At 47.4% G+C, this 72,089-nt stretch overlaps 1 protein-coding gene and 1 pseudogene across 1 annotated transcript; both read left to right on the forward strand.

Annotated features, from left to right (window-relative positions):
* The first annotated feature begins 7,536 nt into the window (after window positions 1–7,536).
* Window positions 7,537–12,214, forward strand: LOC144806484 (uncharacterized). Its single transcript, XM_078672839.1, is given in 1 exon segment — window positions 7,537–12,214. A coding segment is annotated over 1 exon segment (2,295 nt). The 5' UTR covers window positions 7,537–8,269; the 3' UTR covers window positions 10,565–12,214.
* Window positions 12,215–30,407: 18,193 nt separating this feature from the next.
* Window positions 30,408–53,130, forward strand: LOC144806528 (uncharacterized; annotated as a pseudogene).
* The last annotated feature ends 18,959 nt before the right edge of the window (window positions 53,131–72,089 follow it).

Consider the following 72,089-nt stretch of genomic DNA (forward strand, 5'->3'; position numbering starts at 1 on the left):
GCATTTACTGCGAGGATATAATGCAGAGTATATGGTCAGGCTGCATCTCAGAGCAGCCCCAGAGAATGGTTCCGAAAGCTGCAGAGGGGCTCTGCTCATGCATGGGCACCCTCTCACATGAAACCAAGCACCCTGCCTTCAAGATTGATAAGGCCTGCCATAGGGGTGACTGATAGGTCTCTATGTATAGTGATTTAAAGTAGATATACGTAACCTATATCTCAGTAAGGGGTGCATGTCATTTTGGAAGGCTTCCCAGGGGTGGCATAATGCATGCTGCTGCCCCTGGTAGGCCTCTGGGGTACCTATGCCCTTAGTACCTAGTGTACCATGTACTAGGGACTCAAAAGGGTATCCCAGTAACCAAACTGGAGTATATCCATAGTACATGGAATCAATTTTAGGGAGAAGGCAGATAGGCTGGGGTCCTGAATATCAGGATCACAGCCAAACTAAGTCGAAAACCAGCAAAACACCAGGAAAAAAGTGGGGGCAACCATGCAGTCAGATGACACCTTCCTACAACAATGTTCAAGAGTGAGGGGCTCAAAAGTCACAATAAAATCCCCCGCAATCAGAATGTTTGAACCACGGTAGATCTAATAAGTTGTCTAAAGCCGCTATAACTTTAGACTTCTTCCCCTTTGAGCCCCTGGCATAAACGTTAGAAACGTCCACAGCCCCTTGTTGGCCCCACTTCAACCTGATCGCAACAATATCATTACTCTGTGTTTCAAGGACCTCCATATTAAAACCGCCAGCTTGGCGCACCCAGATTACCAATCCCCCTGAGGGTCGACCCTTACCCACACATGTTGCAGGGGTATAGTAATTTAAGCAACCTAAGCAGTATAGGGGGTCTATTTCCCAGGTTTCTTGAAAACAACAGACATCAAACTGATCAATAAAAGCGAACCAATCAGGGGAGACGGTCTTCGTCTTCAATCCTGCTACATTCCAGGATAACATGGATGTCCCATCGGTAGCATGGGAATGTAGCCGCTGTCCGCTTGTAACATCAATAAGTACATCATTTGGGCCCGATACTCCTACAGGTAAGGAGGGTGCTTTCCGAGAGGCAGTAGCCTCCCTTCCTGGATGAAGACAAGGAAGTTGAGTACCAGCTAAGGGTAAGAGAGTGGATTCCTTAATCATATGGAGAGCAAAAAGACCATCTAGTTTGTTCTGGGTATTACAAAGCAGTCAATCATTAGCCTCAAGAGAGGAAAAGCCTCTTAACCCAGGCAGTGTAAATTCTAGTGTTTGGTGGACACACTGCTTGGTAATTCAGCGCCTGCGCTGAGCGTTCTATTGAGCGGGGCGGGCCGTGACGGAACCGCTCCGTCACGAGCACAGCTCAACCGACGCTGGTGACGGAGCGGTTCCGTCACCAGCATGCGGCCGCCCCGCCCCCTTAGCACTGCGGCGGAATAGCCGCCGCAGTGAAGGGGTTAAATTACTGTTTTCCAACCTACACTCCCCCGTTATTTATGTCCTGCTTTCCCATAACAAAAAAAATTATAACAAACAAGCATGAGAACAGGCAGGAAAAAGTTGCAAGTAGTGCAAGTACAAAAAAGTAGAAGACATTTTTTATGTTAAAATCTTTTTTTATCAGGTTTTTCAGTTGTATATAATGTTGTCTTCGTTTGTATAAACGTAACAAAAATGCTTAACACTTTTTATTATAACTTTTCAACAAAATTCACAGCAGCCACAATGCTCTACAACATAGCCAAAAGTTCTGGCTAAACACATAAGGTCCCAAAGGCGAGACCCATTGGCTATGACAAAGCTTGTTTTAGGGGGTTATGAAACATAGCTGGAATAGCTAATTGGCGGGCCGTAGTAGGGTTGTTTAAACTAGCTGGTTGGGTAGAGCGTTGTGGGGATTTAGTATTTGCTACATGGGTGGTTGTATCTGTCACTAATATGTCCTCGCACTCGCTAATGCCGGTGTCTATCCTATCCAGTACACAATTACTCCCTGCATGTTTCTGTATCTTCCTAGCCTTTTTCCCTTTACTATCCCTCCCGCCCCTCCCCCACTGCCCTCCATAGTATTCCTTTTCCCCATGCTACCTCTATAGTGCAAGATAAGCCTAAAGCAACCTGTCTACACAATCAGCAATGAACAGGCCTCTTGGCCCCGTGGACAATGAGAACCCGCAGGCCACCCTTATACCGGCCCCGCAAACCCCTCAGGAGAGAGAGCGTAATTATTTAGAATCAAAGAGAGTAGTTTGGGCAATGCTGGGAGATAACCGCGTTAACAGTACCTCGACTGGTCCACGAATGTTCTTGAATGTCCAGCGAATCTGAGAAGGCAAGATGCCTAATGCCAGTGGAAAGGGGGGTAGCCCTGCCCTGCCTCTTCCTGGCAATGAGGGCAAGGACGGGACAGCCCTTGGCCCGGGCTTCGCCCGCGCGGGTCCCGCACTGTGGGGGGAGAGGCAGCGCTATAAGCGCCGTGACATCAAGGGATGCTGGGGCAGGCAGTCCTCACACTGAGGTTGAGCGCCTGGATAGGCTGATGGCGCTAGCGGCGTTTCCGACCAGGGCCCTGGGACTCCTGTGCCACCAGGGTGATGCTCAGAGCTTGTAGTGTCCCTTGCTGGTGATAAGATAGCTTGCTCCCCTAGTGCCTGGCCTGTGTTATTACATTGTTTGCATTGGATTCTCCTAATACCTGGCCTGTGCTATTGCATTGTTTGCGTTCCGTTTTCCTAGTGCCTGGCCTGTGTTATTGCATTGTTTGCCTCAGATTCACCTAGTGCCTGACTTGTGTTACTGCATTGTTTGCATCAGAATCTCCTAGTGCCTGGCCTGTGTTATTATATTGTTCGCATCAGATTCTCCTTTTGCCTGGCCTGTGTTATTGCATTGTTTGCGTCGGATTCTCCTAATGCCTGGCCTGTGATATTGCATTGTTTGCCTCGGATTCACCTAGTGCCTGGCTTGTGTTATTGCATTGTTTGCATCAGAATCTCCTAGTGCCCAGCCAGTGTTATTATATTGTTTGTATCAGATTCTCCTTGTGCCTGGCCTGTGTTATTGCATTGTTTGCGTCGGATTCTCCTAATGCCTGGCCTGTGATATTGCATTGTTTGATTCCCGTTTTCCTAGTACCTGGCCTGTGTTATTGCACTGATTGTGTCATATTCTTCCAATGCCTGGCTTGTGTTATTGCATTGTTTGCATCACGTTTTTCTAGTACCTGGTCTGTGTTATTGCACTGTATGTGCGGCTTTTGGTATGTTATTATTCCAATAGTTGCTGCTTTTCTAACAAACATGGTACCTTTTATCCCAATCAAGTGCATGTGACTGCAAGGACACTTCCTGCAGTAACAATCTACTTCCTATTTATGTGGCAACAGACCGCACAACATGTCTGCCAGAGATGCTGTAGGGTCAGAAACAGTACATAGATAAGTAGGTATGATGGAAAACAAACTATTGCGTAAGATTTTAAACGAAGAAGCTGCTGTGATAGACAGCAAAAAATTCATGTCAAAACATCAGCATTAGGACAATGGTACATGGAACAATAATGGTAGATATATTTACACTTCTGTGCAGTGCGTGTCACTTAATGTTCTTTTCTTCCACTCTCATGAGATGGTTTTACAAGGCAACTCTGAGCTCCCTGAGTGTGGCGCTTCCACGAATCCCAGAGATGGGCCGTTCCAAAGACGGTAGCAGAGAAGGTTGAAAGATCTGAGTCTTCATCCTGGCAGATGGACTGGTGATCCCTGAGGGGGTGTAGTTAGTCTGTGTGTTGCCACGGCTGTCCAGGGGTGTAAGAAATGTCAGCAATTTGGGGAGGGGCCTCTTTTGCGTGAGAACCACCCAGCTTCATGCAGTACAGACTTGAGGATTTGTCCAAAGGCGATAGATGTTGCCAAGAATTAACATCTTCAGTTACGACAGATAGAGAAAGTCCATGTACCTCGAGGTGCTTGAAAAGCTTTCTGCCCTCTGCTGGTGCAGGCAGGATGTTTATTCTCTAGTTGGCATTTGCCAGGGGATGTTCAGATACAGTGGTTGAATTAAACCTTGGAGCAGATCTTGTAGCGTGGACTCTTGGAGTCTTGTAGTGTGTGTTAGATGCGGAAGAACTGTCTTAATGTTCTATGGAGCTCAGAAAATCCAGACTCTCCTTCATCTCAGAGCTCGAGATATGTGGCATAACCAGTAGAACTGCAATAAAGAAGATGACCTAGACCAGTTCTACCTCTCCCGACCTTTGAACTGACCATTGAGGAAAGAAGACCTTGTCTGGAAAGCAGATCCACACAAGGAGCAGCTGACAGAAGAGCCTGCCTGGGAGGAAGATCTGCACAAGGCACAGCTGACAGAAGCCCTGCCTAGAAGGAAGATCCACACAAGGCACAGCTGACTGAAATCCTGCCTAGAAGGATGATCTGCACAAGGCTCAGCTGAGAGACGTCCTGCCTGGAAGGAAGATCTGCACAGGACGCAGCTGACAGAAGCCCTGCCTGGAAGGAAGATCCACACAAGGCACAGCTGACAGAAGTCCTGCCTGGAATGAAGATCTTCACAAGGCACACCTGACAGAAGTACTGCATAGAAAGGAAGATCTGCACAGGGCACAGCTGATTGAAGTCCACCCTGGAAGGGAGATCTGCACAGGTCGCAGCTGACAGAAGTCCTGCCTAGAAAGGAAGATCTGCACAAGGCACAGCTGACAGAAGCCCCTGCCTGGAAAGAAGATCTGCACAGGTCGCAGCTGACAGAAGTCCTGCCTAGAAAGGAAGATATGCACAAGGCACAGCTGACAGAAGTCCAGCCTGGAAGGGAGATCTGCACAAGGCGCAGCTGATAGAAGTACTTCCTGGCGGTGACCTCAAAGCAGTAAGAGACCCACAAACAACAAGATCCTTCAAGCCCAGCTAGCCACACTGGACACCATGTACACCAAATGCCTGATTTAGATTTCAGCGGATGGTTTATTCCATCACAAATGTGACGGGTATCCTGCCCGCCCCATTAAAAATGCATTACATCCTGTGGCAATTATAATAAGGCAGACAGGATATCTGTCACGTTTTGATTAGGCCTTTGTGTAGTTCACAGAGTTTTACTCCGCGGAACTCCACGAAGCGCCAGGAAAACTCTGCCGTACTCCGCTGACTTCTGCTAGTGGCAGAGTTTGTTAAGCTGCACTGCTCTCACTGAGTTTTAGTGCCAGGAGTTTGTCCCGCACCTTAAAATCATGCCGAACAGCACTTCCCTTCGTGCCAGAGGGCGCTGCTGCCTCTGTCTCTCTAATTGAAATTCTAATCGAGTGGTCACGACCTGCCATGACCTCCCGCATTGAGAACTATTACCAGCAGGAGGTCTAGCACGTTATATTTTCTCACAAGCGCTCGCCACCTTACCGTTGGCGAACCACTTGAGAAAAAAACTCTGTTCTGCATCACGAGCTACGGCGGCAGAGTGGAATTCTTCACCAACTCCTAGTTTTGAGGCAATAATCTGTTGGAAAAACTCTAAACTAGGCCCTAAGTCGGCAATAAGTGTTGTAGAAGAAGTGAGATCCATGGCCTTGTGACTATCAGGCCGTTATCTGACTTCTAATGAACCCCACAGAGTGAGTGCGCAGTCAGAGGGCAGTAGGGGAGTCGCAGGACAAGAAATTAGTACATTTGAATATGAGAAATATGGAAAGGTAGAAATGTCGCATCACCTGTGGATAACTGACACCTCCTCCCGCTCTGTCAAATGCCCATCCAGTCACAAAGTGGCATCCAGGGCCCCAAACGGACAACATCATACCAGATGCCATGTAATGGTAGAAAAGGTTGAAAAAAGAGTAATACACACATCTGATGTGGGGATATATCAGGTAAATTAGTGGTTGTGATGGATTCTCTATAAGTACTAAATGACTGATAACGTTGAATATTAAATTATATGAATCAATGTTTGTTTGCCTTATCTGCACTTACAATGTAAAGTACGGGCCTTACAGTAAACCCCTCGCTCTGTTTTACACAAAAACCCCCGAAGGAGCTGCATCTTACAGAACTTTAGAAAAAACTAATGACTAGCTTTTTAAAGTTAACTTTCAGGGCCAGAACCGGGTGCTGTAAGCTGCACTAGTTTCAGGCCGATGGACAGATGTTATGGCGATAGGAAACCCCCCTCAACCCACAATAATGTTCCAGTCTTCCAGGTTAGAAGAAACCAGATATGCTTGAACCAAGGGAGCTGTTGAAAGTGTCAAAGGTGACTTATAAACAGCAAGGTAAAGACAGGAGTTGGTATTTGAGATGATCTTAAGTGACTAGGAAAGGAATGAGAAGTGTGTGAATGGAGTTACTTTTGTCGTGTACTTCGTAAAGATTTACTGGACATTTTGCAGCCAAGCCTGATCTATCTCTTTTTCTAAAATCTATTGTTGTTTAAATGAAATTTTGACCATATACCTCTAGCTTAAGCTATACCGCTAACCACTTGGGTGCTCCGTGAGCACCCTTACTTTGCTAAGTTACTCTGTAAACACTGGTAAATCACCTTCTTTTCAGACATTAATAAGATGTCACCTGATCAACAGAATGTTTAGTTAAATATCTGTGTATGATGAAATATTCCTTGCTAAGTTTTAAAGGCTGTAAAGAAGAAGGGGAAGACTTACTAACATTTTGTGCCGTGTTTTCGTCACAAAAGTGTCACAAAACAGCGCAAAAACCATGTTTCCTAATTTACTTTCAAGCAAATAACGTAAAATTAATGTGAAGCGGCGCATAGCACTGCTTCACATTACTTTGCGCCATTGGGCCTGGCAAGGGTGGTGCATGGGTGTTCCCGTGCAACCACCCAAGGTTTCTCGCGCTAAACCCAATTTACCAAATACAGTAGATTGGGTTTAGCGTGAGGAAAGTGCACCCTTTTAAACTAGGTACAAGGAAGGAGAAATGCTTTCATTTCTCCTTCCTTTTCTGACTTTGCATGCGTGCTGCACTGTGCAGCACGTATACAAAATGGAAAAAACTTTCCCTCATGTCTAGGCATCGTATTTTGTACAGGAAGGGTGTCCTTGTGTTGGACTCACACACACACAACTTGGCGCTCTGGTTCTAAGGTGTGTGCATGGCGCAGGGCCGCTGTAATCAGTGCAAAACCAAAGGTGATGATGGACGGACCCTGTGCCTCATGGGAACAGTCCAGCCCGAACTGCCAAGCCATACCTTCCCTGGACCGGAAACAAGCTTCCGAGGACCGGTTTCTGGCATTACAGCCGTCTTCAGCCCGGCCTTTCTTGAATCCAGTGCCAGCGCAAGGGAAAGGGAAGGAGACATCCATATCTTTGAAAATATGGTCCTCTCCTTCTCCCTCCCTGTCGCGGAACGCAGCTCAGCCTCGCGCGGGGGGCTGCGCTGCATTGCGTGAGATTTGGTAAATCTCCTCTGCAATGTCTTTTACAACCAGTTAAACATTGTGAATTCTCATTCCATTATGTTTCAATTTAGTAATGTTAAATATCTTTACATCCAACAGAAAACCATCCTTGAATGTATGAAATGACCATCAATAAAGAAGCTAATGCTGTAAATCTTCAATAATAGCAGAAATAATGAGCTACAGTATTCAGCAAAACATCAGCGCAGTCGGCGACAGAGGAACCTGCACACACACTGACAGATCCCGGATGAAGCATCAAGGGCAGTTCAGTGATTGTAAGAGTCTGAGCTGTGCACCTCCACGCCACAAGACCAAGAAATGACCTCTGCAAAATTAAGGCAACAACAATAACCAACCTCCTCCTGTATAAACAAGTGTCCAACACCAGCTTTGATCATGGGATCTGTATGATGTGATTACGGCGGAGCTCTGTTTTCTAATATAATGACAAGTCATAATTTAGTACTCTAGGTGAATTGTAAACTCTTCTGGGTAACTCACAACAGCCAGAGAAAAGCACAACAGAGCGGAGCCAGACAACTGACGTGTAAAGGAAAGAGGAGTTCTTGTATTTACAATACAACCGGCTGTCCCAATTTGCACCAGCCAGAAGGAAGATACATCTTTACCCGCAAGCGTGCATAGCCATAGTCCAATCTTAAGGCACAATCGCCTACAAAGACACCTTCTACGTATTAGGAGTGTGGTAAATATATGGTGGCTATTGCATTTTATTGTTAAAACAGAAATCAAACGTGTAAAATACCGCACACATATAAAGTGTGTGAGAAAAACACAAGTGCTTTATCAGCCATGTTGGCCCGTCAGGAAATACAGTCATGGGATGTAGACAAATATATACCCGACCCACAAACACTAACAAGAAAGTAGAATCATACACATACAGTAAGAGCTTTAGTTTGTCATCACTACTCAAGCTTCATCAGCACACGTACACAGGACAAAAACCATTCAAGTGCAGTGAATGTGTAAAGAGCTTTAATCACTTATCAAACCTCCAAATTCATCAGCGAACACACACAGGGGAAAAACCATTCAAGTGCAGTGAATGTTCAAAGTGCTTTAGTCAATTATCAAACCATCAACGTCATCAGCGAACACACACGGGGGAAAAACCAGTCAAGTGCTCTGAATGTGCAAAGTGCTTTAGTGAGTTATCAGACCTTCGAAGAAATCAGCGAACACACACGGGGGAAAAGCCATTCAAGTGCAGTGAATGTGTAAAGAGATTTAGTCGGTTATCACAACTTCAGATTCATCACCAAACACACACGGGGGAAAAGCAATTTAAATGCAGTGAATGTGTAAAGAGGTTTAGTCGATTAGCAGTGCTTCAAAGCCATCAGCGAACACACACGGGGGAAAAACCATTCAAGTGCACTAAGTGTGCAAAGTGCTTTAGTGAGTTATCACACCTTCAAAGACATCAGCGAACACACACGGGAGAAAAACCATTCAAGTGCACTGAATGTGCAAAGTGCTTTAGTGAGCTTTCACACCTTCGAAGTCATCAGCGAACACACACGGGGAAAAAAACATTCAAGTGCACTGAATGTGCAAAGTGCTTCAGTGAGTTATCAGACCTTCGAAGACATCAGCGAACACATACGGGGGAAAAGCCATTTAAATGCAGTGAATGTGTGAAGAGCTATAGTCGATTATCAAACCTACAAAGTCATCAACGAACACACACGGGGGAAAAATCATTCAAGTGCACTGAATGTGCAAAGTACTTTAGTGAGTTATCAAGCCTTCGAAGACATCAGCGAACACACACAGGGGGAAAGCCATTCAAGTGCAGTGAATGTGTGAGAAGCTTTAGTCAGTTATCAATCCTTCAATGTCATCAGCAAACTCACACAGGAGAAAAGCCATTCAAGTGCAGTGAATGTGTAAAGAACTTTAGTAATTTATCAGAACTACAAAGACACCATCGAACACACACAGGGGAAAAGCCATTCAAGTGCAGTGAATGTGTGAAGAGCTTTAGTCAGTTATCAGTGCTTCAAAGACATCAGCAAACTCACACAGGAGAAAAGCCATTCAAGTGCAGTGAATGTGTAAAGAGCTTTAGTCGATTATCAGTGCTTCAAAGCCATCAGCGAACACACACGGGGGAAAAACCATTCAAGTGCACTGAATGTGCAAAGTGCTTTAGTGAGTTATCAAGCCTTCAAAGTCACCAGCGAACACACACGGGGGAAAAATCATTCAAGTGCACTGAATGTGCAAAGTGCTTTAGTGAGTTATCAAGGCTTCGAAGACATCAGCGAACACACACGGGGGAAATGCCATTTAAATGCAGTGAATGTGTGAAGAGCTATAGTTGATTATCATACCTACAAAGTCATCAGCGAACACACACGGGGGAAAAACCCTATCATTGTAGTGAATGTGACAGTAGTTTTCGTGACTCTTCAGCATTAAGGAATCATCAGCAAACTCACACAGGAGAAAAACCATTCAAGTGCAATGAATGTGAGAAGAGCTTTAGTCGATTATCAGACCTACAAAGACATCAGCAAACACACACAGTGGAAAAGCCATACCATTGCAATGAATGTGTGAAGAACTTTAGTCAGTTATCAGACCTAAAACGTCATCAGCGAACACACACGGGGGAAAATCACTTCAAGTGCAGTGAATGTGCAAAGTGCTTTATTCGCTTATCAATCCTCCAAAGACATCAGCGAATACACACGGGGGAAACACCATTCAAGTGGAGTGAATGTGCAAAGTGCTTTAGTCAGTTATCACAACTTCAAACACATAATCGAACACACACAGGGAAAAAAAATTCAAGTGCACTGAATTTGCAAAGTGCTTTAGTCATTTATCAAGCCTACAAAGTCATCAGCGAACACACACAGGTGAAAAACCATTTCAGTCCAGTGAATGTGCAAAGTGCTTTAGTCACTTATCAAACCTCCAAACACATCAGCGAATACACACAGGGGAAACACCATTCAAGTGCAGTGAATGTGCAAAGTGCTTTAGTCAGTTATCTCAACTTCAAACACATAATCGAACACACACAGGGGAAAACCAAATTAAAGTGCACTCAATGTGAAAGGCGCTTTAGTCATTTATCATGCCTACAAAGTCATCAGTGAACACACTTGGGGGAAAAGCCATTCAAGTGCAGTGAATATGTGAAGAGCTTTAGTCAGTTATCAGACCTACAAAGTCATCAGCAAACACACCCGGGTAAAAAGCCCTATCTTTGTAGCGAATGTGACAGTAGTTTTTGGAGCTCTTCAGCATTAAGGTATCACCAGGGAACACACACAGGAGAAAAACCATTAAAGTGCAATGAATGTGGGAAGAGCTTTAGTCTGTTATCAAACCTCCAAGCACATCAGCGAACACATACAGGGGAAAAACCATTCAAGTGCAGTGAATATGGGAATAGCTTTAGTCGATTATCAGAGCTACAAAGTCATCAGCAAACACACACAGGGAGAAAACATAGAAGGGCGCTGAAAGTGTGAAGGGCTTGTGATAGAAGCCCCGACTAGCAGTAAAGAAGAAAAACAGATAACAGTATTTTCAGAGTTATAAAAGTGTTTGTTTCCAGTGATTGCTCACTTGCGTACCCAAAGCAAAGCAACATGATGCACCAGGATACACAGTTGGAGGCGAGTACAATGTGGATTAAAAGATAAGAAACATTCTTGATTCTTATTAAAATTCAATCACACCTGATCACACTTACTGTAAACGCAACACTGAACAATACTGGGACTAACAACGGTATTTTCGGCTAACTTGTCTGATTAGTGATAAAACCTATAAACCTGACACACCCAGAGTGGACATGTTGTCAGGGCTCTGGAGATGGAAGCTTCATTGGTAAAATGCATGTATTACTATTAACAAACGCCACTGCAGTATATGTAATGAACTAATGCGAAGCACACGTGTTCAAGAAGTAACCTATTTTTAGATATAGAGCATATACCTTGTTTTTAAGTAACGTTTGCTGCATCTTTTACACACTGTTATCGGTTGATGGATCTACTCGTGCCTCGGGCCTTATAACTAGGTGTTACCCATGGCTCCTCCCCGACTTGGCTCTCCCTATTCATTTTGTGACTTGCCACACTCTACTTTTTACCATAATTGAGCGACTGTAAGCCGCAGACTCTGGTTTAAGAATGTGATGAAATTGTGAAATCCCACATCAAAAGCATATATGTGCCAGGACAATCAGTTGCACTCCCAGCAACTCGTCATCCACACTGGTTGTCCCTTGTCCTCAAATGTTCTGAAGGATTTGTCGTATGAATGCAGGAAGTGGCAGTGACATTCACGAAGCTAATGCTAACAGGAGTGTGTGGGAGATAGAGAGGAGGAGAGATAAAGAGAGCGAGAGAGACAAAGAAAGGGGGAGAAAAAGAGAGAAATGGAAGGAGGGAGAACAGCACGTTATTTGTACTCACCTAAAAATAGAAGCAGCCGATGTCAATGTGTGATATCACCAGAGAAACGGGCTGAATACTTGTGAATTCATATGTTTATTTTTAATACCTATAGACCCATGCCATGCCAATAAACAGGGCACAAGTAAGGAAAATAGTGAAGGAGCCCATTATCATATGCAAATCACAGTGACGTCACATGTTGTGGCATCACAAGAAGCGATGTCAGGCCCTTATAATAATTTTCACGTGAAAGGTTGACGGCCTGTTTTAAAAACAAAAGACTAGAAACATAAAATAATGTAAAAACACGTTTTTGGCTTCAGTTTTTATACATCATGTTTTTTTCCCACTATTAGTTTGTAACTAAACTTGGAAATGACTGAAAGTGTAAATATTTTTAAACAGATATGTGGAACTTGGAAATTCAATTTTTAAACAGTTTTCAGCAAATAAATAAAATGTGCTTTTAATTTGCATTTATTTCCTGACGTTATTCTTTATCCAGCCCCTAAGCCCCAAAGTGTTTCACATTTACAGAAGCTAGGTGGAACTGAGTCCTGTTTCTAGATCATAGTGGGGGGACCCATTCAAACTGTGGCTACCCCCGACTTGTGCCGTGCTGATAAAGCAATAGTAAAGTTGAATAATTTATTATGAATTGAAATGAGAGAAAGAGAAGGAGAGAGCGGGGTGCAGGATATATTAAAGAAAATAAAAAAAAAGAGACACAAGACTTTACCCTGTTCTGTATACTAGCACTTTACGTAGACAAGTTGTGCTGTGCGTTGTGAACAGGCTGTCACGCCCTTTGTTAGTAAATGAGCTTCTGTGACCAGACATCCCAGACTCCCATCTCTTCCAGCACGGATGATAATGTGATCACTGTAAGGTAATCACAAACTAGGGCTATATTGAGAAACAATCGGCTTCCAGGTCACACAGCTGTGGTTATGTAGTTCTTTATTCGTTTTTTTAAATATTTACTTTAATTTTCAGCAATTCTCCAGGTTACTTTTTCTCAGTATTACGCTTCAGGTCGCTCATAGCTCTCCATCAGTTAAATGGAGGTTTGATGTAAGATTTGTTGTTAGTGTCTCTAGACCATGTCCCAATCCCTTTGTCCTTGATTTGTTGGCATGTGTTTTGTCCACATACTGGTCTTGGACAGGCCTTCTCAAGGTAGAAGGCGCTGTAATAGGAATAATAAATCAGACATATATGAAATTGTATGTAAACAAATATGTGCCTTTCAGTTATCAGGCACCACCAGACTCACATCTACAGATGTAATTGAGCATCAGACTAAAGTGACTCCTCCCTGTATAAATATGTGCCATCAGTATTCGGGCTGATGGTTCCGATGATGCGCACAGCAAATAAAGTTTCTGGGACTGTACGCATTAGCCTAAATTTTAATTGCTGAAGTTTCACGCAGTTTCGCTGATGCGCACAACTTATAAGGTTTGTGGATATTGTAAGCAGATCACTGATGTTCCCCCTTAAGTAGCAACCAGGTCAAAACATAGTATATACATAATGCAAAATGTCACGGCCCTTCCCTTCTTTTTGACATCTCTAGGAGTTCCTCCTCTCTCGTGGAAGGAGGTTTTCACACATTTTGCTTGTGTCTGTGGCACTTCTATAAGCGCAGAGAGGAAACCCTCATGGTTAATGCATTGTTTGGGCTCTGAGGGACAAGAATTCTTTGAACACCTTCCTGAACTCTCTGATAGTGACTCTACCACTCTTAATGAATACGAGATCTGCTTCAAAAAGTTGGACTTGCAAAGTGAGTCCTATCCTTGAACGATATCATCGCATATCGACCTCTCTACGCTAACTCTGCCCTACTCAGAGGGCGGCTTCTAAGTTCCCGATTTTTTTTACTATACTACCTGTGTGCACAAGCACACTATGCGCACTACTGGTACCACCCAATTAGGTATCTACCACACATGACAGTTGAGGATGGTGACACATACCCCATACCACTACATAATATTCTTCCACACCTACGCACACATATGGGAAAACACGAGATAAACACAAACCGCATCACCAATCTGGCCTGGCAGAAAATGTGCAAATTAGCAAATAGATTGCCGCTATATGCACCAGCACTACTACTGCAACACCATCCAGAGTTATCTGTCACCCAAGACAAGGTTGGAATGGAACTACTTCATAAAGTGGAAATAGACAAAATGGAAGATCTATTCGACAATTTCGTCTTCATAGACCTTGATAAACTTGACTAAATAAGCAACCCCACACTGCTTTTTAGATTCACATATCATAGGCTACAGGGAGCTCCCAAACGATTATACCCTATGTTCCCAGATGAACCACCCACCCTACAGGTTTTGCAAATTATCATCCACAATGCACTGTTTTGTTTTTGTAAGATTGTATGTATGCTTTGTACAAAAACCAATACAAATAAGAAAAAAAAATATTTACAATTTCAACTTTTTTCTTGTTTGCTAGACTCTTATGCTAGTGTCCAACAGGAAGTTTTTGGCCCATGAAGTAACAGTAGATGGTGTAGCACCCAGGATAATGTGCTGTATGGCTAAATACTTATAAGGTCCAACAAGCGAGACCTATTGGCTATGTCAAAGCTTGTTTTCAGTAATTCACTATGTTCATTTAGTTACTTCTGCTCTTCCTTAGGAAAAGCATTTTTTGCCTTGCCAATAACTTTGGGACTGTTTTATGAATCTCCACAAACTTTCCAAAAAGGTCCTCAATCAATCTTTATTATGCTTTGGAACTCCTTAGAGGTCCACATAAAAAAAAAAAAGTACAATACAGAAATACCATTCACAGCGAAAGTAGACAAATCATAACAATTACAATTACTAGAACACAAAGTGACACATTATTAAGCATGCCGATCTTCCAAAAATTTCTAAAAAACATTTAAAAAAATTAAAAATATAGAAACAAAATCTCTCATTGGGGGATTATATAAAGCACTCATAAAAGAATTCGCATTTAGAATACCCATTTGCAAGCATATTTGTCTTAGCCATTTGCTGCGATAAGGACGCAGCGCTGGGCATATGAAAAGTACATGTATTCGATCTTGAATAGAATGATGACAAAAATTGCAGATTGCAGATACTCCATGCCATTTAAACAAAAGATTATTTAGGGGTAACAAATCTTGTCTCAATAAAAACCAAAATCTCCGAATACCATGAGATAAGTTCCAAGTAGCGTAGGGTTGGGCGGATTTTCTTGCGAATGAATCAGTAAGAAGATTAGCACCCTTCTTATCAAAAATAGCAGTAAAGTCTAGTCTATAGCTAAGGTCCCAAGTGGCTTCTTTCAGGACAGACTTTAGCTGGGATACAGATAGAGAAAAGAGAGTACTCTCTTCCAACTGCAAGAGGGATACAGCCTTTCTAAAATTGCTAACAATCAAGGAGTGTTCCCCTAAGCTTCCCAGTAGTTCAGTCCTTAGGAGGAACCTCATAGTCCCCTCTTCTCCTCTGGCTATGCTTGCGACCCAGCGCACCACAGCTGCCAGGCCCTGCACCCAGCTGCTGCGCAAACCAAACTCAAGTCTGCAAGCTGCCACGGAGCAGGCAGAACTAACGGTAGATATACTTCTTAGCAATTTTCCCTCCACCTTATTTAAAAAATCCCAGTGCTTAATATCAATTAATTCTAAACCATATAGAAGGGTGGATGGGACCTTTGCCCTAAAGACCTCCAGTAAATGTGAGAAATGCCTTTTTCCCAATGCCGAATACAGTGTATTTAAACTTCTTCCTTGAGCTAGGGCCTTCCGGGCACTGTTATCGGTGTGGGGTTTAGCACTTAAGTTATCACAAATTACTTTTCCAAGAAAAACATAATTCTTTACTACCTCCAGTTTGTCATCTCCCACAGACCAGGTAAAGTTCCTAAATTTATGTTTTTTCCGGCCTGTGATGCACATAATTTTACTCTTACATGCATTAATTTTTAGGAAATGAACAACTGCATACTGATGTAGAGCAAGGAGGCGTTTAGCAAGACCTTTGGGCAAAAGATCCATTATTATGATGTCATCCGCATATAACATACATGAGATGTGTTTTCCGCCCAAAATTGGAGCTATACCATCGCAAGAGGAGAGAGAAGCAGGTAGATCAGCAATATATAACGAAAAGAGTAACGGGGCAAGTAGACAACCTTGCTTAAGACCATTGCAAGAAGGGATAATCTTTGAGAGCCCCCTATCTCCTCCTTGCAAAACCTGGCACCAGGTGTCTGTATGTAGCAACTGAATCATATCTAATAGATACGGCGGCATTCCCATAGCCGAGAGCTTTCTCCACAGCAGTGGACGGTCAACCTTGTCAAATGCTGTGGAGAAGTCTATAAAGGCCACATAGACTCTTCCGCCACGTACCCCTATATATTTATCTGTAATTGTCTGAAGAGCGGAAAGATTGTCCAGCGTTCCGTGGCCCTTACGAAAGCCTACTTGTTCTAAGGGTAAGATTTGTTTTAACGCCACCCAGTCATTAATTAGTGATAAGAGACATTTACAAAACACTTTCCCAATAGCGTCTAGGAGAGCAATTTGGCGATAATTGATAGGTAAGTTCCTATCGCCCTTTTTAAACAACGGAACCAAAATACTCCCCTTCCAGGATGCTGGAATATATTTTTTAAGGTAACAAATCCTAAAAAGAGGAAATAGGATTTTGCTCCAGGAAACTGGATTTTGTTTTAAGACTGATATCGGGAGTTCATCAGGACCCATGGCACCTGATGAACGCATGTCTCTTATAGCTAGTTCTATAGATAGTTCTGAGGGGTATTCAGTTATAGGGGTAATATTTTCCTCAATTCCCCTAAGTTGCACATGCCGATCATTTTTTGCATACAGACTTAAGATGTAATTAACCCAGGTTTGTTCGGAGATAGGAATTGGGGATGGGCGCACTCTAGAACCACATCCCTCCCCAATAAGGGTCCAGAATTGTCTAGAGTTCCCATGGACAGCAGCTTCTCGCAATCCAATCCACAACAGGTCCTCTTTTTCTCTTTTCATTTTTTTCTTTAACCTGCTCCTCCTCCTTTTAAGAAGAGATATTTTCTGAGATCTTTCTACTGCACCACATATATATTGTTCCCTCACCAGTTTATTTATTTCCTTATTAAGGGAAACAACTGCTTTTGGGACTAGTTTTTGCATAGAAAGTTGGGGGATGATTCATCAGGCGATGGCCGAGAAAAAAGGGGGGTCCCAAAATGCAAAATCCCCATGCTTTTTCCATAGACTTCTATATAAACTGCTGAATGGAATTGCCTCAAGTTCGGCAGGAAGCTAGACCATGGTCCGCTAATTGTGCTTTTTATGATTTGGTATAAATCTGTTCAGAAGTTTTTGTGAAATTATGGTTGTAAAATAATTGAATATATCTGGACTGTTGGGAGCAGCAATTTAAAAATGAAGTTTTCTGATTGGCCCAACAAACTTTTCCTTGGGATATCTCTCTCCCACGGGAGTCAGACTCCTGCAAGAGCGAGCACTATGATTGGATACCAGCAACATGAGAAAAATGTTGCTGGCAGCCATTGCAGGAGTGAGGAACTTAGTAACCTGCCCTGAAGTAAAAAACAAAATACTATAACGGGGCAGGACAATAAGAAACAAAATTGTAAAAAAAAATACCACGATCCCTCGAGACTCGTGGCAACAGGAAAAATAAAACACAAAATGATAGCTGGTGACACAGGGATGATCTCCTTATTTCGCCTCAAGGTGGTGACGCAGTGAAGAGGATTGAGAGTGGACGGCGGGAGCATGGAACTGGGCAAGGTAAGGGTGATGAGTGGTGGATTGGAGGTAAACACCCTGGCCTGGTGAAAGCAGCGTGGAGGAGCGTATTTCAACATATTGCAGGCTGGCCTCCGACATCCGTGTAGTGGCAACTACAAAGGAAATGGTGAAGCCAAAAGGCCGTCTGACAACCCAAAGAAATAAAATGGATAAAAACACTGCCGCCTGAAAGGAAGATCTGCACAGGTCACAGCTGACAGAAGCCCTACCTGGAATGAAGATCTGCAGAGGGCACAGCTGACAGAAGTCCCGCCTGAATGGAAGATCCGCACAAGGCACAGCTGGCAGAAGTCCCGCCTGGAATGAAGATCTGCACAGGGCACAGCTGGCAGAAGCCCCTGCCTGGAATGAAGACCCGCACATGGCGCAGCTGACAGAGGTCCAGCCTGGGAGGAAGATCTGCATAGGTCACAGCTGACAGAAGCCCTACCTGGAAGGAAGATCTGTAAAATGCACAGCTGACAGAAGCCCTGCCTAGAAGGAAGATCTGCACAGGGCGCAGCTGACAGAAGCCCCTGCTTGGAATGAAGCTCTGCACAAGGTGCAAGCGACACACGCCATGCCTGGAAGGAAGATCTGCGCAATGAACAGCTGACAGAAGCCCTGCCTGGATGGAAGATCTACACATGGTGCAAGCAACAGAAGCCCTGCCTTTAAGGAAGCTCTGCACATGGCACAGCTGACAAAAGTCCTCCCTGGAAGGAAGAGCTGCACGAGACACAGCTGACAGAAGCCCTGTCTAGAAGAAAGATCTGCACAGGGCAAAGCTGAGAGAAGTCCTGCCTGGAAGGAAGATCTGCACATGGTACAGCTGACAGGAGTCCTGCCTGGAAGGAAGATCTGCACAAGGCACTGCTGACAGAAGCCCTGCCTGGAAGGAAGATCTGCACAAGGCACAGCTGACAGAAGTCCTGCCTGAAAGGGAGATCTGCACAAGGCACAGCTGACAGAAGTCGCAGCCTGAAAGGAAGATCTGCACAAGGTGCAGCTGACAGAAGTCCTGCCTAGAAAGGAAGATCTGCACAAGGCACTGCTGACAGAAGCCCTGCCTGGAAGGAAGATCTGCACAAGGCACATCTGACAGAAGTCGCAGCCTGAAAGGAAGATCTGCACAAGGTGCAGCTGACAGAAGTCTCTGCCTGGAAGGAAGATCTACACAAGGCACAGCTGACAGAACTTCTGCCTAGAAAGGAAGATCTGCACAAGGCGCTGCTGACAGAGGTCCTGCCTGGAAGGAAGATCTACACAAGGCACAGCTGACAGAAGCTGCAGCCTGAAAGGAAGATCTGCACAAGGCGCGTCTGACAGAAGTCCTGCCTGAAAGGAAGATCTGCACAAGGCGCGGCTGACAGAGGTCCTGCCTGGTGGTGACCTCAAAGCAGTGAGAAACCCACAAACTACAAGATCCTTCAATCCCAGCTAGCCACACTGGACACAATGTACACCAAAGGCCTCATTTAGATTTCAGCGGATGGTTTATTCCATCACAAATGTGATAGGTATCCTGCCCGCCCCATTAAAAATGCATTACATCCTGTGGCAATTATAATAAGGCAGACAGGATATCTGTCACGTTTTGATTAGGCCTTGGTGTAGTTCACAGAGTTTTACTCTGCTGAACTCCACGAAGTGACAGGGAAACCCGCTGCACTCTGGGGACTTCCGCTAGTGGCAGAGTTTCTAAGTTGCGCCACTCTTACTGCTTTTTTGCTCCAGGATTTTGTCCTGCACTGTAAAATCAGCACGAACATCACTACGCGTCGTGCCTGAGGGTGCTGCTGCTTTCTGCCGCTCGAATTGACATTCTAATCGAGTGGCAATTTCATCAACAAGAATGCCAGATTTCTACACTCGAGTGGTCGCGACCTGCCATGACCTCACGCAATGGGAAATCTCACTAGGAGGAGGTCAACATACGATGAAACTACAGACCCGGGGAGCAACATGGAACAAGTAAAGGAACAAACCAAACATACACGAAAAAGTTCAACCCCAAAATCAATAGGAGAACCCAAACATAATCGGCACATCCTGGAGGATACTGAAGGGGAGGCCAAAAGCAACACGGAGATAGTATCGGCTCGGGAAAGACAACAGAGCCATCGCTGAGTGAAGCACTAAGCTCATTAAGAACTTCCACAAAGATGTAAAAATGGACAGTCAAAGGAACCATGCAGCCATTCAAAAACTGCAAGGTGCTATCAAAAAAGTAGGCAACACCTGCTCAGAGATCTCAGACAGAATGGCCTCTGTAGAGACACGCACAGAAAATCTGGAGTCTGACGTCACCAAGCTCCAAACTCAGGAAAAAGAGCAGGAGGGAATCATTAAAGATTTAATGTTAAAGGTTGAAGACCTAGAAAATAGAGGCAGAAGAAACAACCTACGGTTTCTTGGAATCACCAAAGGCGCAGAGGGAAACGACCCAAGGGGCCAACCTTGTCCAACCTCCTAAAATCAGCCTTCCCAGAACTTCATTCCTGGGAAATGGACAGGGAAATACAACGCGCTCATCGCTTCCCCCTTACGCTACCTAAACGCTCTCATAAGACACCTCAGTATCCAAGGGATTTGTTGGTTCATTTCGGGAACTTTCTCCTTCGAGAGGCTATGTATGACATTGCCAGACCCACAAGCAAGAGAGAATACAAAGGCTTCACGTTCTTTGCACGTCCAGATTTTGCCCATGCTACGGTGGAACAAAGGTGGATAATGAGACAGCTATTCACCCCATTTGAGCAAATTGGAGCGACAGTGTTTCTGCAAAATCCAGCGCGTCTCAAAATAATCTACAAGAGAACAACAAGAAGCTTCACAAGCGAAATCCAGGCAGAGTCCTATCTAAAAGAAATCTCAGAGACAGCGAATCGAAGCAAGGGAAAAAAGCAAAATGCCTAAAATAGAAAAGGAGGCAATAAAAGACAAAGAGGAGCAACAATGCTAGCTGTCTAGAACTATGGGGCACTATTAGAATGGGAGGAGGGGGGAAAGGTTAAAGGCTTGTATTCAAAATATGCTATAATATAAGGGTAGGTGTGAAGGTATAGAGAAAAGCTTACTCTCACAAATGCCCCCCATCCTATTGCTTCATTGTATTTACTCATGGTTAGGCCACGAAGCAAGCCGAGGCACACTGACTATACAGACGCCCACACCAGGGTGCCCTATGATCGAGGACGCCTCAATGGGTGGTGGGGAAGCAGGGGGCTCTAGGGGGGGCTGGGGTGGGAAGGGAGGGGAGGGGGAGGAGACCAAGGGAGGATACACATTCTAGGTGATACATACAGGGTATGGAACAAGATTAATAAACCACAATGGAATAATTCGGCTAGGGTAAGAATAGAGGTCAAAAATCAAGTAACAGTAAAAACCCGAAGTAGCGAAAAGAAGGGGGGTGGCTAGATTAAGAATGATATCATTGAACATCTGTGGCCTTAATGACCTAAAAAAGAGGCAAACGGTTGCGGTAGGACTGCTAGCTATGGAGGCCAATATAGTCTGCCTACAGGAGACACATATAGAAGGGGGACAGCAGAATCTATTAAAAACATTAGGGTACCAACTTATAATTGCTTCCACACAGGGAGCACGAACAAAAGGGGTGGCCATCCTTGCGAAAGGGGGGACCTTCAATTTTCAAGATCTATATCCGATAAGTTTGGAAGATGGGCCATTACGGACTGTCACTACAACAATGGACAAAACATACTGCCCGTATGCTCAGTCTATGGGAATGTGGGGGGATGGCCCAGATATTCTGGTGAGCATCTCTAATGAGCTAGTACACTGGCCTCTACCCCTGATTGTCTGTGAGGATCTCAACCTGCATTTACCAGGAGGCTGGTCGCTGGGCCCCGAGTTTAAATACCAAGGAAGGAAACCGAAGGTCTTTAGGGCTTTTAAGGATCTCTGCGAGCTACATGGCCTGACTGATGGGTGGCAACTGGGAAACCCCAGGGACCACGGGTACACTTACTTCTCTCACCCACACTCACGCAATGCTCGGCTGTATTACATGCTCATCTCGAACTCAGTAAAGGACATATGCAATGTAAGGAAGCTCCCTAGGGTATTATCAGTTCATAACCCACTAGAACCAAATATAGCTTGTAGTAACGGCATTCCCACTCTAAGGACTTGGACTTTTGAAAGAGCTTTCTTAAAAAATGAGGAGTACTGCCGACATCTGATAGAGTGGAAACCATTATTCTTATCAATAAACATGGGCAGCGCACCCATTGAGGTAGTCTGGGATGTGATGAAGGCCGGCATTAGAGGTGAGACTCTTCAGTTCTCATCAGGACTAATAGAACAGACAAACAACTGCTAGTCACGTTACAACAGAACTTGAGTAGGGCGGAGTCAGACCTGATCATATCCGCTCAAACAGGACAGCTTGCGGATGAATTAGCGCGAGTAGCAATCGCCAGAAACCGGATCTCAGAGATATTTACAGAGAAAGCAATTACCAAAACTAGTATTTACAAAGAAAGATCGTACGAGCTCAGTAAACAAGTGGGGAATCAGCTAGCAGTCCGTACAAGGAAGGAGACGACAGCCAACATGGTCAAATCTATTAAAGACGTAAATGGTGGGCTGCGAACTGACGCATCAGCAATCAGAGCGGCATTTCAGAGGTTCTACCAAGAGTTGTATAAAGAGCCAGAGAGGGATCAAGAAGACCTTGAGGAATATTTAGCTCAAGGGCTTGGCGTTTGCCTCGAGCAAGAGGACCAAGACAGTTTGGATTCCCCCCTTAGTTGGGCCGAAATATTGCTAGCCATGAATTCATTGGCAGCTGGCAAAGCAGCAAGGATGGATGGGATTCCAACTGAGTTCTTTGTGAAATTCTCAGACCAACTTAAAATAATCATGATGGAGCTATTTAATTCTATACTCCAGGACAGGAAGCCACCCCCTTCTTGGTCCACCGCTAAGATTATGGTCTCCTTGAAAAAAAACAAGGACCCCCTGGAAATGGGCTCCTACCGTCCTATAACTCTGATTAACGGGGACTTAAAGATCTATTCTAAACTCCTGGCAGGGCGACTGGCACCGATTATACATAAGATCGTCTCAACCCGCCAACACGGGTTTATCCCCGGCAGATCGACAACCGATCATGTACAGAGAGTGATATCTCTATTTGACCATGCTGAGACTACAGGAGATCCTATGGCCCATATTCTATTGGACGCGGAAAAAGCGTTTGATAGGGTCTCCTGGAAGTTCTTATGGGCAGCTATGCTGAACTGCGGAATCACTAGGGAATTTATTAAGGCCATCCAAGGACTCTATGTTAACCCAAGTGCTAGAGTTGCGATAAATGGGACTTTATCCAAGAACTTTATCATTACAAGGGGAACCAGACAGGGGTGCCTCTGCTCACCTCTTTTATTTGCAGTGTATATCGATCCTTTTATCCGCAAACTTGCAAGCCACCCTCTCGTACCACCTATTCGGGTGAATAATTATGAATCAAAAATTCTAGCATATGCGGACGATATAGCTCTAGTCACCTCCGATCCTAAAGAGGCTGTTAAGATGATTGAGGAAGAGTCACAACGATATGGTAAAACCTCCGGATATAAACTGAACTCAGGGAAAACCCAGATTGTGAACAATGATAACATACAGATGAGGGATAATAGGGTAGTGGATCATGCTGTGTATCTTGGCGTATGTATAAGCTCCAAGGTGGATAATATTGTGAAGTTGAATCTTGAACCACTATTAGGCCGCACTAGAAAAGAACTGATCAGATTGGACAACCTGCATCTTACCATCGGTGGCAGGTGCAATGTGATTAAAGTGTTGTTTCTACCTAGGTTCCTATATTTTTTTAGAACAATTTGCCTTGAGTTCTCTCCACAATACTTCAAAACTATTGAAACTATGTTCTCCAGGTTTATTTGGGGGTTTAAGAGACCCCGACGGGCTCTCAAATAGATTACGCTGCCAAAAGAAAGAGGAGGACTAGCTATGCCAAACTTTAAGATATATTACTGGGCAACAGTGGCCAAGTACTGTGTGAATATGATAGTCAACGAACCTAGTAACCACCCAATCCCTACACAGCAGGAAATTATATTGGGGTAAAGACCCAAGGGATGCTTATGGCACCATGTCAATGACAATTACTACAAGAAAATAAAACTTAAGACTATCTCTAGCATATACAAAATCTGGATCAATGTTCGTAAATCACTAGGGCTGGGGCGATATTCTTGGTATACACCCGTCAGATGTAATAACGACCTCCCAGAGATTTTTCAGGATGAGTACATGACCCGGTGGATCGGGTCAGGGATCAACCAGTTGGGCTGCTTCTACACAGTAAATCGGCTGAAAAGCTTCTCAGAACTTCGTACCGAATATAATATCAGCCACAGGGACTTTTTTAAATACCTACAGATCAGTGATTTCTTGTTAAGGAAAACGGGGTGGCCGAGAAAATTTCCAAATTAACGTAGCAATTGAAAACCTATGCAGCGAAACTGCTCCTAGAATAGAGGAAATCTACAAGAATTTTAATAGTACATTTGCTGATGACTTGGATAAACACTATTCTAGATGGCAGACTAATTTATCGGTGCAGCTAGCAGCCCCCGTATGTGCTATGGAGCTTTCACACACTTGTCTAATGTCTATTAAACTGCAAGCTCAATTTTACAAAACATTCTTCTCCCTATATTATACTCCCTATAAAATTGCTAAATGGGCAACCGGACAGGGAACTTCATGCCCCGCTGCTCTCTGTCCGAAACTCATATTATTCATATGTTCACCACCTGCACCACACTATCTAATCTGATACTAGAAATATCCAACTTCTTGTCTGGTATATTTCACTCAAGAATTTTTATATGATCTGAAGAAATATTGCTAGGAGTGGCGGAAAGCGAACGGCCCATACACATGCAGGGGTTGATCTTTGTGGCCATGGCGTTTCTCAGACTTAGCATAGCCTCCTCATGGCTGGACCCACAACCACCGGCCTTCAGCCAATGGAGGGTAAGATTACTCGCAACTTGCAGTCTGGAGGTGACCATAAATAAAAATAAAGGGTTAAATAAAAGAAAGAAAGGCATGCTGATATGGAGACCGTTGTTGCAGTGGATACAAGATCACTCCTAGGGGCAGAAACTATACTGCGGGGTTTTCTCTGGATGGTGGAGGGAGCATAGGTTTAGATATATATTTATCTATGTATCCAATTGCGTTTTTCTTTCCCTGTTATTTTGTTTTTTTATGCTCCATGTGCTTCACACTCCTTAAAATATGCTTGTAATAATTTGGGATTCTAACATAGATATGTATCGAGACCTGAGTCTCCGGGGGGTGGGGGGAAGGTAGGATGCTCTAAAAGTATAAAAACTGTGAATAAATTTGTTTTTAAGAAAAAAGGGAAATCTCACCAGGAGGAGGTCCAGCACGTTATATTTTCTCACAAGCGCTCGTCACCTTACCGTTGGCGAATCGCTTGAGAAAAAAAACTCTGTTCTGCATCACTTCATGGAGTTTTTTGGAATGAAGTGGGCAAAACTTTGCGAGGTCTGCCGGCAGAGCGGTATTCGTCGCCCACCCCTAGTTTTGAGGCAATAATCCATTGGACAAACTCCTAACTAGGCCCTCAGTCTGCAATAAGTGTTTTAGAAGAAGTGAAATCCATGGCCTTGTGACTATCAGGTCATTATCTGACTTCTGATGAACCCCACAGAATGAGTGCGCAGCCAGAGGGCAGTAGGCGGGCCAAAGGACAGGAAATTAGGTAAACTTGAATAAGAGAAATATGGAGAGGTAGAAATGCCGCATCACCCGTGGATAACTGTCACCTCCTCCCGCTCTGCCAAATGCCCATCCAGTAACAAAGTGGCATCCAGGGCCCCAAACGGACCACATCATGCCAGATCAATCAATCAATCATGGACATTTATATAGCGCACTACTTACCCGGAGGGTCTCAAGGCGCTTGGGGGGGGGGGTGCTGCTACTGCTCGAACAGCCAGGTCTTGAGCTTCTTCCTGAAGGAAAGGTGGTCTTGGGTCAGGCGCAGGTCGGTCGGGAGGGAGTTCCAGGTCTTGGCGGCCAGGTGGGAGAAGGACCTTCCTCCTGTTGTCGATCTTCGGATGCGGGGGACGGCGGCGAGGGCGTGACTGGCTGATCGGAGGTGGCGTTTAGGAGCGTAGAAGTTGATGCGGTTGTTGAGGTACCTCGGGCCTTGGTCGTGTAGGGCTTTGTGTGCGTGGGTGAGGAGACGGAAGGTGATTCTCTTGTTGACGGGGAGCCAGTGCAGGTCTCTCAGATGTCCGGAGATGTGGCTGCGTCGGGGTATGTCGAGGATGAGTCTGGCTGAGGCGTTCTGGATCCGCTGGAGTCTCTTCTGGAGCTTGGCGGTGGTTCCGGCATAAAGGGCGTTGCCGTAGTCCAGTCGGCTGGTGACGAGGGCCTGGGTGACCGTCTTCCTGGTCTCGGTGGGGATCCACCGGAAGATCTTTCGTAGCATGCGCAGGATGTTGAAGCATGACGAGGAGACGGCGTTGACTTGTCTGGTCATGGAGAGGGAGGAGTCCAGGATGAAGCCCAGGTTGCGTGCGTGGTCTGTCGGTGTGGGTGCGGTGCCCAGGGCGGGGGGCCACCAGGAGTCGTCCCAGGCGGAGGGCGAGGAGCCCAGGATGAGGACTTCCGTCTTGTCTGAGTTCAGTTTCAGGCGGCTGGTCGTCATCCATTCGGCTACATCTTTCATCCCTTCGTGAAGGTTGGCTCTGGAAGCGGCGGGGTCGTTGGTCAGTGAGAGGATCAGCTGGGTGTCATCGGCGTAGGAGATGATGTTCAGGTTGTGTTGGCGTGCGATGGGCGCGAGGGGGCTCATGTAGACGTTGAAGAGGGTGGGGCTCAGCGAGGATCCTTGAGGGACGCCGCAGATGACTTCAGTGGCCTCTGACTTGTACGGTGGTAGACGGACTCTCTGTGTTCTTCCGTCGAGGAAGGAGACGATCCATTCCAGTGCCTTCTCTTGAATTCCGACGTTGCTGAGGTGCTGCACTAGGGTGCGGTGGCAGACAGTGTCGAATGCCGCGGAGAGGTCTAGGAGGATGAGGGCCGCTGTTTCTCCGTTGTCCATCAGGGCTCGGATGTCATCGGTGGCAGCGATGAGGGCGGTCTCGGTGCTGTGGTTGGCTCAGAAGCCAGACTGTGAGGGGTCGAGGGATCCATTCGTCTTGAGGAAGGCGGCCAGCTGTTTGTTGACGGTCTTCTCGATGACTTTGGCTGGAAACGGGAGGAGCGAGATGGGGCGGTAGTTCTTGAGTTCGGTGGGGTCCGCTGTTGGATTCTTTAGTAGAGCGCTGAGTTCGGCGTGCTTCCAGCTCTCCGGGAAGGTGGCGGTGTCGAAGGAGGTGTTGATGATGTCCCGCAGGTGGGGTGCGATGACAGTGTCGGCCTTGTTGAAGACGTGGTGAGGGCAGGGGTCGGTCGGAGATCCGGAGTGGATGGAGTTCATCATGCGGACGGTGTCATCGGTGCTGATCGGAGTCCAGGCGCGGAGGGTGGTGGTGGGTGGCGTTGCTGCGGTCGTTGTGTGCGATGGTTGACTGCTGAAGCTGTTGTGTATGTCCGCGATCTTGTTGTGGAAGTAGGAGGCGAGGGTGTTGCAGAGGTCTTGCGATGGGGTGATGTCGTTGTTTCCGGCGTTGGGGTTGGAGAGCTCTTTCACGATGTTGAAGAGTTCCTTGCAGTTGTGTGCGTTGTTGTCCAGTCGGTCCTTGAATGCAGTTTTCTTGGTGGCGCGGATCAGTTGGTGGTGCTTCCGGGTGGCAAGCTTGAGGGTGGTCATGTTGTCCGGTGTTGGTTTCCTTCTCCAGACTTTCTCGAGGGCTCGGCAGTTCTTCTTGGAGCTCTTGAGTTCGTCGGTGAACCATGGGGCTTTCTTGCTGCTGGGTCTGCTGGGCGGGGTCCTCAGAGGGGCGAGTTCGTCCGCGCAGTTGCTGATCCACTTCGTGAGGTTGTCGGCGGCCTGGCTGGGGTTCGCTGAGCTGGCGGGAGGGTGCTGACTCAGGGAAGCGGCGAGCTGGTCGGCTGTGATCTTGTTCCAGCTTCTTCAGGCAGCCTGTTGCTGGTGGTGGTGGGTCGTCGTTCTTCTGAAGGTGAAGTGGACGCAGCTGTGGTCCGTCCAGTGGAGTCCTGTGGCGTGGCTGAAGGCGATGTCTTTGCTGGATGAGAAGACGGCGTCGAGTGTGTGTCCGGCGAGGTGGGTGGGGGTGGTCACCAGTTGCTTGAGTCCCAGGTTTGCGAGGTTTTCCAGCACGGTGGTGGTGTTGCGGTCGTCGTTGTTCTCCAGGTGGAAGTTGAGGTCCCCGAGGAGGATGTAGTCGGCTGAGGGGAGGGCGAGCGGGCTGATGAAGTCGGTGACAGATGCCATGTAATGGTGGAAAAGGGGGTATAAGGATTAATATGCACACATCTGCTGCGGGGATATGTCCGGTAAATTATAGGTTGTGATGGATTCTCTATAAGTATTAAATGACTGATATTTTTAAATTACAAATTATATGAATCAACGTTTGTTTGCCTTATCTGCGTTTATAATGTAAAGGACGGGCCTTACAGTGACCCCCTCGCACTGTTTTACACAAAAGCCCCGGAAGGAGCTGCATCTTACAGAACTTTATCTACTTTAGAAAGAACTAAAGACTTGCTTATTAAAGTTGTCTTTCAGGGCCAGAACCGGGTGCTGTAAGCTTCACCATTTTCATGGAGATGGACAGATGTTATGGTGATAGGAAACCCCCTCAACTCACAATAATGTTCCAATCTTCCAGGTTAAAAGAAACCAGAAATGCTTGAACCAAGGGAGCTGTTGAAAGTGTCAAAGGTGACTTATGAACAGCAAGGTAAAGACAGGAGTTGGTATTTGAGATGATCTTAAGTGAATAGGGAAGGAACGAGAAGAAGTGTGTGAATGGCGTTACTTTTGTATACTTTGTAAAGATTTACTGGAAATTTTGCAGCCCAGCCTCATCCATCTCTTTTTCTCAAATCTATTGTTGTTTAAATGAAATCTTGACCATATGCATCTATCTTAAGCTCCGTGAGCTCCCATACTTTGCTAAGTGACTCTGTAAACATGGTAAATCACCTCCTTTCCAGACATTAGTAAGATGTCACCTGATCAACAGAACTTTCAGTTAAATATCTTTGTATGATGAACAATTCCTTGCTAAGTTTCAAAGGCGGTAAAGAAGAAGGGCGAGATTTACTAATATTTTGCGCTGTGTTTGCATCACAAAAGTGGCACAAAACAGCGCAAAATCCTATTTTCCTAATTTACTTTCAAGCAAATAACGTAAAATTAATGTGAAGCCGCGCATAGCACTGTGTCGCATTACTTTGCGCCATGGGGGGCCTGCCAAGGGTGGTGCATGGGCGTTCCCGCGCAACCACCCAAGGTTTCTCACGCTAAACTCAATTTACCAAATACAGTAGATTGGGTTTAGCATGAGAAAACTGTACCCTTTTAAACTAGCGCAAGGAAGGAGAAATGCTTTCATTTCTCCTTCCTTTTCTAACTTTGCATGCGAGCTGCACTGTGCAACACGTATACAAAGTGGGAAAAGCTTTCCATCATGTCTAGGCATCGTATTTTGTACAGGAAGGGTGTCCTTCTTGTCCAAAACCTATGCTGGACTCACAAACACACACACGCTAGCGCTGGTGCTAAGGAGTGTGCATGGCGCAGGGCTGCTGTAATCAGTGCCGGCGCAAGGGAAAGGGAAGGAGAGAGCCATATCTTTGAAAATATGGTGCTCTCCTGCTCCCACCCTGTTGCACAATGAAGCACAGACTCACGCGGGGGGGGGGGGGCTCCAGTGCATTGCGTGGAGATTTGGTAAATCTCCCCCAAAATGTCATTTACAACCAGTTAAACATTGTGAATTCTCATTCCATTATGTTTCAATTTATTAATGTTAAATATGTTTACATCCAGCCGAAAACAAGCCTTGAATGTATGAAATGACCATCAATAATGAAGCGAATGCTGTAAATCTTCAATAATAGCAGAAATAATGAGCTACAGTATTCAGGAAAACATCAGCGCAATCGGCGACAGATGAACCTGCACACAAACTGACAGTTACTGGAGGAAGCAGTCAAGGGCAGTTCGGTGGAGGTAAGAGTCTGAGCTGTGCACCTCCACGCCACAAGACGAAGAAATTACCTTAGGAAAATTAAAGCAACAACAATATAAACAAGCGTCCAACACCAGCTTTGATCATGGGATCGGTATGATGTGATTACCGCAGTGCTCTGTTTTCTAAGATGATTACAAGCAATCATTCCGTGCTCTAGGAGAATTGTAAACTCTTTCTGGCTAAACCACAGTAACCAGAGACGAGCACAACAGAGCGGAGCCAGACAACTGACGGGTAAAGGAAAGAGGAGTTCTTATATCTACAATACAACAAACTGTCCCGATTTGCACCGGCCAGAAGGAAGATACATCTTTACCCGCAATCGTGCATAGCCATAATCCAATCTAAAGGCACAATCACCTACAAAGACACCTTCTAAGTATTAGGGGTGTGGCAAATATTTGGTGGCTATTGCATTTTGTTAAAACAGAAATCAAACGTACAAAATAAAGCAAGCTTTAAAGTGTGTGAGAAAAACACATGTACTTTATCAGCCATGTTGGCCCATCAGGAAGTACAGTCAAGGGATGTAGACAAATATATACACGACCCACAAACACTAACCAAGAAAGAAGACTCATACACATGCAGCAAGAGCTTTAGTTTGTCATCACTACTCAAGCTTCATCAGCAAACCTACACAGGAGAAAAACCATTCAAATGCAGTGAATGTGTCAAGAGCTTTAGTCGATTATCGGACCTACACATTCATCAGCGAACACACACGGGGGAAAAACCCTATCATTGTAGTGAATGTGACAGTAGTTTTAGCGATTCTTCAGCATTAAGGTATCATCAGCAAACTCACACAGGGGAAAAGCCATTCAAGTGCAATGAATGTGGGAAGAGCTGTGGTCAGTTATCAGACCTAAAAAGTCATCAGCGAACACACACGGGGGAAAAACCATTCAAGTGCAGTGAATGTGTAAAGAGCTTTAGTCAGTTATCAGTACTACAAAGACACCAGCGAACACATACAGGGAAAAGCCTTATCATTGCAGTGAATGTGACAGTGCATTTATTGACTCTTCACCATTAAGGATTCATCAGCGAATACACACAGGGGAAAAGACATTTAAGTGCAGTGAATGTTCGATGCACTTTAGATACTTATCAAGCCTTCAAAGACATAATCAAACACACACAGGGGGAAAGCCATTCAAGTGCAGTGAATGTGGGAAGAGTTTTAGTCAATTATCAGTGCTAAAAAGTCATCAGCGAACACACACGTGGAACAAACCCTATCATTGTAGTGAATGTGACAGTAGTTTTAGTTACTCTTCAGCATTAAGGTATCATCAGCAAACTCACACCGGAATAAAACCATTCAAATGCAATGAATGTGGGAAGAGCTTTAGTCAATTATCAAACCTACAAAGACATCAGCGAATACACACGGGGGAAAAACCATTCAAGTGCAGTGAATGTGCAAAGTGCTTTAGTCAGTTATCAAACCTCCAAACACATCAGCGAATACACACGGGGGAAAAACCATTCAAGTGCAGTGAATGTGTAAAGAGCTTTAGTCAATTATCAAACCTACAAAGACAAAAGCGAATACACACAGGGGAAAAACCATATGATTGCTGTGAATATTTGAAGAGCTTTAGTCGGTTAACAACACTACGAAAACATCAACAAACATACTCAGGGGGGAAAGCCACTCAAGTGCAATGAATGTGGGAAGAGCTTTAGTCTACTATTAGAGCTACAAAGTCATCAGCAAACACACAGGGAAAACATAGAAGGGCACTGAAAGTGAGAAGGGCTTTTGTCAATTTTTGATCCCACACAGCCCTCAGTGAATACACTGCTTCACTTAACTCACATGCAAATAATCATAGAGATGCAGAGACTCCGAAAAGAATTTAAGAACATCAAAAATAATATTGACCCATCTGAGGCATAGACAAGAGCTGAACAGTGCAGTTATTGTGAGAGAAATGAATTACAGAAAAAGATAAAATTCAAATTATGTGCAACATTGAAATACCAGATGATAGAAGACCTGACAAGAAGTAAAGAAGAAAAACAGAAAACAGTGTTTGCAGAATTATAAAAGTGTTTTTGTTTCCAGTGATTGTTCACTTCCGTACACATAGCAAAGCGACATGATGCACCAGGATACACAGTGGGAGCTGAGCACAATGTGGACTAAAAGAAAAGAAACATTGTTGATTTTTATTTGGTGAAGAAGAGATACAAAGTAAAACATTAAATCACACCTGACCACACTACCTGTAAAAGCAACACTGAACAATACAGGGACTAACCACTGTATTTTCAGCTAACTTGTCGGATTAGTGATAAAACCTATAAACCCAACACACCCAGAGTGGACCTGTTGTCAGGGCTCTGGAGATGGGAAACTTCATTGGTAAAATGTAGATATTACTATTAACAAATGCCACTGCAGTACATGTGATGAACTAAAGTGAAGCACAGGTGTTCAAGAAATAACCTGTTTTGAGATATAAAAGAGCATATACCTTGTTTTTAAGTAATGTTTGCTGCATCTTTTACACTCTGTTATCGGTTGATGGATCAGCTCGTGCCTCGGGCCTTATAACTAAGTGTGACCCGTGGCTCCTCTCCGACATGGCTCTCCCTATTCATTTTGTGACTTGCCAAACTCTACTTTTTACCAGAATTGAGCCATTGTAAGCAGTCGACTCTGTTTGAAGAATGTGGTGAAATAGCGAAATCCCACTTCAAAAGTATATATGTGACTGGACAATCAGTTGCAGTCCCAGCAACTCGTCTTCCGCACTTGATTGTCCCTTGTCCTCCAATGTTCGAAAGGATTTGTCGTATGAATGCCAGAAGTGGCAGTGACATTCATGAAGCTAACGCTAACAGGAGTGTGTGGAAGATAGAGAGGGTGAGAGATAAAGAGAGCGAGAGAGACAAAGAAAGGGGCGAGAAATAGAGAGAAATGGAAAGAGGGGGAACTGCACGTTATTTGTACTCACCTAAAAATAGAAGAAGCAGCCAAATACATGTCAATGTGTGACATCACCAGAGAAATGGACTGAACACCTGAGGTTCCGTAAAAATTATTACGATGTTCTGGGCATTGCCGAATATGGACGAGTTTGGTATCTACGAACCGCAAATGACGAGTTCGGCAAGTGTGCGAATTTTCGCTACACTACCTGCCAGGGTTCGTCTAGTATTACGTGTTCTTCATCTGAACCCTCGGGTTCCATTTTAGATACGGCATCCATTTTGTTTCTTGCCCTCACGTAGTCAGCGAGCAGGTAACTGTTCGCCCCTTGACCCTCTAGTTCCCAAGCCTTGCGGAAGACGCATATTCCTTTCATGCGTCTTTATGGCCGGAGGAATGACACAGCAAAGGCAAATGGCTCAGCTTGAGGGTAATCTGGTCGTGCCGGCTTATTGTGACAGCCTTGCAGGCGATGGGATCCAACTCTTTGATCCTACGATCATGCTTCCGATATTACCCCCACACTCTTTTCTCTACATGTGTCTGATTTCCTCGCTGGCTGCTCTTGTCTCTTCTTCTTTGTCATTTACAACTCTAATGGGTGTGCCTAATGGTGGGAAGATGTACTTTTACAGTTGGGAACCGGCATGGCTATTTGTAATGATGTTCCGGGATTCTGAACACATGAAAGCGACCTCTTTGAAGTTTATTGTGGGAACTGGATTGTAATCTTTGGTCCACATGTTATGCAATGGCAACATTCTGTATAAAAGAGAGCGACCTACAAACCCAATTTGAAGCAGACTCTCAGAACCTACACACTGTTGTACTTCTTGTGACTTTTGCCTCCCTGCAGTAATAAACGCTGATCTTTGACGCCGAAGGAAGTATCCCGTGTCTCTGTAATTTGTGCGCCGAAACAGGTATCCCATGAAGGTTATAGGTGTTGTTCCCTGGCACCGCTGGTACTGTTAAAAGTCCAGTCCTTCAGTTGGCGCCCAACGTGGGGCGACTTCAGCGGTACCGGTCCAAAGCCTGATGATCGTGAGGAACTTCGTGTGAAATCTCCGAGGGAAGGTGCACCCCGCTTCATCGATCTTGTTGTCGAAATAAGTGGCCCGAAGTTTTTCCCTGCGAAGATTCCCGCCTCCTGACGGCTGCGACGGACCGATGCCCTGACTGTCGACCTGTCTTCGACGCCCGGCGCAGACCTTATGTACAAGCGAGACGATAGACAGGCCTTCCTGGTGACGCCATTGAAGTTCTGAGTTAAGTATTTGTGGGTCACTCCCAGTCCTTAGTGGTTGTTCTAGCTTCTCGAAAGCTTTGTTGTAGCCTTTAAGGCTTTGTTGTAATAGCTCACCGAGCTTTGTAATAGCCTCCTCAGTCTTTGTTGTTAGCTCTCCGAGCTTTGTGATAGCCTTAAGGCTTTGTTGTATTGCATGGTTCCATTGCATTTGTGGTTCTTAGTATTGGTTCTTAGTATTATTTGACAGTTGCAATTGCCAAAAACCGAGGGTTTTGACTTACACGAGGTTTTATTGCTTCGGTAATCCTTGAAGTTTGATACTAGGTTAGTGTGCACGATGCCTAGCCATAGTGGTTTGTTTCGTATTTTCCAATGTTGCGCAATGGATTCCCGGTTGGAGGATTCGTGTCCGATACCTCCAGTTGGAACTCCGATACATGATCTTTATAGTCGACATGGGGTGGGTCCTATAATATATAATGATTACTGGGTCCGCTATACAAAGAAAGACGGTGACCTTAGATGGCCACCACATGGAACTTTTGAACTTTCGATTTTAGATAATCTTGAGGCTAAATTATTTTTAAAGAAAGCTAGGCCAGCTATGTTTGATTCCTTTCGGATATGGCGTAAAGAGGCCAAACAGAAAGAAATCAAACAACTTAAAAAGGATCAAAAGCAAGGGTTTGTTCCGATAATGCAAACTATACGAGAATGTAAACAGGACAAAGAAGAAAAGGAAATGGAAATCTCTACTAGATTGCATCACATGAAAATAGATAAATGTTATCCGGTTTTACCGAATAATCTAGAAAAGAAAGAGGAAGATTTAAAGGAGGATTCCTTGTTGTCATATTTGATGAAATCACCACCTCCTTATGTACAGGGTGCTACTGCTCCTGTAGCTGCTCCTATTGTTCCTCCTGTTGTACCCCTTGTTGCTCCAGCGGCTGCGGGTCAGCCGTTGTTAACCCTACGTTTGTTCCACCACCTGTCCTTGTTCCTACTGCTCCTGTACCTGTACCTTCGCAGACTGTTGTTTCTGCTAATCCGACTACCTTGTCAGTTCCTACTATGCCTTCCTTCACCTCCAGTGTTGTTGCCCCTGTTTTTCTTTCCCCTTCTGTTCGTAAGCGTGTTCCTAACTCTGTTGCTACCCTTTATTCACCTCTTTCCGGTCCGTTATTTTCGTCTAATTTATCTGAAACTCCTCAGAGACGGAGTCAGATCCCTAGTGGTAGAGAGAAAGAGACGTTAGTAACCATGGCACATAGGTGGATAAAACATCCTGCTAACTACACTCCTCGTGTGGTCTTTGACACGTTTTCTCAGTTTAATGAGCCTACGCAAAGATTCGTGTTTGAAGAGATGTGTAACTTTTTGAGGGAAGAATGGTATAATGATGATGTAGATAATGTACCGTCCGACATAATTGAACTTCAGAGTCACTTTTCGACTGGTATGATTATAGGAGACGATGTACGACGTGCCGTGGAACGCTTATTAGCGTTCAGATCCACAGCACATTCTCGGGTGTCATCAGATGATACCACTGAGAATTGGAAAGCGGTTCCTGGTCAGTATCCTATGAGAGAGGTTCCGCCACTGTGGGTGCCTGGTGATCCTAATGCAAACCCTGTGGTTCTACCGCATTTTCGAAGAGTATGGATACATCTTCCATGGAAACGATCGGAAGTTTTGCAAGTGAAGCAATCCTTGCCCGATCCGCGTAAAAATCCGGCTGGTTATTATAAGGAGTTATCACAACTGGTGGAAGCTTCTATTATGAACCTTGCCGACATCGACATGTTGTTTGGCAATGTTGTACCGCAACCAGTTTGGGCAAAAATTCGTCAAGCCAATCACGCAGTTGAATTAGGGGGTGATTGGGCTGCATTGCTAGCGGCTGATGCATTACAAGTTGGTGGGGCTAAACCTGACCAGTTGATCTTGGATTTGCCTCAGAAAATAATTACGCTCATGAAAACTCTCATGCCAGCGATGAAGGTGAACTGGGATAAGTTATCAGCTTGTAAGCAAAAGAAAGACGAGAGTGTCTCGGATTTCTTTACAAGGTTTGAGGAAGCGTTTGTCGACCACAGCGGCCAGGACATGGGCGCTGAGGGAGGCCAGCGGTTATTCGTTGACAAGTTCGTATCAAATTTGCTGCCTGAACAGAGCAACAAACTGAAGAATTCGGAGAGTGCGTGGGCAGTTTCAACCCCTGCGCAAATACTAGCAACGGCCCAGTATTATGAGAATAGGGAAAAGGAAGAAAGTGATCGTGTAGAAAAGAAAACGAAAGAACTCAAAACGAAGGTTTTGTTGCAGCAAGCATACCCTCCACGATCAAACCAAAATGATTCACAACAGCAGTATCGACCACGAGCACAGCCTGATAGAATGCAGCCGCGCTCTGACAACTTTGATTATAGATCTTCACTTGGGTATAATCCGTGCGCATATTGTAGGAAAGAGGGACACCTAAAATATGATTGTCTTGCCTTACGGGACCGTCTGAATGGTGTGTCGACACGTGGAAACCGTGGTGGTGGTCCTCAACAGGCACCACGTGGTAGAGGTCGTGGTTCATCCCACAATCAGATTGATCGTCATCAAAATCAATCAGATGCAAATAATTGTTTTGACCAGCGAAATATGGGGTCAGTTCGATCTGCACAATATAATGTGGATGATTATTACGTAGAGCATGAGACTGTTGTAAATGACCATTAATAGGACAGCCAACGACAAAGAGAGGGAGTAGTGTCAGTTCCGGTCGATCAGAGTGGGCCTTATGTTGCAGTGGCTACATCGGGAGTAGTTGAGCCTTTTCTGTTAGACACTGGTGCGACAAAAAGTTCCATCATGCATTCGAAACTCCCTGGCGCACCTTTGTCTGGCTTAACGAACGTTTCCGTTGGATTCTCTGGCGCCCCTGTTAGTAACCCAGTCTCTAATCCTTTGCCTCTTATGATTGGACCTCGTGAGCTAACGGCTCCACTGATTCTATCTACAGGTTGTGGTGAAAATCTTTTGGGCCTGGATTTGTTGAAACGATTATATGCAACATTGTATTGTTCCCCCGAAGGAGTAGAGCTTACGTTGGGACGGAGAGTGATCTCTCCCATGTATTTGTCGGTCGATAAATTCCCACCGGAATTGAGTTCCCTCCCTGCGTCCTTATGGGCCACAGGTCCTAATGATGTGGGCCTGTTAGACATTCCACCCTATGTGATTCAATTGAAACCAAATGCGCGATTACCGCGTTTACCTCAATATCGTATTTCTCTTGAGGGCGAACGAGCGCTGTTAGCAATCGTTCATGATCTCATTGGAAAAGGTGTTGTTGAAGAAACTCGTGGAAATGTGTGTAATAGCCCTGTATTGCCAATTCTGAAACGAACTGACCCAACTAAACCTCCTGTGTATCGTTTTGTAATAGATTTAAGAGAGGTGAACAAAATAGTGGTTCCACAATTTCCTGTGGTTCCTGACATTACGGCTTTACTTACAATGATTCCGGCATCTGCCTCCTGGTTCACAGTGATCGATCTAAAGAATGCTTTCTTTAGCATCCCGATTGCAGAGGAAAGCAGAGACCTATTCGGATTCTCATTAGGTGGTCGCAGTTTTAGGCTAAAACGCGCTCCACAGGGCTACTGTGAGAGTCCGTCAATCTACAGTCAAGCACTTAAAGGTCAGCTTGATGCCTTTGTTTTACCAACGGGTGCAGCTTTGATTCAATACGTTGACGATCTTTTAGTGGCAGCTGATACAGAAGCTATTTGCAAAACGGCTACAGTATCATTGTTACATTATCTACATGACTTACACCACAAGGTATCACCTTCAAAGCTACAGTATTGTTGTCAAGAAGTAACCTATTTAGGTCACTTATTGTCAAGAGAAGGGAGAAGGTTGACCCCAGAGAGAATTGCAGCGATTACCCGAATGACTGTGCCAAAAACCCAGAGAGATGTTCGTGCCTTTTTAGGTATTACGTCCTATTGCAGACAATGGATTCCAAATTTTTCATTGTTGGCGAAACCATTGATAGCCCTTACGTGCAAGGATGTTCCATCCCCATTGCCTTGGTCTGAAGAGTGTCAGAAAAGTTTTTCTGAATTACGTGATGCGTTGTGTTCGGCTCCTGTGTTGGGCACTCCTGACTACAGTAAGCCGTTTACACTATACGTTCACGAGAGGGATGGTTGTGCGTTGAGTGTTCTGACACAACCTTTTGGTGGTAAGCAACGCCCATGTGCCTATTTTTCTTCGACTTTAGACCCAGTAGCTAGAGCCTTGCCGAGTTGTTTAAGGGCAACAGCGGCAGCTGCGGCGTCCATTCGACAGTCCGCAGGTTTAGTCATGAATAATATGCTCACGGTAATGGTTCCGCATGCAGTTGACACTCTATTGAATCGAACGAAAACTCAACATCTGACGAGCGCAAGATTGTCTGGATATGAGTTGACGTTGCTGGCCAGTCACATACGGATAAAACGATGTAATGTGTTGAATCCAGCAACATTGCTGCCGATCGACACAGAATCAAGTGGTGAAGCAGTACATGACTACTATCTCAGAACTGAAGAGGAAACTAAGGGTCGTATTGACCTAAAAGATACTCCATTGACAGATCCCGATGGTACTTTGTATGTGGATGGTTCTTGTTTCAAGTTGCCGAACGGTGATGTGACGACTGCGTATGCTGTAGTAACATTGAGAACGATTGTGGAAAGCGCAAGATTAAGTCAGAATTCGGCTCAGGCTGCCGAGTTAATTGCTTTGACGAGAGCGTGTGTGTTGTCTAAAGATAAACGGGTGAATGTGTTTACAGATAGCCAGTATGCGTTTGGTGTGGCACATAGTTTTGGACGATTGTGGAGAGAGAGAGGATTCCTTACGTCGCATGGCACGAAGATTCAACATGGTCAGCTTGTAAATGATCTTTTAGATGCACTCACATTGCCTAAACAAGTGGCCATAGTCAAATGTAGCGCACATCAGAAAGTAACAGATGATGTGGGTCGTGGAAATGCGTTTGCAGATGAAACGGCTAAAGAAACGGCTAAAGATTTGACGAACAGAATGTATGTTACGAGCTCAGTGAGATGGCCAACAGAGACTGGTATGTGTGAAGACACATTTGAAAGTGTGAAAGGAATACAGAATGAAGCCACTGAGACGGAAAGGACTAAATGGAGAGAGAGCACGGGAAGATTGGATGAGAATGGATGTTGGGTTGATTTATCAGAGAAGCAGAGATGGATGTTACCGGATGCGTATGTGCTCGCTGTTGTTACAATGGCTCATGGTATGGCACACATCAACACTAAAGGCATATGCAAGTTGTTGTCTCATGTATGGAAGAATGATGGGATTACTAAGTGTGCCGAGAGAGTGGTCAAGAATTGTATGGTGTGTTTGATGCACAATCCCGGTAAGGGCACCCCCACTCCGCCTGGCCATTTTGCCCCTCCTACATACCCTTTCGAAGTCATCCAGTTGGACTTTATCCACATGGACCGATGTAATAACTTGAAGTTTGTGTTGGTTGTGGTGTGTGCATTCTCTAGGTGGATTGAGGCCTACCCCCTTAAGGATAATACGGCTTTATCCACGGCAAAAATTTTGCTCAAAGAGTATTTTCCCCGCTACGGAATGCCTCGGGTCGTATGGTCGGACAACGGAAGTGAGTTTGTTGGGAGTGTGATGAAGAGTGTGTGTCGCGGTTTAGGGATAGTACAAAAATTCCATAGTGCAAACCATCCACAATCAGCAGGACTGGTGGAAGGTTATAATGGCACTCTAAAACTGAAATTGGCTAAAATTCAGGCAACAACTGGTTTATCATGGCCCGACGCTTTGCCTCTAGCTCTCCTGTCGACCAGGGCAACTGTACACTCTCGAGTAGGGCTCAGCCCATATGAGATTGTGTTCGGCCGTCCTGCTAATGTATGGGGAGTCCCAAGACCTAAGGAGTTTGATAGAATTGAATACCCTATGTTGATCGATTATCTCTATGATCTGACTGCTAAATTGAGTTTGATTCACCAACAGGTCTTTGAGGCTCTGCCGTCACAAACAGAGGGTCCTGGTCATCGGCTCCAACCAGGAGACTGGATCCTCGTCAGAAACTACGGACGAAAACGAAACCTTGAACCAAGATTTGTGGGCCCGTTTCAGGTTCAGCTGGCTACGAGGACGGCGGTTCGACTACACGGACGTCGGAACTGGGTACATGCTACCCACACGAAAAGAGTCCCGCTTCCTCTGCCGTCGGACACCTGGACGAGAAGAGGTCTTTCTTCATCTGAGACCGAGACTCTGCAACGTTTCGTTCCATTCAGCGAAGCTCGGCTTGTATCTGACACCGTTGTTGATTCCCCTCAAACAATTTCCTCCACGTCAACCTTGGAAAATTTGACTGTCGAACAATTGCCTGAACAATTGAACACTCCTTTGCCGTCCAATCCACTGTTTGAAGATCAGACTCGCCCTGGAAGTAGCCGATATTTTCTTCGTCCACGAACAAGCCACAAATAAAAAGATTTTTTTTGTTTATAGGTTCTACATTGCTCTGAAAACAGTGGACATTATATATTGTGTATCCTTTTCTTTTTCTTTTTTCGTACAGCCAAGAACATTATTTAGTTAGAACCTACCATCCAGGTTGACCGTAAGGCCGTGCGGGTACTTCCTTCTGTTTAGCAGCTATCGACACAAGGTTGGTTTCTATTATCAATTTCTGGGAACTCCTGGGAATTGATAACCGCTACTCAGAACGAAGTGCGTCAAGAACGTCGCGGACGGTCGTTAGGGGATGGAATCATCATTGTCTGAGCTGTCGAAAAGAGAAGAAATGTTGGCGCGAAGATCTACATTGCAGAAAATATGTCATACAAAATGGTTTTTCTCACAAGTAATCATACTGTTTCTCACCATATCTATGCTATTGGTAGGAGGAATATATTATGGGTCTCAGTTCTTATTGTCTTCTGCTACACCTACTCTTCCATCTCGTGATCTATATTTCGTTTCTACTGTCTCTCCACATTCCTTTTATCCTCTGCCTCAACACGAACAAATCAGACGTGCGGAATTCAGAAACAACTCTTTTATTCAACTCCTGCATCAGCATCAATTAGTGGTAAACACTACCAACTGTTGGGTGTGTGGATTAATGCCACATACCATGGATAAGGGTATTCCGTACTTAGTTCTGCCTTATAGTGCACAAGGGTCAGCTCGAGCATTACAAACCATGTTCCGTAGCGCACTAGATTCCTACCCCCATCGAGAACCACGCTCAGCAAACTCTGGTCCTGGCCCGTACCACAAGACTCTGGCGAGAGCTATTGCAGACTTAGATAGAGATATTTTTGACGCATCGCTCATCCCAGAGGAAGAGGTGCGAGCATATAAGGAACTAAGTGAAGCTGAGTACAGCTTATCAGTAGGTGAGAGGCAGCTTAAAAGCTCGCCACCGATATGGATTGTACCTCACCTTGGTAATTTCTGCTTGAAAGGTCTTGGTCGAAATCCGAGAGCTCAGTTTGGGGAGAGTGCTTGTACCGAGACGTATGTCTTACCGATGCTCTCTTCCCCTGTTTTCCTGCCTGCCAAGGGTACCTACTTTGTATGTTATGATCGAGCCTATACGTGGTTACCTCATGACTTTTCAGGTACCTGCTATATTGCGAATCTATTGCCTCCCACTTTCACTGTGGCCTCTGATTATCACAGAAATAGAATTGTAAGAGGTGTGGTTAGCAAAGAAGATACTTCCGGACAAGAAGCGGGAGACTTCTTTAAGGGTTTCCTACCGTTCTGGGGACCGATGGTTAATAGCAGGAACTTGAGACAGTTAACTCGTGTAGTAGAATCAACTGCCAACATAACTGCAAATGCCCTTGGTAATTTGACAGCCGAGCTCCAAGCGGATAGACTGATGACGTTGCAGAACCGTATGGTTCTAGATATCGTTCTAGCAGATAGAGGTGGGGTTTGTAAAGTCATCCATTCAAGCTGCTGCATATTCATACCTGATAACGCTCCAACGGTTTATCAAGCCATCTCTAAGTTGCACAAAATTTCGGAGTCCATACACGTGGACGAAGGAAATTGGACGCTTCTGGGATGGTTTTGGGGTCTGATATCGACTTGGGGTTGGAAGATTCTGATGATCATAGGGATTGTTGTGACATTTCTGTTCTCATGTTGTCTTTGTGTGCAATGTGGTCCTGCCTTATGTGGCCTTTGTGCTACGACGTGTATAAGACAGCCCGTTGTCACCAAGGAGGCATTGAAGGATAGAATAATGTATCAGCAACATCTGAATGATCTGATGAGTATCGAAATCGATTATGATTCCGACTAGTGCTTGCCTACATGAGGGCAAAAGGACCGTCTGAGGTTCCGTAAAAATTATTACGATGTTCTGGGCATTGCCGAATATGGACGAGTTTGGTATCTACGAACCGCAAATGACGAGTTCGGCAAGTGTGCGAATTTTCGCTACACTACCTGCCAGGGTTCGTCTAGTATTACGTGTTCTTCATCTGAACCCTCGGGTTCCATTTTAGATACGGCATCCATTTTGTTTCTTGCCCTCACGTAGTCAGCGAGCAGGTAACTGTTCGCCCCTTGACCCTCTAGTTCCCAAGCCTTGCGGAAGACGCATATTCCTTTCATGCGTCTTTATGGCCGGAGGAATGACACAGCAAAGGCAAATGGCTCAGCTTGAGGGTAATCTGGTCGTGCCGGCTTATTGTGACAGCCTTGCAGGCGATGGGATCCAACTCTTTGATCCTACGATCATGCTTCCGATATTACCCCCACACTCTTTTCTCTACATGTGTCTGATTTCCTCGCTGGCTGCTCTTGTCTCTTCTTCTTTGTCATTTACAACTCTAATGGGTGTGCCTAATGGTGGGAAGATGTACTTTTACAGTTGGGAACCGGCATGGCTATTTGTAATGATGTTCCGGGATTCTGAACACATGAAAGCGACCTCTTTGAAGTTTATTGTGGGAACTGGATTGTAATCTTTGGTCCACATGTTATGCAATGGCAACATTCTGTATAAAAGAGAGCGACCTACAAACCCAATTTGAAGCAGACTCTCAGAACCTACACACTGTTGTACTTCTTGTGACTTTTGCCTCCCTGCAGTAATAAACGCTGATCTTTGACGCCGAAGGAAGTATCCCGTGTCTCTGTAATTTGTGCGCCGAAACAGGTATCCCATGAAGGTTATAGGTGTTGTTCCCTGGCACCGCTGGTACTGTTAAAAGTCCAGTCCTTCACACCTGTGAATTTATATGTTTATTTTTTAATACCTATAGACCCATGTCATGCCAATAAACAGCGCGCAAGTAAGGAAAATAGTGAAGGAGCCCATTATCATATTCAAATCACAGTGACGTCACATGTAGTGACATCACAAGAAGTGATGTCAGGCCCTTATACTAATTTTCACGTGAAAGGTTGACGGCCTGTTTTAAAAACACAAAACAAGAAACATAAAATAATGTAAAAATACGTTTTTGGTTTCAGTTTTTATACATCATGTATTTTTCCCACTATTAGTTTGTAACTAAACTCGGAAATGACTGAAAGTGTAAATATTTTTAAACAGAAATGTGAAACTTGGAAATTACATTTTTAAACAGTTTTCAGAGTATAAATAAAATGTGCTTTTAATTTGCGTTTGTTTCCTGATGTTATTCTTTATCCAGCCCCTAAGCCCCAATGTGTTTCACATTTACAGTGTATTAATCAAAAGAAGGGCTAATTTTGTCAAGTTCTCTGTTCCTCTCTTGCGCCACTCACACAAACACTCAGAGGTCTGTGTCTGCAGAGCTGGGGCACAAAGTAACAATTATCAGTCGCAGGCTAAGGAGCTAGATGGAACTGAGTCAAGTTTCTAGATAATAGTGGGGGGACCCCTTCAAACTGTGGCTACCCCCGACTTGTGCCGTGCTGATAAAGCAATAGTGAATTTGACTAATTTATGTTGAATTGAAATGAGAGAAAGAGAAGAAGAGAGTGAGGTGCAGGATATATTAAAGAAAATGAAAAAAGAGACACAAGACTTTACCCTTTTCTGTGTACAAGCTGTGCTGTGCGTTGTGAACAGGTTGTCACCCCCTTTGTATGTAAATGAGCTTCTGTGACCAGACACCCCAGGCTCCCATCTCTTCTAGCGCGGATGATAATGTGAGCCCTGTAAGGTAATCATAAACTAGGGCTATATTGAGAAATAATCGGCTTCCAGGTCTCCCAGCTGTGGATATGTAGTTCTTTTATTAGTTTTTTTTAATTTACTTTAATTTGCAGCAATTCTCAAGGTTACTTTTTTCTCAGTATATCGCTTTATCGCTCTTTGCGCTTCATCAGTTAAACGTGAGGTTTGATGTAGGATTTGTTATCAGTTTCTCTAGACCATGTCCCAATCCCTTTGTCCTCGATTTGTCAGCATGTGTTTTGTCCACACACTGGTCTAGGATGGGCCTTCTCAAGGTTGAAAGCGCGGTAATAGGAATAATAAATCAGACATATTTGAAATTGTATGTAAACAAATGCGTGCCTTTCAGTTATCAGGCACCACCAGACACATCTACACATGTAATTGAGCACCAGACTAAAGTGACTCCTCCCTATATGTGAGGGGGGAGAAGTTGTGACGTCCTGTGTCATGATATCTTGGAATGTGGGGATGGTTGCTAGGCCGTGAGCTGGAATAGAGACATTTGTCCGTTGGTCTTAGCTTGATGATGGATGGGGTCTCTGCATCTGTGATACTTAAATCAATCAATCAATCAATCAATCAATCAATCAGTGACACTTATAAAGCGCGCTACATACCCGTAGGGTCTCAAGGCGCTGGGGGGGGGGGGGGTGCCGCTACTGCTCGAACAGCCAGGTCTTCAGCTTCTTCCTGAAGGAGAGGTGGTCTTGGGTCAGGCGCAGGTCGGGAGGGAGGGAGTTCCAGGTCTTGGCGGCCAGGTAGGAGAAGGACCTTCCTCCTGTAGTCGTTTTTCGGATGCGGGGGACGGCGGCGAGGGCGTGGTTGGCTGATCGGAGGTGGCGTTTGGGAGCGTAGAAGTTGACTCGGCTGTTGAGGTAGCTCGGGCCTTGGTCGTGTAGGGCTTTGTGTGCGTGGGTGAGGAGGCGGAAGGTGATTCTTTTGTTGACGGGGAGCCAGTGAAGGTCTCTCAGATGTCTGGAGATGTGGCTGGTTCGCGGGATGTCGAGGATGAGTCTGGCTGAGGCGTTCTGGGTCCGCTGGAGTCTCTTCTGGAGCTTGGCGGTGGTACCGGCATAGAGGGCGTTGCCGTAGTCCAGTCGGCTGGTGACGAGGGCCTGGGTGACGGTCTTCCTGGTCTCGGTGGGGATCCACCAGAAGATCTTCCGTAGCATGCGTAGGATGTTGAAGCACGCCGAGGAGACGTTGTTGACTTGCCTGGTCATGGAGAGGGAGGGGTCCAGGATGAAGCCCAGGTTGCGTGCATGGTCTGTCGGTTTGGGTGCGGTGCCCAGGGCGGGAGGCCACCAGGAGTCGTCCCAGGCCTTTCTTGACCCCCACCGTATGATCTACTCTGATTTCTGGAGGGACACACTTCCACAGACGACCATGTTAAATCTAGCTTCGCACAACCCACTGAGCATTCCTGCAGGTGTGGTACTTGATAGCAAAGGTTTATTGTCAGCGTTATTTACAGCAGATAATACAACAATCACAATTCTTGTTTTTTTAAAACGACTTAAGCTCAGTTCATACAAATACTACACTTTGCACATAATCCATGATCTGACGTAAAATGCTAGTGCAAATAGATGACGTACATCACTTTTAAAACCAATCAATTAGATAGAGCGGTCATTAGATCTTACAAAGCGTACCAGCTAACAAGCACATACATAGGTGCGGATACCGGCATCTCCGTCTGCTTGTTGCCTACTCAGAGCAAGTAAACCCCTAGCAAGCCTGACAGCTGTCTTATAAACACCAGAAATAAAAGAAGAGCACAAGCCTGCTGCGCAGACGTTACCTAGTGTGTTAAAAAAACAAGGATTGTCCAAATAGTTTGTTTTGTTGATAGCCGGGTGGAAATTAAACCCTCAGATATGGGCCAATAGACGGCCAACACCTAAGCGAACATTTTATAAAGTGCAGGTGTAAGTAGAAATGTGCAACAATACCTCTGGATGCTCTGTCCAGTCCATAAGGTTCTCCAGTGCCTTTCATGTTGGAGTCGAGCTACGCCCCAGTTTATGAGGGCAAATATATCAAAGGACGACCACAGCCCCAGAGACAAATGGAAAATGGCAAAACCATCACTACAGTTGGTTTATGGTTTGAACCCACTTCCTTCGCTGCTGTCTATAGCAGGTCTGCAAATACGAAGCAACTGCCTGGCAAATCTCTATACGATCAGTTCTATAACATAAGAAAAGTGCTGCACTGCAGCATCTCAGATTACGTTTTAGAAAAAAAGTGAACATAGGTAGTACCTTTGGATTTTAAGCGACATATCACACAGCAGCATAAAATGCATAAATGACTCAGGGCCCAATTATGTACGGGGACATGTGTCAGCTTCGCCTCCAGGGGCTTTACCCATGATTTAGTTAAGGTCCGCACCTGAAGAGTTCCTAATCTGAACATGAGATATAAAGCCATTTTCTCAGCAGGGAACAACAAGTCCATGAACTGCTCCAGGCACGGTTCACATTTTACTGTCTGGTAATTAGTCGGAAGGATGCCTTTCCTTGCTTCTTGCTGGCGCCACATGAATGCACAATATTTCTTTTTAACCAGTTCTAGTGTTGCCTTATTCATCAGTTCCAGATGATTCTATTTCTCTACTCAACTAGTGTATGTTAGAATGTTCTCAGCGCGCTTGAACCGGCGTAAATTATTGTAATCCTGCATCATCGCAGGTCCTGCGGGACCATTCTATATGATGCAAAGGATAGATTTGACCACACTCGCATCCATTATCTTACGGGGTGAGATCCTCCAGTGAACCCCAGCTCAGCTCTTAATACTGTCAGTGGGGTTCCAGGACCCAGGTTTAGTACATGTTACAAGAAGATGTTTCCCAGTTTAAGAAGAGCCTGAACTTTCGTAAAATCCCACAGTTCAGCACCATAAGCGCAGGCCATACGTGCATTTGTCTTGAATGCATCAGTGCTAGTTTTATTGGTCTCTTGCTGCTTGAGTTAGCAAAATGTGGAATAGTGGCGTCAAGTTTGTTTCCGCCTTCGCCACATGAGCTTTCCAATATAAATGTTCATCCATTCGTATGCAGAGGTAGTCATGTTTTAAGTCGCTTAGTTGGTTTACCATTAATCCTGAATGTCAACAATACCTTTCATTTAGGATTAATTATCATATATTTTTCGCTTTATTGATTATTAACTTCTGCACTTTACAGAATAGCTTGAAGCCTTCCAAAAGTTGATACATTGATTTTTCAGTACGCGCTAATATTACTGCGTCATCTACAACCAGCGGGATTGGAATATTCTCCTTCTCCAATATCGGAACATCAAGACGAAGATTCCCGAGAGAATCAGTTCCATTGATGTGAATGTTGAATAAAGCCGGGGCAAATACGCAACCCAGCCCAACGCCAATGTTTATTTCAAACTTCTCTGTGCATTCTCCTTTAACACTAAATCTTACTCTGGAATGATTGCCACGGGCAGATCCTTTCGGGTACTCAAATAGTTGCTTGGGAACCTCCTTCCTCCAGAAGACTCCGAAGGACGGAGCGGAGACAGAATAGAATGCTGTTTTTAGGTCTCTGAGGACCAAGTAGAGAGGGGAGTTTCCAAGGACACAAACTTCATACAGATGATGTACAATATCAGAGCCTTGTCGATTCTACTTTGGCGTTTTCAGGATCCAGCCTAAGGGTTAGAGAGAATATTGTTTTCCTCTGTCCAGGTCTCGAGTCGGGACTGTAAGAGTTTCCCAAAGATTTTTCCAATGTTGCCTAATTGGGAAATTAGCCGATAGTTGGAGGGGTCATCTCTCCCCCCTTTCTTGTGAATCACCACAGTTATGGAAGGCTTCCATGATTCTGGACCCACATCAAGAGTCATTGCAGTGGAAAATAATGCTGTTAAAGACCCTGAAGCACTGAACGTCTGAACTGGCCATCCCTCCTCTCCTCTGAATCCATGCAATGACGGTTAGTGAAGGTGTGGAGGAGGGAAGCCCATGTCACCGCACAGTATATCTCAGTCACAGGAACACCCCTGACGAGTGCTGATGCAGAGGACTTTGGGGGCATATTAGCAAGGGCGATATCGCCGCTTTAGCTGGACTTTTCCCCGCTAAAGCGGCGATATTTTTATCGCCCTATTAGCAAGCTGTCGCTAACAGCAGTTAGTGACAGCTAATAGGCGATAGCTACAGGTTTGGGGCCCGCTTTGCATGTCAGCGATATTTTTCGCTAATGACATGCAAAGCGGGTGTACCCAAACTGTTAGCGATTGAAAACAGTCGCTAGCACAGCTATCGCCTATTATCAAGGCAGGCGAAGCGATAAAAAGAATTGTGCTAACCGCGATTATCGCTAGAATCCAACGCCTGCTAAAAAGTTGACTTACCTGTATGGTCAATGGGGGGGTGGATTATCACATTATGCACCCATTGGCGTTAATGCAAGAATATTGCTGGATTTCCAGCGCTATTCTTGCATTGATTCGCTATCGCCGGATATGTTATTGCATTGGAGATAACCGTTGCTAACAGCACGTTATCTCTGCAATAATATCCGGCGATAGCAAGCGGTAAAAAAAAAATGCACTAAGCACATTTAGCTATAAATATCGTTACTCCTTGATAATATGCCCCTCTGTTCTGGAGGACTGAGCATGGATTCCCTTAGTCAGTTCCTTTGTGATGCACAAGATGATGCAATGAGATGAGGTCCTCTTCTGGGTAGAGGTGCCCTTCTTACAGCCTCTACAGTCCGCACCTAGGGTCAATATAAAAATAGACTTCCTTTTGGGGCTCTTACTGTTATGATCTTGCCTCCTCTGGGGGTAGAAGGTGGGAAGGGTGACAGATCACCTCAGAAGGAAAGAGGTCACCACCTTGGGAAGGAGAGGCGATGTAGTTCTGAGGAATAATTCCTCCAGGAAGAAGCATGTGAAGGGCGGCCGCACGCTCAGTGCCTGTAACTCACTGATGCGCCGCAACGAAGTGATGCTAAAAAGAGAACAAAGGTATACCCAAACTGCTAGAGCAGGAACTTGGGGGAACAGCAGATAACAAGAAGAATCAAGAATCCTTCACTGTACACTAAAGATGTGAACATCTGCTCATGTGAATAAAGAAGTGAGGGGTCTATCGAGACAAAGTGAAGACGTTTGACTCCACTCCTCGAGTTACTTCCAGGCACTATAGACACTCCATTTCGTTCTATGGTTTGTAAACTGTCTTAGTTCATAATAAGCCTACAGCGAAGCATTGTTGTTTGTTGTATATCATCAAAACAATAGCAATAAAAAATGGTGTACAGGATCAGTGACCATAGCTGATATTTGTGGAAGGGCTCAGAAATGTGAAAACAAGTCCATTGGCGCATACGAAAGGGAATAGGTGCAAAGATATGTGCCAGTCCCTTCAAAAATCTGACTATGATTGGAGATTGCATGAGGCATGCTGGACAGGGCAGCAATGAATCCTTCGTCTACTGCACAACTCTGCAGGACCAGCGACAGAGCACATGGAAACCTTCTGAAAGGAGAGCCTTCGAAGGGTCCACGATATGATTAACACGTCAGAAGATGTATGAGTTTTACCTTCCAGAATACACTGACTAGGTGGAGGGGCAACAAGCTGATAACATTACATCAACCACCTCCATTGGGAGCTGGAAGGAGCTCTGATGCCCCTTTCAATCTGCAGACTTGAAGGTGGAGGCTCTGCAGGGGCAGGTGAGGGTCTCGCCCCTCTCAGTCTCCAGACATGAAGGTGGAGGCTCTGGAGTTAGGTGCGTATCCTGCCCCTCTCGATCTCAAAAGACTTTCCAATCTGCCTCTCAGAGTGGACCTTGAGAAAGAAGGTCCACTCTGAGAGGCAGATGTAGAGGGTGGCACAAAGAGAGGTGCAGATGGTCCACGTACCACAGCCTTTTGACCAGTCATGGGTGGTAAGAATTGCTTTGCACCAGTCATGGTGAATGTTCCTGTCAACTGGAGGAATTAAGGATATAGGAAGAAAGGTGTAGTGAAGTGGAAAACTCTACCTCAACCGAAATGTGTCCCCCAACATTTCCCATAGTGTAAACTGGAGGGTACAGTCAATCAGTCAGTCAAAAAGACTTTATTCGGTTGATTAAAACCATAAAAGCAGTACATGTTACATAAAATCAGGATAAAAAAATACATTTAAACAGATATAGAGAATTGATTGCTACTCCTTAATAAAAGATAAACAAAACACATAGATGTGGGGGACACCTGAATTAAAAAAAATTTCGGGGAGATCCTCACCAAGGTTTATACAAAAGTCAAAATTAGTGATTAGTTAATGCGGCAGCTATTAATTTCTTTTGTCTGACGGCTGCTACCAAGAAACAGGCCACCCCGTATGTAACCTGTACCGAGTTCAACATCTGAAGGTATAGTAGAGCTGGCCGTACCTGGACAAAATTCAAGTTTTTCAAGATGGGTACAAGAAACTTTTTCCGGGGTGCCAAGTAGTGCTCACAGAACATAACTAGGTGCAGAGTGTCCTGCGTGGAAAAACAATCGCAGGAACAGGGGGGGAAGTTTTCTGGGGTACCCCATTCTGAATACGAGCCAAGGACAAGGTGGATCAAGTTAAACCTGAACCTTATAAGCAGGAAGCGGTGATAAGGCTTCGTGACATATTTTAAATAAGGTTCCATAACTGTAGATGTGGAAAGTTGGCAAAGTGATCTTACCATAGGCTTACCAAGTTCCACCGTTTCCCTTTCAGATTCCAATAAATTACGAAAGTGCTGTTTCACCCATTTTACATCCTCTTTTTTAAGATTTTGTGGAAGAGAATACATGTCCGGACGCCCAAGCCTAGCGCATGCCGCTCTAACATACGCCAGCCATGGTATGTTGTGAGCATTGTCCAGAGACATACAATCTTTAAGGATGCAGTGATTCAAACTGATTTCCTCGTTTGTCCAGGTTTTAATCCAGCATAAGACTGGGGACATTTTTAAGAGGTCAGAGATATATCCCATACCTATTTCGTTGTGAATTGAATATGTGGGAGAAGATTTCGGTAGTGACATCAAGGCCCGTATAAAGTTATTTTCAGCAATTTGTATGCCTGGGGATGAAACATAGCCCCATATATCTGCCCCATAAGATGCAATTGCCACGCATTTCGCTCTATAGATCCTAGTCATGGCTTCCATCGGTCTCGAGCCCAATCTTTTAGAAAAGCTCAGGAGTGCTGTAATGGATCTAACGACTCCGTTCTCCTTCAGTTTCATTTGTGCCTTCCATGATCCTCTCTCGTCAAAGGTGACGCCGAGGTAACAAAAGCTAGGGACCCTCGAAATTGGCGAATTATTACAATTAAATGATTTGATCTTCAAGTGTTTCTTTTGTGAGCCTACGACCATCACGTGTGATTTAGTGGTGTTAATCTTTAGGTCGAGGGCTTCCATGAAGAGGCCAAAATGGTCCAAAAGTCTTTGCAGGCCTGTGCCAGTCCGAGCAATAAGGACAGCATCATCCGCGTATAGGAGGACCGGGATGGGTGACCCCCCCATACGCGGTATGTCTAAGGTCGCTGAGTTCAAGGATTGCCCCAAGGAATTGATGTACAGGGTAAAAAGGAGGGGGGCCAGGATACAGCCTTGTCTGACCCCTCGCCCTGATCTGAACTTGGCTGTACATCTTCCATCCCTCGTAACCCTAACAGACGCAAATAAATTTAGGTGGAGGTCATGCAAAAAGTTAACCAAGGTGGTGTCCAAGCCCAAATTATGCAAAATAATCCACAGTTTAGAACGATTGACCAAATCAAAGGCGGAAGACAAATCCATAAATCCCAAATAAAGAAGTCCCCCCTTCACCACGGTGTATTTACTAATAATGAGGTGAAGGTTTAGACATTGGTCCATCGTCCCCCTATGTGCTCTAAAGCCATACTGTAAGTCTGAGAGGATCCCGTTCTCCTCCAGCCAATCCCCCATTCGTTGGAGAATGACTCTGCCTAAGATCTTAACGGCAGAGTCCAGCAGGGAGATTGGTCTGTAGCAGGCTGGGTCCCCCCTATTCCCTTTCTTGAATATAGGCACAATTATGGAGGTGGACCAGGAAGATGGGAAGCCGGCTACCGGTATGGCATTAAAAACATTGGTCAGGATCTTTGACCAAAATTGTGGATACTGGATGTAGAGATCTGCAGGGACCCCATCAGGGCCCGGGGCCTTGTGATTGCTTGTATCTCTTATAGCCCTCTCCACCTCCACGGTGTTGAATTCCATAACCCTATAACGGACATCATGGACAGTGGCAGGTGAAACGGGAGCTACGGATTCATAGATTTTTCCAAAATGGGTTAACCAACTGTTATCCTCTATGACACAGTCTAGATCCGATTTCCCGTTTTCAGAGAAGAAAGGCTGATTTACAATTGCCCAAAACTTTTTACTGTCTCTCAACACATCCGTAGATAAAAGACTGTCCCAAGCTTCCTCCTTGATTTGGGTTTTACGGTTAAGAACTGCAGTTTTATAATCCCGCCTTAAATTGGCCACTAAAAGCCTGTCTCTGGGTTTTTGTTTTATGGCTTTCATCAGGGCCCTGTGTTTTTGGGAACAATCATTATTGAACCATTTATGGTTCTTCGTATTCCTTAGTCCGACTGAACTTCCCTCCAAATTTTTGGATATCCTTGCACAAATATCCTCATATGCAACCAGGACAGCAGAGGCCCGGGCGGTTGGATCTAAGCACACTGCCATGTTAGCCTCCGACTCTTGGGCAAGTGACTGAAAGAATTGCTCAGGGACGATCATTTCCCATTTTAGGCGCCTTCCCTGATCTTTAGCCTTCAGATCCCTTGGAGCTACCACACCAATTGATCTACCAGTCAGGAAGCAATCTAAGTCCGAGGTCAGGAGAACAGGGTAATGATCACTAGAAATAGCAGTGACCACCCTGTACTCACGTGCCCTTGCTAGGGCCCCATTTGAGACAAAGATGTAGTCTATAACAGTGTTAGCATCTCTCCCGATAAAAGTTGGGGCTCTTGGTTCATTAATGGTTTGGTCAAATTCATACAGGTTTAGATTAGCTAAAAAGGACTCAAGATGCTCACCCTCGATTGTGTGCTCAAAATGAGGGATGGCTTCAATCGGTGTGCCCCCATAACTATCAGTATAACAACCCCCCTCGCAGGGATGAATGTTAAAATCTCCCAGGATTATCAACTCTGGGACGGTGGAGCAATCAAGCCTATAGACTGACAGAAAATTTAGTAAAGAAATCAAGTGTTCATTCGCGATAGAGGACTCCTTAGAATTATAAAAATTAATCAACAAAAAAGTCTTTGAATCAGAAAGGGTCCACTCGACCTCTAGCGTATTAGTTGGTGCGGAATCTAATTTTTTAAAAACCCCAGCCAATTCCAGGGAGCACAGTGTAAGTAGACCACCCTTTGCTCTCCCTCTTGTGCCAGGTACTGCCGGCGTCGAAAAACTGCGGAAACCATCTAGAGAAAAACTAGATGTGGTATCCCATGTTTCTTGGATTCCTAAAATGTGGTGTTGTTTAATGAATCCTTGCCATATTGGGTCTAAGGCCCTCGCGTTCAGCCCCGCCACATTCCAGGTGAGGAATTGACAGAGTACTAGGTCTATGTTAGGGACAATAGGCGAGGCTACACCCCTACTTTCGCACTCCCCCAGGCTGTTACCAATTGTAGAAGGTGTGTTATCTATGTTCAAGTCCCCCGTTGCAGCAACCTTGCAAGAGGAGGTTGGACTGATCCTTGTGCTATGTCCCCCTAGGGGGCCCTGTGCGTGTCAATCCACCCAATCAGTGGACGACAGGCATTCAAACCGGTTTACTAAAGGGAAGTGCAGGGGATTAGGTGGCCCATTTGCCAGGTGATGGTAAGGATAGGGTTGGATGAAATGGGGACTGTAAAAAGGGGCACCTTGCCGTGGTCTACCTTCTCTACTCCTCGTGGGGTTCCGTCCTCCATCCCAGCCCTCCTTCATAAGGGGAGGTTGTGTGACCCAGGGGGGGATCGATCTATATCTGGGTATACAGTCGTGGGAACCCTTGAGCCAACTCCAGCGATTGTCCACTTGATTTTGGGGGAAATAAAAATATGAGAGAGGTCTAGCAGTCACTGTGCTCGCCTGAAATCTGGGGGCCCCGCTGCTAAAGATAAAGTCAACAACTTCCGGGTTCTCAAAGGTGACCACCACACAATCCCCTGACAGATTTTTCCTATTGCCTCCTACCCATGGGGCCCTCTCGATCATTAGGATGTTACATGGTATGTTTGGCGGGAGTGGATAATTTTTAGCTAGCCAGTGACATACTTTATTTTTAAGAGCCAGATATGATTCTTCTTCTAATGAGGAGATTTCAGTGACTCCAGTGAGGATAACCACATAAGGTGCGGTATCCGGAGGGAGATGAATATTTCTCCGAGCCATGCCCTTTGATTTATCATGTGTGTCAAGTTTTGGTACCTCAGATGAACCATCATTGGGTGTGGCCTTGGGTGTTGAATTATTATTGGGTGGAATTTGCGTTGTGTCTGTTTTCTTAGATTGATTTGATACAGTGGATTTAGATTTTACGCCGACATGATTCAGAGTATTTTTGGGTTGCGTAACCATCAATTTATTAGACTCCAACACTTTGTTAGCAACCGCTGAGTTCTTCACGGATTTGGTCGTATTTGATACCTGCATTGGTTTATTATTTAAGGTGAAAGTGGGTGCACTTATGTCCTTATGGATATTTTTTAAGATCGTTTCCAAGCAGCGCAATCTTACCTCTATGGGTTCTAGCAGTGTTTTTAACATATTAAGGATAGCAATGTTGTTGATGCTTGAACCGGACTCCTCCTGTGTTGGTATTATTAACGAGTTGCCTATGGTTCCACTGAGTTCCAAAAAATCTTGCATGCTTTCATCGATAATAGTGTCCTCTGGGAGGCTCAATAATAGGACAGGCTTATTGGGAAGTGAGCCCTCTGTAGGAGTGGGTGGAGCAACTAGTGTTTTTTCAGTATTAGGGAGATTCGGGAGAGTAGTAGCTTTCTTGCCTTTCGAAGTAGATGGTTTGTTGCCTTTACGTTTTTGCTTTGAGATTGCTCCTTCAATCCGGCCCCTTTCTTTTGTAATAACTGTAGAGTTACTCGTAGTAGACTCGCTATGTTGCGATCCACCCTCCGTCTGGCTATTAAGGTTGGGTGAGGCCTCCAGATCCTGGACAACAATAGGAGTCTCCAGGTCCCCGTTACCTCCATGGTTATGTACAATTACCTGAATGTCTGACCGGTGATCAATTTTTGGTGTCTGGGCTTGAGCGATGAGGCCAAGAGAGGAACGTCTGGCCATGGCCAGGTCCTGGGAAACCCTCCTGTCCATGAGAACAATTCCTTCGTCAATTAATGCATTTGTGCGGATGATAAAATCGTCCAGGGTCCCTGTGAGCTTTTTTACTCCTGCCGCGGCCATGCTCCTAGTTTCACGGCAGGACATACCCCGTAAAGCCTAGATAAAAAGACGGGTTAGGACTGTAAGTGCTTGACCAAAATATGTGGCACAGCCCAGCCTCCGCAGGCCTCGGAGGGCCTCAGAGGGCCCGCCCTTTGCCCGGGCTTAGCCCCGGGCGCTCCCGCGCAGCGTAGTCCTCCGCTACTTATGGTCGTTGGGCTCGTATAGCTGGGCGGGGCGGTCAGGGAGAGCGGGCCAGGTGACTCGGCCTGAGGATTGCCGGGACTCCTGGGAGAGCGAGTCCCGGTTCCTCCGCTCGCAGCCCTGTCTCACGCTCTCTCGCCCAGCAAGTTCTTGCACCTCCTAGTTCGTCAGTGGCGTTGCGGGACCCGCGAAGCGGGTTCCGAGAGTCGTGGCGTGGTCCTCCTGTGTAAACAACAGCTGGGAAAGATAAATTCGGCGTCCCCTGTGGCAACGGGAAGCAGAGTCTTTTAAAGTGGTTGAGCTGGGCGGGGCGGTCAGGGAGAGCGGGCCAGGTGACTCGGCCTGAGGATTGCCGGGACTCCTGGGAGAGCGAGTCCCGGTTCCTCCGCTCGCAGCCCTGTCTCACGCTCTCTCGCCCAGCAAGTTCCTGCGCCTCCTAGTTCGTCAGTGGCGCTGCGGGACCCGCGAAGCGGGTTCCGCGAGTCGTGGCGTGGTCCTCCTGTGTAAACAACAGCTGGGAAAGATAAATTCAGCGTCCCCTGTGGCAACGGGAAGCAGAGTCTTTTAAAGTGGTTGAGCTGGGCGGGGCGGTCAGGGAGAGCGGGCCAGGTGACTCGGCCTGAGGATTGCCGGGACTCCTGGGAGAGCGAGTCCCGGTTCCTCCGCTCGCAGCCCTGTCTCACGCTCTCTCGCCCAGCAAGTTCCTGCGCCTCCTAGTTCGTCAGTGGCGCTGCGGGACCCGCGAAGCGGGTTCCGCGAGTCGTGTCGTGGCGTGGTCCTCCTGTGGTCCTCCTGTGGCGTGGTCCTCCAGCTGGGAAAGATAAATTTGGCGTCCCCGGGTACAGAATTGTGGACAATGGGCGTTATCACAAGTTGCACATCGGTCAACCTGAGGGGGACCCACAGGGCTAACACGTTCTTCACCAGATTCCAAAAGGAGATGCTGCTCGTGGTTGGCAAGATGAAGCCAACTCAGGCTGAGAGCTGACCAGATGGTTGGCACCTAGCCACGTACCGTGCTGGTGCAAGTAGAACCCAGAGACTGGCACTTTTGTGCCGGAAAAACTTCACTTTTTTGATGTGCATATTTCTAAGGCCTTATAAATATGTGCCCCTTCCACGCAGAACACTGCATGCAACGTGTGTTCTGTGGGTGTTACTGTGGGTGTTCCCACACAACACTCCTGGAACCTGACACATTCTCAGATTTACAAAAGATTGTGAACCTGGGAATATGTCAGAGTCTAACGCCACCCCAGGGGTGGCATTAGGAAGACACAACAAGGAGATTTATTTGTATGTCTCCCTGTGCTTTCCTTATTCTATTTTTGCTGCACTCTGCAGCACACATAGATAAAGGAAATCGCCTCTTATGATTGACTTTGTGCAGGAAGGTCTCCCTTCCTGCACAAAATCAATCAACCCTGCAACGCAGGCACCCTTGCATTGCACCATGGTGAAAGGCTGCCTGTATTGGCGCATGGCAGCCCACTGTGTGCCTGCGCTGGGGACAAGGACAGGAATGCGCAGTATCACATACATACAGCACCTTCCTGCCCTTTTGTTCTGACGTAGAGCAATGCAGCAAGATTCCTTGTGGTGCTGCTCTACCCAAGACCTCATAAATGAGGCCCAGAGTCTGGGCTTCCCGATTGAGGAGGAGAAACCTGCAGCAGGACGGCGTTGGATCGAATGAATCCAGTCCAGAGTGAACTAGAAAAAGAAGAGATCACATTCTTTGGCCACATTTACACCGACACAAGATGTTTGGACGAAAGAGCCAGACCACCCGTAGGATCATGCGACCACCAAGAGCCAGACCACCCATAGGATCATGAGATCACCATGAGCCAGACCACCCGTAGGAATGAGACCACCATGAGCCAGACCACCCGTAGGAGCATGAGACCACCATGACCCAGACCACCCGAAGGATCATGAGACCACCATGAGCCAGACCACCCGTAGGATCATGCGACCACCAAGAGCCAGACCACCCATAGGATCATGAGACCACCATGAGCCAGACCACCCGTAGGCATGAGACCACCATGAGCCAGACCACCCGTAGGAGCATGAGACCACCATGACCCAGACCACCCGAAGGATCATGGGACCACCATGAGCCAGAACACCCGTAGGATCATGCGACCACCAAGAGCCAGACCACCCATAGGATCATGAGACCACCATGAGCCAGACCACCTGTAGGATCATGAGACCACCATGAGCCAGAACAACCGTAGGATCATGAGACCACCATGAGCCAGACCATCCGTAGGAGCATGAGACCACCATGAGCCAGACCACCCGTAGGAGCATGAGACCACCATGAGCCAGACCACCCTAGGATCATGAGACCACCAAGAGCCAGACCACCCGTAGGATCATAAGACCACCATGAGCCAGACCACCCGAAGTATCATGAGACCACCATGAGCCAGACCACCCCTAGGATCATGAGACCACCATGAGCCAGACCACCCGTAGGATTATGAGACCACCATGAGCCAGGCCACCCGTAGGATCATGAGACCACCATGAGCCAGACCAACCGTAGGATCATGAGACCACCATGAGCCAGACCACCCGTAGGATCATGAGACCATCATGAGCCAGACCACCCGTAGGATCATGAGACCACCATGAGCCGGACCACCCGTAGGATCATGAGACCACCATGAGCCAGACCACCCGTAGGATCATGAGACCACCATGAGCCAGACCACCCGTAGGAGCATGAGACCACCATGAGCCAGACCACCCATGGGATCATGAGACCACCATGAGCCAGACCACCCGTAGGATCATGAGACCACCATGAGCCAGACCTCCCGTAGGATCATGAGACCACCATGAGCCACACCACCCGTAGGATCATGCGACCACCAAGAGCCATACCACCCTAGGATCATGAGACCACCAAGAGCCAGACCACCCGTAGGATCATGAGACCACCATCAGCCGGACCACCGGTAGGATCATGAGACCACCATGAGCCAGACCACCCGTAGGATCATGGGACCACCATGAGCCAGACCACGCATAGGATCATGAGACCACCATGAGCCAGACCACACGTAGGATCATGAGACCACCACGAGCCAGACCACACGTAGGATCATGAGACCACCACGAGCCAGACCACCCGTAGGATCATGAGACCACCATGAGCCAGACCACCCGTAGGATCATGAGACCACCATGAGCCAGACCACCCGTAGGATCATGAGACCACCATGACCCAGACCACCCGTAGGATCATGAGACCACCATGAGCCAGACCACCCATAGGATCATGAGACCACCATGAGCCAGACCACCCATAGGATCATGAGACCACCATGAGCCAGACCACCCGTAGGATCACCATGAGCCAGACCACCCGTAGGATCATGAGACCACCATGAGCCAGACCACCCATAGGATCATGAGACCACCATGAGCCAGACAACCAGTAGGATCATGAGACCACCATGAGCCAGACCACCCCTAGGATCATGAGACCACCGTGAGCCAGACCACCCATAGGATCATGAGACCACCATGAGCCAGACCACCCGTAGGAGCATGAGACCACCATGAGCCAGACCACCCGTAGGATCATGAGACCGCCATGAGCCAGACCACCCGTAGGATCATGAGACCACCCTGAGCCAGACCACCCCTAGGATCATGAGACCACCATGAGCCAGACCACCCGTAGGATCATGAGACCACCATGACCCAGACCACACGTAGGAGCATGAGACCACCATGAGCCAGACCACCCGTAGGAGCATGAGACCACCATGAGCCAGACCACCTGTAGGATCATGAGACCGCCATGAGCCAGACCATCCGTAGGATCATGAGACCACTATGAGCAAGACCACCTGTAGGATCATGAGACCACCATGAACCAGACCACCCGAAGGATCATGAGACCACCATGAGCCAGACCACCCGTAGGATCATGAGACCACCCTGAGCCAGACCACTCATAGGATCATGAGACCACCATGAGCCAGACCACCCATAGGATCATGAGACCACCATGAGCCAGACCACCCATAGGATCATGAGACCACCATGAGCCAGACCACCCATAGGATCATGAGACCACCATGAGCCAGACCACCCGTAGGATCACCATGAGCCAGACCACCCGTAGGATCATGAGACCACCATGAGCCAGACCACCCATAGGATCATGAGACCACCATGAGCCAGACAACCAGTAGGATCATGAGACCACCATGAGCCAGACCACCCCTAGGATCATGAGACCACCGTGAGCCAGACCACCCATAGGATCATGGGACCACCATGAGCCAGACCACCCGTAGGAGCATGAGACCACCATGAGCCAGACCACCCGTAGGATCATGAGACCGCCATGAGCCTGACCACCCGTAGGATCATGAGACCACCATGAGCCAGACCACCCCTAGGATCATGAGACCACCATGAGCCAGACCACCCGTAGGATCATGAGACCACCATGACCCAGACCACACGTAGGAGCATGAGACCACCATGAGCCAGACCACGCGTAGGAGCATGAGACCACCATGAGCCAGACCACCTGTAGGATCATGAGACCGCCATGAGCCAGACCACCTGTAGGATCATGAGACCGCCATGAGCCAGACCATCCGTAGGATCATGAGACCACTATGAGCAAGACCACCTGTTGATCATGAGACCACCATGAGCCAGACCACCCGTAGGATCATGAGACCACCATGAACCAGACCACCCGAAGGATCATGAGACCACCATGAGCCTGACCACCCGTAGGATCATGAGACCACCCTGAGCCAGACCACTCATAGGATCATGAGACCACCATGAGCCAGACCACCCGTAGGATCATGAGACCACCATGAGCCAGACCACCCGTAGGATCAATGAGAACACCATGAGCCAGACCACCCGTAGGATCATGAGACCACCATGAGCCAGACCACCCGTAGGATCATGAGACCACCATGAGCCAGGCCACCCGTAGGATCATGAGTCCACCATGAGCCAGACCACCCGTAGGATCATGAGACCACCATGAGCCAGACCACCCGTAGGATCATGAGACCACCATGAGCCAGACCACCCGTAGGATCATGAGACCACCCTAAGCCAGACCGCCCATAGGATCATGAGACCACCATGAGCCAGACCACCTGTAGGATCATGAGACCACCATGAGCCAGACCACCCCTAGGACCATGAGACCACCAAGAGCCAGACCACCCATAGGATCATGAGACCATCATGAGCCAGACCACCCGTAGGATCATGAGACCACCATGAGCCAGACCACCCGTAGGATCATGAGACCACCATGAGCCAGACCACCCGTAGGATCATGAGACCACCATGACCCAGACCACCCATAGGATCATGAGACCACCATGATCCAGACCACCCGTAGGATCATGAGACCACCATGAGCCAGACCACCCGTAGGAGCATGAGACCACCATGAGCCAGATCACCCGTAGGATCATGAGACCACCATGAGTCAGACCACCCTAGGATCATGAGACCGCCATGAGCCAGACCACCCGTAGGATCAATGACCACCATGAGCCAGACCACCCGTAGGATCATGAGACCACCATGAGCCAGACCACCCGTAGGATCATGAGACCACCATGAGCCAGGCCACCCGTAGGATCATGAGACCACCATGAGCCAGACCACCCGTAGGAGCATGAGACCACCATCAGCCAGACCACCCGTAGGATCATGAGACCACCATGAGCCAGGCCACACGCTGGATCATGAGACCACCATGAGCCAGACCACCCATAGGATCATGAGACCACCATGAGACAGACCACCCGCAGGATCATGAGACCCCCATGAGCCAGACCAGAGGAATCCACCCGTAGGATCCTGAGACCGCCATGAGCCAGGCCAGAGGAATCCACCCATAGGATCATGAGATCACCATGAGCCAGACCACCCGTAGGATCATGAGACCACCATGAGCCAGACCACCCGTAGGATCATGGGCCAGACCACCCGTAGGATCATAAGACCACGATGAGCCAGACCACCCGTGGATCATGAGACCACCATGAGCCAGACCACCCGTAGGATCATGAGACCACCATGAGCCAGACCACCCGTAGGATCATGAGACCACCATGAGCCAGACCTCCCGTAGGAGCATGAGACCACCATGAGCCAGACCACCCGTAGGATCATGAGACCACCAAGAGCCAGACCACCCGTAGGATCATGAGACCACCATGAGCCAGACCACCCGTAGGATCATGAGACCACCATGAGCCAGACCTCCCGTAGGATCATGAGACCACCAAGAGCCAGACCACCCGTAGGATCATGAGACCACCATGAGCCAGACCACCCGTAGGATCATGAGACCACCATGAGCCAGACCACCCATAGGATCATGAGACCACCATGAGCCAGACCACCCATAGGATCATGAGACCACCATGAGCCAGACCACCCGTAGGATCATGAGACCACCATGAGCCAGACCACCCGTAGCATCATGAGACCACCATGAGCCAGACCACCTGTAGGATCATGAGACCACCATGAGCCAGAGCACCCGTAGGATCATGAGACCACCATGAGCCAGACCACCCATAGGATCATGAGACCACCATGAGCCAGACCACCCGTAGGATCATGAGACCACTATGAGCCAGACCACCCTTAGGATCATGAGACCACCATGAGCCAGACCACCCGTAGGATCATGAGACCGCCATGAGCCAGACCACCCTTAGGATCATGAGACCACCATGAGCCAGACCACCCGTAGGAGCATGAGACCACCATGACCCAGACCACCCGAAGGATCATGAGACCACCATGAGCCAGACCACCCGTAGGATCATGCGACCACCAAGAGCCAGACCACCCATAGGATCATGAGACCACCATGAGCCAGACCACCCGTAGGCATGAGACCACCATGAGCCAGACCACCCGTAGGAGCATGAGACCACCATGACCCAGACCACCCGAAGGATCATGGGACCACCATGAGCCAGACCACCCGTAGGATCATGCGACCACCAAGAGCCAGACCACCCATAGGATCATGAGACCACCATGAGCCAGACCACCTGTAGGATCATGAGACCACCATGAGCCAGAACACCCGTAGGATCATGAGACCACCATGAGCCAGACCATCCGTAGGAGCATGAGACCACCATGAGCCAGACCACCCGTAGGAGCATGAGACCACCATGAGCCAGACCACCCTAGGATCATGAGACCACCAAGAGCTAGACCACCCGTAGGATCATGAGACCACCATGAGCCAGACCACCCGAAATATCATGAGACCACCATGAGCCAGACCACCCCTAGGATCATGAGACCACCATGAGCCAGACCACCCGTAGGATTATGAGACCACCATGAGCCAGGCCACCCGTAGGATCATGAGACCACCATGAGCGAGACCAACCGTAGGATCATGAGACCACCATGAGCCAGACCACCCGTAGGATCATGAGACCATCATGAGCCAGACCACCCGTAGGATCATGAGACCACCATGAGCCAGACCACCCGTAGGATCATGAGACCACCATGAGCCAGACCACCCGTAGGATCATGAGACCACCATGAGCCAGACCACCCGTAGGATCATGAGACCACCATGAGCCAGACCACCCGTAGGAGCATGAGACCACCATGAGCCAGACCACCCATGGGATCATGAGACCACCATGAGCCAGACCACCCGTAGGATCATGAGACCACCATGAGCCAGACCTCCCGTAGGATCATGAGACCACCATGAGCCACACCACCCGTAGGATCATGCGACCACCAAGAGCCATACCACCCTAGGATCATGAGACCACCATCAGCCGGACCACCGGTAGGATCATGAGACCACCATGAGCCAGACCACCCGTAGGATCATGAGACCACCATGAGCCAGACCACGCATAGGATCATGAGACCACCATGAGCCAGACCACACGTAGGATCATGAGACCACCACGAGCCAGACCACACGTAGGATCATGAGACCACCACGAGCCAGACCACCCGTAGGATCATGAGACCACCATGAGCCAGACCACCCGTAGGATCATGAGACCACCATGAGCCAGACCACCCGTAGGATCATGAGACCACCATGACCCAGACCACCCGTAGGATCATGAGACCACCATGAGCCAGACCACCCATAGGATCATGAGACCACCATGAGCCAGACCACCCATAGGATCATGAGACCACCATGAGCCAGACCACCCGTAGGATCACCATGAGCCAGACCACCCGTAGGATCATGAGACCACCATGAGCCAGACCACCCATAGGATCATGAGACCACCATGAGCCAGACAACCAGTAGGATCATGAGACCACCATGAGCCAGACCACCCCTAGGATCATGAGACCACCGTGAGCCAGACCACCCATAGGATCATGAGACCACCATGAGCCAGACCACCCGTAGGAGCATGAGACCACCATGAGCCAGACCACCCGTAGGATCATGAGACCGCCATGAGCCAGACCACCCGTAGGATCATGAGACCACCCTGAGCCAGACCACCCCTAGGATCATGAGACCACCATGAGCCAGACCACCCGTAGGATCATGAGACCACCATGACCCAGACCACACGTAGGAGCATGAGACCACCATGAGCCAGACCACCCGTAGGAGCATGAGACCACCATGAGCCAGACCACCTGTAGGATCATGAGACCGCCATGAGCCAAACCACCTGTAGGATCATGAGACCGCCATGAGCCAGACCATCCGTAGGATCATGAGACCACTATGAGCAAGACCACCTGTAGGATCATGAGACCACCATGAGCCAGACCACCCGTAGGATCATGAGACCACCATGAACCAGACCACCCGAAGGATCATGAGACCACCATGAGCCAGACCACCCGTAGGATCATGAGACCACCCTGAGCCAGACCACTCATAGGATCATGAGACCACCATGAGCCAGACCACCCATAGGATCATGAGACCACCATGAGCCAGACCACCCATAGGATCATGAGACCACCATGAGCCAGACCACCCATAGGATCATGAGACCACCATGAGCCAGACCACCCGTAGGATCACCATGAGCCAGACCACCCGTAGGATCATGAGACCACCATGAGCCAGACCATCCATAGGATCATGAGACCACCATGAGCCAGACAACCAGTAGGATCATGAGACCACCATGAGCCAGACCACCCCTAGGATCATGAGACCACCGTGAGCCAGACCACCCATAGGATCATGAGACCACCATGAGCCAGACCACCCGTAGGAGCATGAGACCACCATGAGCCAGACCACCCGTAGGATCATGAGACCGCCATGAGCCAGACCACCCGTAGGATCATGAGACCACCATGAGCCAGACCACCCCTAGGATCATGAGACCACCATGAGCCAGACCACCCGTAGGATCATGAGACCACCATGACCCAGACCACACGTAGGAGCATGAGACCACCATGAGCCAGACCACCCGTAGGAGCATGAGACCACCATGAGCCAGACCACCTGTAGGATCATGAGACCGCCATGAGCCAGACCACCTGTAGGATCATGAGACCGCCATGAGCCAGACCATCCGTAGGATCATGAGACCACTATGAGCAAGACCACCTGTAGGATCATGAGACCACCATGAGCCAGACCACCCGTAGGATCATGAGACCACCATGAACCAGACCACCCGAAGGATCATGAGACCACCATGAGCCTGACCACCCGTAGGATCATGAGACCACCCTGAGCCAGACCACTCATAGGATCATGAGACCAACATGAGCCAGACCACCCGTAGGATCATGAGACCACCATGAGCCAGACCACCCGTAGGATCAATGAGAACACCATGAGCCAGACCACCCGTAGGATCATGAGACCACCATGAGCCAGACCACCCGTAGGATCATGAGACCACCATGAGCCAGGCCACCCGTAGGATCATGAGTCCACCATGAGCCAGACCACCCGTAGGATCATGAGACCACCATGAGCCAGACCACCCGTAGGATCATGAGACCACCATGAGCCAGACCACCCGTAGGATCATGAGACCACCCTAAGCCAGACCACCCATAGGATCATGAGACCACCATGAGCCAGACCACCTGTAGGATCATGAGACCACCATGAGCCAGACCACCCCTAGGACCATGAGACCACCAAGAGCCAGACCACCCATAGGATCATGAGACCATCATGAGCCAGACCACCCGTAGGATCATGAGACCACCATGAGCCAGACCACCCGTAGGATCATGAGACCACCATGAGCCAGACCACCCGTAGGATCATGAGACCACCATGACCCAGACCACCCATAGGATCATGAGACCACCATGATCCAGACCACCCGTAGGATCATGAGACCACCATGAGCCAGACCACCCGTAGGAGCATGAGACCACCATGAGCCAGATCACCCGTAGGATCATGAGACCACCATGAGTCAGACCACCCTAGGATCATGAGACCACCATGAGCCAGACCACCCGTAGGATCAATGACCACCATGAGCCAGACCACCCGTAGGATCATGAGACCACCATGAGCCAGACCACCCGTAGGATCATGAGACCACCATGAGCCAGACCACCCGTAGGAGCATGAGACCACCATCAGCCAGACCACCCGTAGGATCATGAGACCACCATGAGCCAGGCCACACGCTGGATCATGAGACCACCATGAGCCAGACCACCCGTAGGATCATGAGTCCACCATGAGCCAGACCACCCGTAGGATCATGAGACCACCATGAGCCAGACCACCCGTAGGATCATGAGACCACCATGAGCCAGACCACCCGTAGGATCATGAGACCACCCTAAGCCAGACCACCCATAGGATCATGAGACCACCATGAGCCAGACCACCTGTAGGATCATGAGACCACCATGAGCCAGACCACCCCTAGGACCATGAGACCACCAAGAGCCAGACCACCCATAGGATCATGAGACCATCATGAGCCAGACCACCCGTAGGATCATGAGACCACCATGAGCCAGACCACCCGTAGGATCATGAGACCACCATGAGCCAGACCACCCGTAGGATCATGAGACCACCATGAGCCAGACCTCCCGTAGGATCATGAGACCACCAAGAGCCAGACCACCCGTAGGATCATGAGACCACCATGAGCCAGACCACCCGTAGGATCATGAGACCACCATGAGCCAGACCACCCATAGGATCATGAGACCACCATGAGCCAGACCACCCGTAGGATCAATGAGAACACCATGAGCCAGACCACCCGTAGGATCATGAGACCACCATGAGCCAGACCACCCGTAGGATCATGAGACCACCATGAGCCAGGCCACCCGTAGGATCATGAGTCCACCATGAGCCAGACCACCCGTAGGATCATGAGACCACCATGAGCCAGACCACCCGTAGGATCATGAGACCACCATGAGCCAGACCACCCGTAGGATCATGAGACCACCCTAAGCCAGACCACCCATAGGATCATGAGACCACCATGAGCCAGACCACCTGTAGGATCATGAGACCACCATGAGCCAGACCACCCCTAGGACCATGAGACCACCAAGAGCCAGACCACCCATAGGATCATGAGACCATCATGAGCCAGACCACCCGTAGGATCATGAGACCACCATGAGCCAGACCACCCGTAGGATCATGAGACCACCATGACCCAGACCACCCATAGGATCATGAGACCACCATGATCCAGACCACCCGTAGGATCATGAGACCACCATGAGCCAGACCACCCGTAGGAGCATGAGACCACCATGAGCCAGATCACCCGTAGGATCATGAGACCACCATGAGTCAGACCACCCTAGGATCATGAGACCACCATGAGCCAGACCACCCGTAGGATCAATGACCACCATGAGCCAGACCACCCGTAGGATCATGAGACCACCATGAGCCAGGCCACCCGTAGGATCATGAGACCACCATGAGCCAGACCACCCGTAGGAGCATGAGACCACCATCAGCCAGACCACCCGTAGGATCATGACACCACCATGAGCCAGGCCACACGCTGGATCATGAGACCACCATGAGCCAGACCACCCATAGGATCATGAGACCACCATGAGACAGACCACCCGCAGGATCATGAGACCCCCATGAGCCAGACCAGAGGAATCCACCCATAGGATCCTGAGACCGCCATGAGCCAGGCCAGAGGAATCCACCCATAGGATCATGAGATCACCATGAGCCAGACCACCCGTAGGATCATGAGACCACCATGAGCCAGACCACCCGTAGGATCATGGGCCAGACCACCCGTAGGATCATAAGACCACGATGAGCCAGACCACCCGTGGATCATGAGACCACCATGAGCCAGACCACCCGTAGGATCATGAGACCACCATGAGCCAGACCACCCATAGGATCATGAGACCACCATGAGCCAGACCTCCCGTAGGAGCATGAGACCACCATGAGCCAGACCACCCGTAGGATCATGAGACCACCAAGAGCCAGACCACCCGTAGGATCATGAGACCACCATGAGCCAGACCACCCGTAGGATCATGAGACCACCATGAGCCAGACCTCCCGTAGGATCATGAGACCACCAAGAGCCAGACCACCCGTAGGATCATGAGACCACCATGAGCCAGACCACCCGTAGGATCATGAGACCACCATGAGCCAGACCACCCATAGGATTATAAGACCACCATGAGCCAGACCACCCATAGGATCATGAGACCACCATGAGCCAGACCACCCGTAGGATCATGAGACCACCATGAGCCAGACCACCCGTAGGATCATGAGACCACCATGAGCCAGACCACCTGTAGGATCATGAGACCACCATGAGCCAGAGCACCCGTAGGATCATGAGACCACCATGAGCCAGACCACCCGTAGGATCATGAGACCACCATGAGCCAGACCACCCATAGGATCATGAGACCACCATGAGCCAGACCACCCGTAGGATCATGAGACCACTATGAGCCAGACCACCCTTAGGATCATGAGACCACCATGAGCCAGACCACCCGTAGGATCATGAGACCGCCATGAGCCAGACCACCCTTAGGATCATGAGACCACCATGAGCCAGACCACCCGTAGGATCATGAGATCGCCATGAGCCAGACCACCCTTAGGATCATGAGACCACCATGAGCCACACCACCCGCAGGATCATGAGACCACCATGAGCCAGACCACCCGTAGGATCATGAGACCGCCATGAGCCAGACAACCCGTAGGATCATGAGACCGCCATGAGCCAGACCACCAGTAGGATCATGAGACCACCATGAGCCAGACCACCCGTAGAATCATGAGACCACCGTGAACCAGACCACCCGTAGGATCATGAGACCACCATGAGCCAGACCACCCGCAGGATCATGAGACCACCATGAGCCAGATTAGATTACCCCCCCACCCGTAGGATCATGAGACCTCCATAGCGTTTGAGCAAGAAGCAGCAGCTAAGACGCAGACATTCGCTGTATCATGAGTCCACAGTGACGGGTTGAGGAGACGCGGTCATGGAGTGACTCACGTGAATTCTCTTCCTCTAGCATTCTCTTTTTTGTGTTTTCTTTCCTTTAATTCTTCTCCATCCTGTCTGTTTTTCTTCTTTCTCCACCCCGCCCGGTCGGACTACATTCTTTCATCTATCAACCAAGGGGTAAGATGTTGATTAAAGCTTAATTTCAGCCGGTGGTCGCAGGTGGGGCCCATCAGCACTCTCCTTTTAAGAGCCGGCACGTATTTTTCCTCATCAGACTTTGACTCATAACAAGGGAGTGAAAAACACACAAGGGGGAAGAACGAGGAAGAGAAAGATGAAAACAAGTGACAAAGGGGGAAAGCAGGGACCTACAGAAGTGAGATAAAGAGCCATGAGGTGGAATCAAGAGTGAGATACAGGAGCCAAGAGTGGCTGTGGGTAAATTAAAGAGCCATGAGGTGGAATCAAGAGTGGGATAAAGGAGCCGAGAGTGTCTGGGGGTGGATTAAAGAACCATGAGGTGGAATCAAGAGTGAGATAAAGGAGCCGGGAGTGGCTGGTGGTGGATTAAGGAGCCATGAGGTAGAATCAAGAGTGAGATAAAGGAGCCGGGAGTGGCTGGTGGTGGATTAAAGAGCCATGAGGTGGAATCAAGAGTGAGATAAAGGAGCTGAGAGTGTCTGGGGTGGATTAGAGAGTCATGAGGTGAAATCAAGAGTGATATAAAGGAGCAGAGAGTGTCTGGGAGTGGATTAAAGAGCCACGAGGTGGAATCAAGAGTGAGATAAAGGAGCCAAGAGTGTCTGGGGTGGATTAAAGAGCCACGAGGTGGAATCAAGAGTGAGATAAAGGAGCCGAGAGTGTCTGGGAGTGGATTAAAGAGCCACGAGGTGGAATCAAGTGTGAGATAAAAGAGAAAAAAGTGTCTGGGGTGGATTAAATAGCCATAAGGTGGAAGCAAGAGTGAGATAAGGGAGCCGGGAGTATCTGGGGTGGATTAAAGGGCCATGAGGTGGAATCAAGAGTGAGACAAAGGAGCCAAGAGTGTCTGGGGTGGATTAAAGAGCCATGAGGTGGAATCAAGAGTGAGATAAAGGAGCCAAGAGTGTCTGGGGGTTGATTAAATAGCCATAAGGTGGAATCAAGAGTGAGATAAAGGAGCCAGGAGTGTATGGGGGTGTATTAAAGAGTCAGGAGGTGGAATCAAGAGTGAGATAAAGGAAACAGGAGTGTCTGGGGTGGATTAAAGAGCCATAAGGTAGAAGCAAGAGTGAGATAAAGGAGCCGAGAGTGTCTGGGGTGGATTAAAGAGCCATGAAACAAGAGTGAGATAAAGGAGCAACCCTGATCAAGGCAGGTCGCTCCCCACGTTGCACAGCTCTACCTGTCTGTGCCCATGTCCCTGCTCTCTGATCTCGCTGCTGCCGCGAGTTCGAGGCCCTGCTCCACCCACAGACTCCTGCCTGTGCCTCATCCCTGCTGGCCCAGTGGTGAGCCGTAAATATTTTTGTGCTTGCTCTGGTCCTTTTTGCCTGTTATTTGTCTGCTGTTGTATTACTTTTTGCGGTATCTGTTACCCACTGTTGTATTACTTTTTTGCATTCTGCTGCTGTATCATTTTATGCCCACTGTTGTCTTCCTTATCTTTGTATTCTGTGCTTCTGGCCGTTTTTCGCTCTGTAGCCCTCCAGCGTTCCAGTCTTACTCTCCCCTTCCCCCCGCTGCGTTCCCCTCCCCCCGCTCGCCCATTCGTCCCGCTCCTGCCTCCCAGCTGTTCCTCCCTCCCACCTCCACTTCTTATGACGGCCGTGCCAAAAGCGTGCCAAATACAAGCCCGCCTGCGCTTGTCCGTGCCTGGACAGCGCCCAGCGCCAGACCCCCGGCTCCCGTGAATGCCACGACGCCCGCCGCCACTACGACGCCAGCACCCTCCACGCACTCAACACCGGCCGATCATACACCTGCTTCCTGGCCACCCCGAAGCGCACCCAAGGACCCTTCTGCCAGAGCTGCAGCTTCACTAGCCTCCATGCCACCACCTCGCCCACCGGGGTAGGACGCAACCACCTCAGATGCATACTACTGAGCACCCGCTCTGTCCGCAAGCACACCATCGAACTTGTCGTGTATTTCTATAGGTTCTGAATCGATCCCCCTATTCCTGACCCTATTCTGGTTAAACTACCTAGCTAGTTAACTAACAGTCAGCCCATGAGGCAAGAAATTCCCCATGATGCAGATACCGTTATCTGACGCAGTCACACTACGGCACAGGAACGTGTTATCTGATTAGGTCATAACGCTTGAGATCTAATTAGACAAGCGATATTCCTCCAGCCCCTGATAAGGCATACGACGTTCTCATAACAAATCAAACCTATGACAACCTGGATAATCCGTGCGGCCATTGTTTTGATTTCACAGAGAACTTTAGTAAAGAATGTGCTAACGAGCAAGTCGTATGACATCTTTATTGACGTACCTATGTCCATCCTTACGTCAATCCCGGCACCTTTAAGGTATAAATATTGCCGATCTTGCCCTATGCAAAACACACGTGTGGTGACAA

The sequence above is a fragment of the Lissotriton helveticus genome, assembly GCF_964261635.1.
Source record: "Lissotriton helveticus chromosome 1_1 unlocalized genomic scaffold, aLisHel1.1 SUPER_1_unloc_8, whole genome shotgun sequence".
Lineage (NCBI taxonomy): Eukaryota > Metazoa > Chordata > Amphibia > Caudata > Salamandridae > Lissotriton > Lissotriton helveticus.